General features: G+C 40.6%; 2 protein-coding genes across 6 annotated transcripts; both read left to right on the forward strand.

The window, feature by feature from the left end:
- The first annotated feature begins 1,530 nt into the window (after positions 1 to 1,530).
- Positions 1,531 to 6,591, forward strand: LOC138608665 (major histocompatibility complex class I-related gene protein-like). The gene is made up of 6 exons (XM_069681226.1): positions 1,531 to 1,797; positions 3,146 to 3,424; positions 3,836 to 4,150; positions 4,665 to 4,778; positions 5,027 to 5,044; positions 5,176 to 6,591. The coding sequence occupies exons 1-6, from the start codon at positions 1,590 to 1,592 to the stop codon at positions 5,289 to 5,291; spliced, it is 1,050 nt and encodes a 349-aa protein (XP_069537327.1). The 5' UTR covers positions 1,531 to 1,589; the 3' UTR covers positions 5,292 to 6,591.
- Positions 6,592 to 25,277: 18,686 nt separating this feature from the next.
- On the forward strand, positions 25,278 to 48,806 carry rxrba (retinoid x receptor, beta a). 5 transcript variants are annotated; one of them, XR_011309436.1, is made up of 14 exons: positions 25,278 to 25,367; positions 26,144 to 26,292; positions 27,494 to 27,729; positions 28,157 to 28,316; positions 28,419 to 28,598; positions 31,325 to 31,345; positions 33,214 to 33,374; positions 33,645 to 33,774; positions 34,935 to 35,067; positions 38,624 to 38,659; positions 40,930 to 41,021; positions 41,162 to 41,267; positions 42,433 to 43,742; positions 48,737 to 48,806. XR_011309436.1 is itself a non-coding variant. In XM_069680881.1 (13 exons), exons 2-13 carry the CDS (start codon positions 26,277 to 26,279, stop codon positions 42,578 to 42,580), a joined length of 1,419 nt encoding a protein of 472 aa, XP_069536982.1. In that variant the 5' UTR covers positions 25,278 to 25,367; positions 26,144 to 26,276; the 3' UTR covers positions 42,581 to 48,571. The 5 variants fall into 5 exon arrangements, 4 of the variants coding, with proteins under 4 accessions (XP_069536982.1, XP_069536984.1, XP_069536983.1 ...); XM_069680881.1 differs by lacking the exon at positions 48,737 to 48,806 and having other exon boundaries at positions 42,433 to 48,571; XM_069680883.1 differs by lacking the exons at positions 38,624 to 38,659; positions 48,737 to 48,806 and having other exon boundaries at positions 42,433 to 48,571.
- Positions 48,807 to 62,653: the final 13,847 nt, after the last annotated feature.

Raw genomic sequence — 62,653 nt, forward strand, 5'->3', positions numbered from 1 at the left:
AATATTAAGTACATTGTGGTGAAACTGATGCCAACAATCAATTCCTGTAACACAATAAAAACAGTCGTGTCAGAGATGCCTGTGAATGTCTGCCATAGAAAACCTTTCACATTACTCCTTCTGGTCTTTTCACCCAACAAAAATGGAGCACATAGGCTGAATTCTTGTCAACAATAGAAAAATAAACTAATTAGAGACCATAATTATATTGAGAATTAGCTTGCTTTTGGAGCCACCCACAAGAGGCCACTCAAGGAACTGCAGTTTTTGGCACCTCCAGGTTGGCTTCACTTCTCTGCCCAGGAGGTTGCCACACTCGCAGTTTGGATCATGTGAACCCAATGACCCTGCAACACCAGAGGCTGTTAACCACTCTCAGTGATTCTAGGTTAACTGTCCAGGTTAAGGACTTACTTTATTATAATATCTATCAACATGCTAATAAACTACACAAGGGCTTATATTTCTAGCTCCGTCCACCAGTCAGTTTAGAACTGAAGAAGCCTTTTGGATGAAAGGTGAACTTCAACCATCCCAGTTGCCTTTTGGATTTAGCTCCGAATTACCATGACCTGGACGACTGAGAACCTTCACAGACTGTGAGAAATTGTTCGCAAGGGCTGAGGGCTGATATCAGGCCGGATGCTTAGATGATCACACATGGTGGTCTGGCTGGTGGCTGTTCTGAAAAAGCATCAGAGGGGAGGAAACATCCAAGATCACGCTCCACCTGTTTCATCGCCACAGTCGCCAACCATAAGCTCATAGACTGTGCAATACAGAGGAAGGTTTCTTAGCTAACGACTCCAGACAGACTAGCATTACTGATGTTGCTAGCATGCTAACGTGCTGATCGTGGCTAACTTATCAAGATTTGCATCCTAACATGCTTGCACACTAATCACATTTAACATCACAACCTATATAAATGTGTACAGTATTAAATACACACACATATATACTCTCTGGAGAACAGTATTACTCTCCATCAACCCAAAGTATTAACATTGTAGCTATATTTCATTTTGTGAAGGGGTCAATGCATGGGTACAAAGTAAACACAATAAAAAATGTAATATGCAACTGTCCTTTGATTTATTATTTATTATTATTATTATTCAAATTAGTCATTAGCTGTAAAGGACACAACCACAACAGTAATGCAAACACTTTATTGAAAGACATTGCAAAATATTTAAGTAAAATTTAAAACCTGCAACTATGTGTCATTTTAACTATCCTACTCTGCACCTCTTTTCTCCCTTTAAAGTTCATGCTGTACTGTGTGAAAATGAATAGGTAGCAGGTAGTTAAAAAATACCTGAAACAATTCTCCAGCCATCACCTGAACCCTGTAGGTACAGCTACATATCAGTGTATACTTTACAGGTTCACTGTTTGTATAAAAATGACTCATGCTGTGCATTGTGTGCAATAAACTAGAGCTTTAGCAATGCATCATGTTTAATATGAGTGTGATGATGATGTGTATTTATACTAAATTGATTAACTTTGTTCATCCTACAGTGAAACACTCCCTGAAGTTTTTTTTCGTTTCATCTTCTGGAGTCCAAAATATCCCGGAGTTTATGGTAGCTGCAGCAGTCGATGACATTGTGGTGGCTAACTGTGACAGCAACAAGAAGATGATAGAAGTTAAACGGGACTGGATGGAAAAACTGTTTGAAAATGATCCCCAACACATGGAGCGGTACACTTTCGAGTGTTTAGAGAATCAGCGTAACGACTTCAAAGCCAAGATTTATGGCTTGAAGCAGCGTTTTAACCAAAGTGGAGGTACAGTATATATTATTTAATACTTTTCATAACTTAACTGTTCATCTTCGTGTAAAGGGAGTGACCCTCTACATGTCTTCAAGATAAAAAGTGCATAACAATCAGCATGCCAACCATGAATCAGCTGCTTTACTGACTGTAGCTTAGCCTGTCCATCACAAATTCATCCCCATCCTGAGATCAACAATTTCTACAACTAAATCAAAAGCTAAAATACCCTCACAGTTACACAGACGGGAGGGAGAACAGGAAAACAAGACATCCTTATTTCCCTCAATAATCAGCTGCAGTGAGTCGGGCCAGGCATTTTGACCAGAACGGTCAAGACAAATTGATCAATTAATGTTCAAGTCCCATGACTCAAAGATTCACACAGCAAAAAGAAAAAATGTTTTCACAAGTTAATAAAGAGAAGTGTGTGAAGGTATTGTCCGTTGGATTTATAATAGAGTTTATAGTGCTAAAAATAACATATAAGCTGCAAAGTTGAAGCACAAACAACTGATTTGTTATGAAGTTTGAAAGTTTTAACCTTTAGAGGGTTGCTATAGCAACACCGCCAGGAATATTAGGACACAACATTAGTGAAGGACTTGTGGCACAGGACTGGACCTGTGTGCAAAGTTTGGTTTATTTTCATGCATGGGAGGGCAGATAACCTGGTAGGAAAAAGAAGAAGAAGAACATTAGCAAAAACAAGAGGGCTGCCAAGCCCCCCTAATGAGGGGGAAAGAGATGCAACAAAGGTCCCCTGCAGACTGGTGGGATTTGGTATATTTTTATCCTTTGGAAAATTGGCTTGAAAAAGTAAAAATGCATATGAGATATGAAAGCTGAGAGTGTCATTGAGCCTCCACACAAATATAAAGTGAAAATAAATGTAATAACTAATGGAAAACCTAGCTTTGAGTCACATCTCCCTCTTTTGATTGACATCTTCCTGGTTCTGCACATGCATGTTTGAAATGAAAGCCTCAGGGTTATGTCTCCCACAGAGGACAAATATGAATTGCTGGGTCTTAGTAGGATAATATTTTGGATGAGAAATGCAGAACAGGAAAGGGTTAAATATACCTATAATACCTTAAATATACCTGTATGTTATATAGGTGTATTTATTAAATCAAAAAGATGGAAATGTACGGTATGCTTAGTTAGCATGCACATTGAATTAAGGGGACCAGGAGAAAAAGTGCACTGATTATCTGCTCTTGAATAATGAGCAGAACACTACACAGGGAGAAGAGCTTTGAATAATGGAATCACAACACTGTTAAAATCGTCTTCCCATGTGAGATATCATCTGTACATCATTGTTAATAGCAGTGTCTCTCTCTGTATCTCTCAGATGTCCACATCTTACAGAGGATGAGCGGCTGTGAGTGGGATGATGAGACTGGAGAGGTCAAAGGTTTTAATCAGTTTGGTTATAATGGAGAAGACTTCATAGCATTTGACCTGAAGACGTTGTCATGGATCGCTCCGAGACCACAAGCCTTCATCACCAAACTGAGATGGGATGCTGACAGAGCTGAACTAAAATACATTGAGCATTACTACACTCAGGTTTTCCCAGACTGGCTGAAGACGTATGTGGCATATGGCAAGAGTTCTCTGCTCAGAACAGGTAGAATCACATGACCTGATGTATTTCCATGCAAACTACGATGTTGATATTACTCGGTCAAACAGCACTACCTCTGTAATATCTTTTTATTACCTTTCTTTGGTCATTTTCTGTCGTGATATGTTTTGATTTTGCCTTAACCTGTCAGACCTATTTATTGTCCCCAGAGGATGTAATGTACTCTTTTGTGATCCTCTGACTTTTCCTCTTGTGCCGGCATGTGGTCAGATGTTTCACTTATTCATTGAAATATCTTAAAAGGCTTTTGATGGATTGGCACCACTGTGGTATTCATGGTTCACAGAGGAGATGGTGGCAGATATTGTCAGGTTGGTATGGGCCATTATTTAGATTTTGTTTCTTTAAATGTGTAAATTCTTTTCTTTTTTCTTCTCCTTTCTCTCTCTCCAGACCTCCCCTCAGTGTCTCTCCTCCAGAAGACTTCCTCCTCTCCAGTCAGCTGCCACGCTACAGGTTTCTACCCTAACAGCGCGGTGATGTTCTGGAGGAAAGATGGAGTGGAGCTTTATGAGGACGTAAACCACGGAGAGATCCTCCCCAACCATGACGGATCCTTCCAGATGAGTGTCGACCTGACACCAATACCATCAGAGTCCTCTGCAGACTGGGGGAAGTACGAATGTGTGTTTCAGCTCTCTGGTGTGAAGGAGGACATCGTCACTAAACTGGACAAAGACGCGATCAGGACGAACTCGGGCAAAGTTGGTGAGAAACATTTTTTATTGTTCGTAGCTCTGAATGGTTTGTCTTTCTTGTTGGTTTAACTTTTGTCACCGTTCATTCATGATTTGTTACATTTTGATAAAAGGTATAACCAGACTGTTATACAGCCAGAGTTTACTTTCACTTCCTCTGCAGATACAGTCATGTTGCTTTCTTATCAGCGTAGATCGTGCAAAGCTGGAACACAGTCACTCCCAGTTTTAGGAAATTTAAACCTACTGACACTTTCAATGAAGATCAGGTGATTTTCAAAGGCTGAAACGTTTGACGAGCCTCTTTTATTATGACATTTATATAGTTTGAATACTTGTGAATTAAGAAAGTGAAGAACATAAAAATATCTAAACGTATCTTCCTTTCTAAACTAAACAAACGTGGTGCCGTTTAAATTCTGTACATTTCTGCTGATGAATAGTTGTCCCTCTCCTCTCACCTGCTTCCTCTGCACATGTTGTCGTTTATATGTTTATTTGTTTTTCTGACATTTTCCCCACAGAGGGTCTCAGTTACACCACCAACCCGGCTACCGTCGTTATTGCTGTGGTTGTTGTCGCCGTTGTTGTCGCTGTTGTTGCTGGCGTTGGATTTACTTTTTACAAGAAGAGGAAAGGTGAGAGTCTCAAAGCTGCTGAGTTGATGCTTTTACTCTGACAGCAAAACTAAAGCAACATTTAAAAGTGCATCAACACGAGGCGCAACAAACAGAAGCCGTGTACGGCTCAGAGTACATTTAAAGCTACAGAATAATACTCATATTAAGAGGTCTAAAAGGAAAATAAGGAGGGGAATAAGAGAAAAGATGTTCTGGTATTTTAAACTTTGAAAACTAAAATAATTTGTGTTTTCTTCTTCTTTCAGTCAGTCGCCCTCGTCCTTGTAAGTACAACTTGTTTTTATTCTACTGTGTCTAATGTGACAGGTTCTTAGTATATTTAAAGGGTTTTCAGTGCGAGCAGACGAGTTCAGGGCTGAGAAAGAGGACTGACGGTTTGTTTCTGACCTTACAGCTTCTGAAAACAGCAACACTCAGCGACAGTCTGAACCACTGAACGAAGAAGAAACACCATCAACAAACCCCCCTGAACAAGACACAGTAAATGTGATGGAAAGTTTTCTCACATAACAAGTTAGTTAAATCTACTTTGAGGGATTTTCGACTGGTTCTGATAAAGTCCATAATTGAACACTGATGACTCTATAGGACCTACAAAAGCAAAGGAGACCATCAACTAGAAGACACACTTATGGTCTGCCAATGTGTCCGATTCTGAACAAAGGATTTTCTTCCATGAAACTGAAATGGAGAGTGTTTTATCACTTTTATTACTTTGTACTTTATTCTTGTTGACCTTTTGTGTTTTGAGTTCTTGCCTTTTGTTGAAATTTCTCTGGTTGGCCTCATTGTTGAATGTTCTGTAATCTGTTTTGTATTCTGTAATCTTCCTCGGTTCCTGCCTTTGTTTTGTCTGTCGAAGCACTTTGTAAACATCTGTTTTTAAAGGTGCTATGTAATCATATACTATATTTATCATATTACAGTTATTAATGTTACACAGACACATTATCTCATAGTAACACATCCTGCAAACAGCAGTGTTTAAAATGAAAGACAGTGTTTAAAAGAAATTCCGTCTTTCTTTAACTTTCTCAGATGTACGTCGCTTTGGACAAACGCGTCTTCTAAAATAAGATGAAAAACAAAAACAAGAGGAAGCAGGTCCAAGGTCTTTAAGACACCAGGCGTACCGCTGGTGTCCACAGGGGGGCGCCAAAATCAACACAGCTGCTTTAAGGCAGTTAAAACTGTTGACATTTACTGTACAGCATCTGTGTCACTTTATACATGTGAAGAAAATATCTGTTCAGGTGCAAAATAAGGATGCACTATTTATCATTTCGTACTGATGTTTTATTCTTGATGTTTTATTTCTGGGGTATTCTCAACATCACACAGACTCGATGAATGTGGCTCCAGCCTGAGGAACTATCATAGTCTTTCCATACAGTCTGTGGGAAGCACAAAATCAGCTGTGCACATGAATGAAATACTGTTTGTATAAAACATGAGGGTCGAAGTAATACCTAAGAGTAGAGTGTTGCAGGGAAGCACATTTGCATTTAACATGAATAATTAACCTTTGTTGTGTCAGGGCTTTGTTTACCTGTCTGGTTTTATAATGTTGCTCATTAACACGTCAGGGACTTTTCAGTAATGATTTATAAAGCCTGTTTTTGGTGCCACAGATCTCAGTCACTGGCTCAGTGGTCGAAGGTCTAAATTGATGTACAAGCTATGTCATTTTTCTCGACGTTCAGCTGCATGTTCATATATTTTGCTGCTTTCTAGAACAACAGGTGATGATTTCTCTGAGAAATCTTGCTGTCCTTCATCGGGATTTTACTTTTTCAGTGTTTGAGGACGAAAGAACATATATAAAATATCTTTTAAAAAGTTTTGGTTTGTTTCCCGTGATGTTCACTGATGTTGTGGCTCAGATTGTCTTTGCCCCTAGAGGGCGACATAACCCTGAGATTTCTCTGCAGTGAGCGAGCTCAGCAGAGAAACCAACAGCCGGAGCTTTTTCAAACCTCAGCTATTTTAAAAGGTGTCCTAAGTTAAATTATTCTAAATATTATAAAACCAAATAGTTCTATTTTAAAACACTGGTTATCAGATATGTTGTTTAGCTCTGAATTAAGGCCTGATGTCCCTGAAAAATTTCACTCTGCATTCTCAGTTGCAAATCATTCTGGAAGAAGTCGAATGATAGCAATAAGTCAGATTAATTAATATAATTCATGAAGTGGAACACAGACATTAGATATTATAATATAGCATTTGACCTTCTTCATTTCACCGTTTATTGACAAGGCCCTGGCCTTCTTTTATTTCACAAAAAGCAGAGGATTGATCGCTGTCAGGTCCACGCTGTGAGATTTGCATATTTTAAACTGAAATATATATTTTTTAAAAAGCTCTGGTATCAGATTGATACTTGTTCATATCTAAAATGTTTCATGAGGTTTTCATTGCTGATTTATGGCACAGCTGCGATTCATAAAACACTTTCATCCACAGCCAGGTTTCATGTGTGTACAGCACCAGAATCAATAATTTCCACCTTTTTAAACACCTGGGCATGTCTGAATGTGAAGACAGTCCTAACCCAAAAACCCTTGTTAGCAATTAGTTAAACATGATGGTAGATTAGTAATAGCACAGGTAGGCGGTCATTTGGTGTGATCATTGCTCTGTATGGTTATATACTGGCTGAGGAATGACACACCACTGTAACACTGCCTCCTCTCTAAGTTTGCAGAAATCTAAGATGATAATTAACTGATGATTCAGGCTGAAGTTTAAAGCAACAATGATTAAAAAACAACACCAACATGACTGAACCATCTCTGGTTCATTTCCACCTTAAAACCTCAATAGAAACACAGAGATGACCTCTCTGAAGAAAGATGGACCTTCCCAGAAAGATACTGTGCAGCGTCCTGTGAGATGGAAGACTGCTATTTACTGTTGGTGTCTTCCTATTTTACCTCTACATTGTTCCAATATGTGTATTTCAGCTTGGCATGTGTTGTATATAAAGACTGTATATAAGAAGTGGATGCAGCCTGGTTTTAAAAGTAAAGTCTATAAGAGGGGCTTCAAACCTGCATTATTTCTAAAAGCCAGCGAAAATAAGTCTGATTGTAAGAGACCTAACGAAAAAAATGACCCAACTTCTTGGTTAATTTATTACCTCAGTAAACATTTTCCTAATGATGACATTGTCTCAACTGTCGTTTATAAGCCTTTTTCAATGCAGCATGATGTTTATTAATTATGGTCCTATTTAAGCGAAAGTTAGGTTTGTTTAAGGGCATCGCTACAAAGAAGAGACGTAACAATGTGTCTCCATCTTCATGTCCACATTTGGTCACTTCTGGCTACAAAAAAGATAACAAAGACAAAAATGTTTAACCTGAGGTTTCAAACGGTAGCTGTGTATTTGATGTATTCCATGCTGTATCGGGATACACATATTAAGAGCAGGTTGGTTGAAATCCTTGGAGTCTATTCAAGTAAACATGATTTAAATAATGAAGATTACTGTGAACAATTTCTGATTTAAAACTATTGAAATTTAACGCACTACATTAACAGTCCCAAGAGGTTTATGTTGTGTTGTTTGTGGACTATTCCAGTTAATAATATCAAAAAAATCTAAATTAAATTCAAAATCTAAATTTCAAAAGCAGCTTGTGATTTGTCTGTGTACCAGTTGCACAATGCTTTATGGAGTGAATTTGAGCAGCTGCATCTTTGGGGGAATATCTCTTTTAGAAGTGACCAGCATTTCCAGCCTCTTAAATTGAGCTGTTTTTATAACCTCTGTTTACTTTAAGGTGCTGCTGCCTCTGGAGCCTCTCTGTTCCTGAGATGGCTGCTCCAGAGCCTAATTCAAGCAGAGGAGAAGTAAAAAAAATCATGCTGGATGTAGGATATTATTAAATGTATTTAAGCTTCATATTTAAAAAACAACATGAAAATAGCAGAAACCTTGTCTTGACCCCATCCTGTTTTTAAGGTGTACTTTAAGCCTGACTTAGTGCAACATTTTACACTCGGTTTGTTACAGATGTTGGACAATCTCTGAGTTCTAAAAGTTTTATTGTGATGTTACACAACAAGGTGAAATATTTTGTATAATGAGATGTCAGTCAAAATAGTTAGGCGGCAACATGAGTGTCCTTTTGAGGTTTTTAAGCAATTCGCTGAATCTGTATACTCACTTTTAGCAGCTCTGAAGTAAAAAACAATAAATGTTTTTTCCATTTCATACTCAGAGAAAACATCTTCACTGGAATGGCAGATGTCAGATGCACTCCCAGACAGACAGACAGAAATTTGAATCAATCAATATCCTTGTCATTGAATAAAGTCTACTTCAAGTTCACACGTCCTCGGGGGCGTCTGCAGCCGGCTGCTCATTTTGTCCGGGGGTCTCCGCTGACCCCTGAGCCACTGCCGGGGATTGTCCTGATGCAAATCAGGAGGGGGAACCAATTCATCGTCGCACAATTCGATTAGACATCTGCATATTGAGCATCTGCACCCCATGAAAATCTGCCAATACTCACCCTCCTTCCCCCACTCTCTCTGGCCCCCCATGGGGGTAGCGCCCCACGACCCCGGGGGCAGCCTGTGTCCCTGCTCCCCACCCGCCTCCCCCTGTCTCCCCCTGCCTCCCCCTCTCGTCCCCTTCTGACCCTGTCAGGCCCGGCTACAATACCTGACCCCGCCCCAGAGACTGGACGATTGGAGTTCAAGGTAAATGTCCTTTTTCTGCGTCTGTCTGCAGGCTGCCCGGCCCCTGTCCAGCCCCTGTCCGATAATCACATGCACCGCTTTTTAAACTTTCTCTCTCACACACACACACACACACACAGACCTGGGCCTTGACTTTTCTGTGAAAATGAAGGCTCTCCTTTTTTTTGAGCATTTCTATTGTGTTCAATTCTGACCACTGGCTCTTATTCAGACATCTCTTCCACTCAGACAACTTCCCTCCTTTTTTATCGTTGTTGCTGAATTATCAGGCTCTCCTTCAGTGCTGGGAAGAGAGAAAGAGGAACTTCAAAAAGTTTAAAATAACTTGTTGAGTCTTACACACAGAATGCATAGTTGAGATGTGATAAACTTTCATAAACTGCAGTTAGGACTACAGTTAGGAGCAGAGCTTGCATATTCCCAGTTAAGTTTTGTTCATGCAGCATGTAACATTCAATATTAAAAATATATATTCTGTCTAAGAATACACATACGTTTGTTTTCTCATTTGATTTGTCAAATATTTTGTCTTTGCAGTCTTTGCAGCATGTGACTCATTTTGTAAATGCAATGGGACATACAAAACAGTATCTGTAGACCCTATCAGTGTAGCTGCATGCAACAGTTCGTGTCCCTTTGTTGGAAGTTTTGTATCCACTTTGACTGGAAAAATGTGATTAAATATGTGCTAAATAGTTGGGAATCACAGATGATAGATGTTTTTCAGAATCAGACATGCATTGTTTAGTATGGAAGTATGGGTCAAATAGATTTAGTATGCTCCAATACATGTTTGTCTTATGTAGTACCTGGATGCCCTACATCTGTTCGCATTTTGCAGAATGCAAGCTAGCAAGACCCCCGATGCTCTGCCCCTGTGGAAGATGCATCAAATTGAATGAGCCGCAGCGAGTGGACGCAGCTATGGACTTCCACAGATGTAAGTACAGTATACTTCAAAGTTCAAGGTGCAACTTTATAAAGAAGTAGTATGTCCCTATTGTATGCAGCTGCACTCTGTACCGGTAAAGTAAAAATAATCCACCAGAGACAGTTTCCAGGTAAACCTGAATCTCCCAACAAGCTCAGCGGTCACTGCTGGTTAGAAAGAGACCCCGCTCACAGACTCAGTATAAAGCTTCAACAAAAAGAGACACGACAGGTTTTTATTATGGCCTCAGTGTTGATTAGATGAGGTAAGAGGTAGACTTGTGTCATTAACGTGCTTTTGACATACTGTAAACTCTCAACTGTGTTTTGGGAGGTTTTCGTAGGTTTGCCTCTTATGAAATGAGATTTTTACTCTTTAACCAAAGTGAACTGGAGCTGCAGACACTGAAACAGGAAACAGAATTATGTATTAATCACTGAGTAGTTGGGGGATTTGGTTCCTTCGCTAAAGGACACCTCGACAGTGACCAGTTCCATAGTTGGTCCATACCAGGACTTGAGCCGGCCACCCTCCAGTTTTCAAGTCCCTGCAGACTGAGCTACAATCTACCCCTATATATATTGTTGTTACGTATTAGAGAACAATGCATTGCAAAAGTATATAATGTAAATGTTTCTATGTGTTTCCTTTAATTTTCTATGCTTATATTTCTATTCTAGAAGAGGAGCAACGTGATCAGGTTTCCCTCTGAGTTTTTCTCTTATTCTTAAGTCAATTGCTTTACTCTAGGCCACCTTTGAAGTTTTTTGTGATAAGCTTTTGTAATGTGTGAGTGTTTTTTCAACTGTCTCTTTTAACTTTTCATGTCATCTTCTTTATTTCCCAGAAAACTGTTTGACAGCATCCAGACAGCAGCCATGGACTTGGTGCATCCGCCTGTAGGCTGTACATCACTGACATTTCTCCAAACTTCCAAAATCAGAATAAGGCATCCGGGTTTTACAAGACAAGCAACGTCTGTGCAGTTAGCATGAACTCACAAACCCCATCCAAAATTAAATATGAAACAGCGTTTGCCTGTGTTGTGTGTTCAGTATTGTGTTGGTACGTGTGCCGCTGATGACTTTGAACCTCGTCTCTCTGATTCTTGGCAGGAAGCGAGCGTCAGCAGCTCCTGGTCGTAAAACTGCTTTTGGTTGCTCTCCCAGGATGCACTGGGCAGCGAGAGGACAGAGAATCTCTGTGTCACCTCGTCGTGGCATGGGATGTGAGGGGATCGCTGGGAATGTCAATAATCGCTCAAACCCTGCAGAGCTGCTGCCTGCTCTCAGTGCCACAGAACCACCTGGATATCAAATCCAGAGAAATTAAAATGCAGTTGTTTTTTTCCCAAAAGATTATACCTATTCATGATGATGCATGCTCTTTTATCTATTGCCATAAGCAATGAGGGCTTCCATCCAAAATGGTTTACATAAGAGTAATGGGTTATAAATAGATCCACATTTAAAAATTGTTCTTTTACTATGGTATGTTTTTCAAAAAAGTGTTAGCTTGTTGAAACTTAAAAATCTACACCTCATGCAGGAGTCCGCACTGCTCAGGTGAAGATACCTGGTTGGCAGTACCAATGCAATGGTTAGACAAACATATTGTTCATGATTATGATTGAATCATGCTGTCTTTCCCACAGTCGTTTCACAGTTACATCCAGATTACTACTATTTCTCTTTCCATGCTCATTACTGACACTGCACACGCTGTGCCTACATTTCAGTGACTGTGATATGGAGCTCTGATCACAGCCGTTGTTTGCTCTGGAGATTACTTTGTTAAATGTGTTACTGAAAAGGTAACTGACTGTTTCCACAACTTCAGCAGCGCTTCTATCACTCTAACATCTCTCCCCCACAATTTCATGTCCATGGGTCGTCTGCATGGCTGCAACCTTTCAGGAAAGGGATTTTATTACACCAAACAATTGATTGATTCATGGCAAAAATAAGGTTGTGACATTCACGAACAATCTGATTCTTTTGAACGGCTCTTTGGTGCGAACGACGGGAACAAAGTCATAGGCAAGAGCCGTTCCATTTTAAAATTGTGCCCAAATTTTACTGCCTGCCCTAGATCCACTCCCCTTTATGTCGAATTACACACAGGCAGCTTTTTCAACTGCAACTCTACTATACTCTGTTACTTGCAGGGGAATCACAACAACGTAGTGCCGACGGTGAGCAACATTATAACCCTCTGCCAAGTTTGTTGTTTTTTTGTTGACATCTCTGCAGTCATACAGAGTTGTATCATAATTTATGGGCAAATCAATTACGTTGATTAATTGTTCCTACATTATTCTGCTGTTTCCTTTTAAATTTTAAAAGCGCAGAATTTTAAATTTGAGTGTGTGATGACACTGGACAACAGAGGGCAGGCATGTTCACGAGTCTGACCACTCTCTACCTCGTAGTGTTCTGACGTTCGCAAACGTCGTTCTTTTGAATGGCTCTCAGAAAGGAACGGAGTCACAAGATCTGACTCCCTTCAAAGAGCCGTTATTCCCAAAACTAATACCTAAGTTTTGTTCTCACTTAAAGTTATAATCTCGAAGATGTCAGTTTCCTACAATTTGGCAGCACCTTATGGCGATACAGGGCAAATATGGGCGCATACGTCCCAGATAACCAGACATCCATGGTTGACTGCCTCTGTTACGGTTGTAACTCTTGATTTTCCTCGCCGACGTTGGCTTTCCTTTTCAGACTGTTTGCTTCATCTGAGCGTCGAATTTGTTCCTTTTTCTTTGGATTTTCACTTATTTTTGAAGTTGTATCTGTCGTCATCCATCTTTTCTTTGTTTGTTCAGCCGTAGTAGATTACTGTTTACTCGCAGCACTTGCAGAGACCGGTAAAGCAGCCGCTTAGCTCCGCCTACCCTCTCTGGCAGACCAACCACTGCTGGGTGATGGTAAACGCGTCACTAACTGGGCACCGCTTGTGATTTTTTCCGCAAATGTCGCCACAATCTTCAAGATTATATCTATGTGTCAATATTTGTCATGAATCTAAAGAACATCGTGTTACATTGCAATTTCTCCCAAATTAAAAAGTTAAAATGAGTTCATAGTGTAAAAAAAGTTAAGAAAGTACTTTGTATTTACGTATAAAAGACATAACAATACATAATAATTAATATAATCTTGGAAACATTAAATTGATTTGTGAAAAGTTGCTTGAATTTTGCTGTCTTCCCTTCATGTGAAGAGAACTTAATTGAAACCTTTAAAATTAAATAAAAAACAAACAAACCCGGTAGTTTTCTGTCTTCAGTGTTAAACGCTTTTTATCGACTAAAAAAGAGAAACACTGGTTTTCTCTCACACTTGGTGTGTCGTAAAAATTGATTGAGTTGTCAGAATCGCTGTCTTGAACTTGGAGCTCAGCGTTCTCCCATCAGGGTATATTTGTAGCTACAACACAATGTTCAAAAGCCTTTGTCCCTCATCCTATTGCAGTGATCTGCATCTCGGGGCTCGTGGACAAAAGGTGTCAAACGGAGCGTTGGACTTGGCCTGCCATGTCGTCCCGAGGCTGCTCCTAATCCTATTACTAAAGCTGTGGAGGAGTATGGATCCTGCTCTCCCTTCATCCCACAAACTATTAAAGTGTAAGGGGGCCCTGTGTGTTTACTCTGCGTATGTGTGCCTGTCTGTGTGTGTGTGTGTTCGTGTGTGTGTAATTGCATTGTTAGCGACGACTTATCCACGTTGTCATAATGTGTTATCCACTGATGCGGCTCAAGGTCTCCTGTCTTTTGCAGTTTGCTACGGGGCAGGTGGACATTTCAATCTCTCGCTCTTCACTGCTGCAAAAGTTCAGCACAACTTATCTGTGGCAAAGCGTCCTCTCAGACCCTTTAAGAGTTTTTGATGATAAACTCCTGCACACTGTCTAACCTGTCCTATAACACATAAGTATTTCTCTATGTATGTGATGATGTAATGGGCAAGTAAACTCCCGCACACTGTCTAAGTTGCAGAAAAAACATACATTTGCTTTGCGCTTCAGTGCTCGATTTTGCCTGATGAAAGCCGAGCTCCGAAACATTGCAAGGAAATTAATGTATTTTCTCTTTCGCACCTGTCCTATAAAACAGATGTGCGATGTATTTCTCTACGATGATGTAGTGGGCAAAAAAAGTTTGTATTTTGGCTGCAGTTAGCAATAGTTCATAAAATAAGTAAAGTAAATATCTTTTATTAGGTTCGGTCAAATTGCTTGGATTCTATCATAGTTAAGCGTAATGTTGATGGTTATAATTTGAGGCTCACACCATGATACACTACACAAAACTGAATTTTTATTTTTTTTTATATTCAACATCTATTGTTACATGTGCAAAGATGCTTTTTTTATGCTTCTCTTTAGAAAGATAAAAAATTGTAAACCAATGTATTAAATAGTGCGAGCATTGTACTGTATAAAGTTTCCTGATCTTTGCATTCCAGATGCTCATTCTGGAATCTCTGTCATTGATCACATGAAGGATAATCAGCAAAGTTTTTATATAGTGAAGAAAAGGTCATTCAATCTTGTGCTGCGTTCCAGACAACTGGAAACTCGAGAACTTCCCAGTAGAAATTTCCGACTTCCAACTTTAGAGCGTTCCAGGTGCATGACTCCAAACATGGCCGACAGTGACAAAGTGATGTTTCTTTCTTTCAGAGATTATTCATAGTAACCAGCTGCCTTATCACATAACGACATTTCTTATAAACATTTTCATGCAGAACATGTGTTACTATATGATAGTAGTTGTTAATTCAATTAAATACAGCGAAATATATATTATGTTGTTTTTCAGTTGATAGTTTACCATTAACGATGTGCCTTTCCATGGGTGCGGCCATTGTTGTGTGACGTCACACATCTGATTCTTGTGAAGTCGGGGTGGATGAATCTGCTCCGAGTTCACAAGTAGGAACTCTGACTTTGAATGGCCTTCCAGAGCAAGTTTTTAGTCGGAGGTGGGAAAAACTCGAGTTGTCTGGAACGCAGCATCAGTATTCAAGATCTGTGGGAATGACAAAGTGAAAGTGAAAATAAAACATCATAAGAGGTGACAGGGACATGCAGCACAACCAAAATCTGTGTGTCAGCCTCTGATTCAACAAAGTGACGTGCAGCATGAGCACAGCATCTCAACTTTCACTGCCTGGAGAAGCAGACTTGTGAATAGCGGATCAAATCCAGCAGTGATTTAAGCTGATTTTGATTCGTACACCTTGATCAATAAATATTATCAATAGGAATATAAATAGGGGATTAATAGATTCAGTCAATTATACAAACTTTACACAAAAGCACAAGCTGAGAGAATGACAGAAAGCATGAATTCTGACCGAACTTTAACGGCATATCTTGGCTCTGAACAGTGGTCAGTAGTGGTTCAATGGAAACAAGCTCCTTAATGTGATTTTCATGAGCGTTATTTAGTGTTTCCATGATGTTGTGATGCATTTACTTTGATTTATCTCAGAATTGAATAGTGTCACAATGAACCAGGCACACAAATTCCCTTCTACAGAATGATTATTTTTGTTTACGTGAGACTACCAGTTGGTATCAGTCAAAGGAAAGCAAACAGTATTAACTCCTCGAGTTAACGGGCCCAGCCTGGCTCCGTATCCGCATGTTGATACATCAATAATAGCACACAACAGTAATGAAAGATGACAAGGTTCAGTTTATTACAAATGCAGGTTAAAATGGATTTTATTGGGGTTGTATGTGATGGACCTATAAGAATAATTTTGTGGGAGTTGGGAGGTGTTGATATTACATCTTATTCAAAGTGAGTGCTTTGCTGTGAGCACACTAACTAAGATCAGGTGCAACAGATTACCTTCAGCATCATTTAGACGTCTGCCTTTTTTGCACTGCTCTTGTTTGTTAATCAAACTGTGTAAAGCCCACAAAAAATTGAAATTGAAATTCCAGGTTGTAACACTGTAAAAAAGTGGCAGAGTGGGATGAATATTTATGCAAGGCACTGTCAGATTTTAAAAATGATTCCTCCTTCAGTTTGTCTTATTGCCTGTGAGCAGTTTTGAGCTCAAGTTAAGCAAAATGAAATGTGTCTAAATGGCCTTTGTTTTCTCACGGTATCACTTATGTGGCTAAAGTGCAGGCCGAGGCCACACAGACAGACACACACGCACACGCAGCCGTCCACATCCTCTGAATAGTCGTATTTGCGTGTACATTGAGCAGAGTCAATTGGCTGGCAAATGCTATGCGCGATTAGACACCAGTAGGTATAAGACCTAATGCGGCAAAGACTCCCAGACCCTAGACCATGTGGGGGCCCCGCTCTGTGAACCCCACGGCCCTTCTCACTCCCCTTCACCCTCTACAACCCCCCCTCCCGTTTTCATCTCACCGCCCCAGTTCAATGTTAATGTCCAGCGCTGTCCACTCTACGGACGTCTCCCTCCCGAGAAGAAAGAGCAGAAGAGAGAAAGGAAACCTTCCCTCCTTCTTTTCTCACCCCGGCCTCCTCTTGTGTGCTGTCCAGCTGGCTGTGACCCTTGACCCCCTGACCCTCACTCCTGACCCCTGGACCTGTTCCCACGCCACGCCTTTTTGTGTCCACCTCGCCATGGCAACACCTTGGTCACTGCTGCTACCACGGTAACAGATGGACAGGGGCCTGGAAATAACTTCATCCAGCCCCGCCTGGATGGGTGAGCAGCATGGACAATCTGCCCTAACCCCCTCCTCCTCCTTTCCCCGTCTCACACACACACTTGGACACACACACACACACACACAGCGCCCCCAACACAACTTTGACACCTCCTGTGCCACATTCTTACACCCCAATCCTCTCGGATCTACTCCCTCAGCAGGGGCCTTTGGGTATCAGGGTCTGATAGAGTCATTAACACACAGATCCCAGATTCAGCCTGGCATGTATACGGGACATACATGGGAATAAGAATATGTTCCCGTTGTTGGCACAAAAAGCGCATAAAAAGACACCCCAAAGTCAGCCACATATCCCATTTCACACTGCTGGTATTTATGGTTCAGGGCGTAGGAGCGCCAACTTCATCGCCGTGCTGTAATTATCTCTCTGCCTCTTTTATTAGCCCTATTGTTTTCTCACATCCTCTGATGAGAGAAGGGGCTGGGGCGAGAGTTGTAAAGACACAGAACTGAGCAGCGGGGGATCTGTTTGCTAACTCGGAGACAAACGACAAAGTGAATAGCATCGCTGAGGAGCTCAATAAGGTGCAGCAGGAAAATGAACTGCAACAGTGTTGGTGCTAATCAGTAACTAACCTCTAAACAAGGTTGTGTGTGTTTTGTCCCCTTCTTTGGGGAACACCTCTCGGACAGAGACTGTGAATAGATTAAAGGGGTATAGTGTAATTACTTGTGCTGAATGGGGTCCTCGCCGCGCAGAGGAAGAGAGGGTTCACACTGTCGAAACACTCTTGTCTTTGTAAAGACAGCTCTGATCCTCTTGGTCTCATCTTGTGCTGCCTGCAGAGCGAAAACAAACAAGTAAACAAACAAAATGGCATCATCAGAGCTCTCCCATGTCATTTCATATATGAAGCCATAGTGCGAAAAAAAAGTGAAACTTTCACATTTAAAAATCAAAGGACCACTTTTCATTCAGTTGAGGTTTCATGAAAACTTTAACTTCCTTAAATATGTGTGTGTGTGTGTATTTTTGGTTAGATCTACTGGGCTGACTGGGGAGCAGGTGGGGGCTGGGGGGGGCAACACAGGCAACCGCCAAAATACTGACCATTGAGGCGAAATCACACAAGCGGAGCCACTTATTCAATTTTTTGGATTTCGTATCCCCCTTCCATCCCTGCATGCATCTACATCCCACTATCTTTCCCTCTACTTTCACCCCCCCTCCTGTGTCCAACACCCCCTCATGCTACCATACCCCCCTTTTCTCTCTCCCCCTCCTCTCTCGCCCAGTTCATTGTACCAAAGGAGATTTTCTCCATTGAGGCCCAGTCTCTTAGGTAACCCCAGCGCTGCATGAAATGAGGAGAGGAAGAGAGCAAGAGACAGGGAATGAGAGAAAGAGAGAGAGAGAGAGAGAGAGAGAGAGAGAGGGCGGGGTTATTAAGAGAGAGAGAGGGTGAAGGAAATGTAAAGGCGGAGGGAGGGCCGGACAGAAAGGGTTGAAGAAGGAGAGGGAGAGGGACGCAGGATCAGAAGAGGCAGAGGCGGAGAGAGTGAAAGATGGAGAAGTAGGACAAGTGCGGTCAGACGTCGACAGCGATGCAGCTAAAACTCGGCCCAGAACTGAGCGAGGAAGAATGAGAGGCGAGGATGACTGTCGCACATGTAAGGATGAATCCTCTGAGGCTGAGAGGGACTTTATCACTCGCTTTTTGCAGTTATTCTTGATCTAGATTTTAGTCCCCAAAGGGTCCAAATCCTGGGCACTACTGCGCTTTTGTCTTCATGTCTTTTTCTGTTTGTTTTTTTTACTTTAAGCTCATATGAACTGATTTAAACGTATGCATTACCACTTTTTCACTTTTCAACAGGACAGGTCTTTTTTAAAATGGGGTGCAGTAGCCTGTGTGGAAGCAGTACCTAAAGAGAAGTGTGACCCAGATGAGTTTAGGCCTCTAGGCCCCTTAAAGGCCTGCATGGTCACAGGAAAAAGATCTGTTATTGAGTTTCTGTCAGGGAAATGGAGCAAACTTTTTGAGTTTAAAATAGATAATATACAATACACACTGTGGGTTTTAAACAGGGCTAGAAAACTTTTTTGCAAAGTTTTATCTATTGCTGGAAAAGTTTCAACCATCAAGTCTTAATAGAGGTCATGACTGAAAGTGCTTCTTGGTTTATGAAGAGAAAAGTCAAATGTTTTCCAGTTTACTATTATTATACAACACCTGCTTTTATTTTGGCATTCAGATAACATTTAAAGGCTATCTTCTTTTTACTTTTCAAGCTATGTGTTGGATTTATTTTCTCTGTAATTTAAGTGTAAACTCTGCTCTGAACAGAGACTTGAACTGTAAGGGAAGGACTCTGAAACGCTGCCATCCTTTGTGGCCATGCTGCTCTGCACCTCAATGGTGGGCACACAGCACATGGGGTTCCCATGAATAGGCCAGGCCTCACCAAAGACCACATCATTTGGATAAAGACGGGCTCCCACAGAAAGAGAAAACACCTCACGGTGCGAACCAGATAAAGATAAAAAGTTGCATACGGCAAATCAGATTAGGGCGAGTCAGAGCTTTACATTTTCGGTTTCAGGTTTTTTTTTTTCAGCCGCTCCGCCCTCCTGCCTCCGACTCAGCTAAATTTACTACCGCTGCTGCTCATGCGTCTCATAATAATGCGCTCTACTGCTGCGCTGAGTTATCATCTCAGGCTTTTGTCTTCTTTGATCAGTGTGACCGTTGGGGGACCCACTTCTTCTTTTGTACAGGGTCACATCGCTGGCTCCTTTTGGACGGGCCTGCCCCCGGGTGGTGACCCCTTCGTTCATCATGGTGTCACCCACACAGAGGACAGGCATGAGTTAGAGCTTTCTCCCTCTCTCTTTTCTCTTCTCCCTTTCTCCTCGCCTTCCCGCTCATTCCTCTGCTCTAAAGACACCATCCTTTCCTTCTTGTCCATCCATACGTGCTGACCTGAGGCAGGCTGGGGGTCAAATGGTATTATCAAACTGAGCTTGATGGACGAAGTGATATTTGGATGGAGATGACCATTCAGTCTTTGGTGTTACCGAATTGAAACTGAATCGACTTCAGCAATCTTGAATCACTAGCCAGCACACCAGGCCTTCAGCCTGACCATCCAAGTGTGCGTGTGTGGGGGTGTGCGTGTGTGACACCATGACCGAGAGAAGGATGGAGGTCCGGAGCTGATTGTCCAAACGCAATTCTTGCGTCTGCCTTTGTGAAAACAGGAGTTGTGGATGGACATCACGCCCCTGACCTCTGAAATCAGCGATGGAATGACCACCATTGATGGGACAGAACTCAGTGGCTTAGTGGGTGAAGGAGCGAGAGACACTGAAAGACAAACAGCGACAGAAAAAGAGAGAGGGAGAGGGAGATGTTGAGAAAGGGACAATGTGTGTTTATGTAAATGTAAAGCTTACTTCTCTTGAGGTCAGCTTAACTTTTTTCCCAAAAGAAAAGTTTCAAGTTGGGCCTGTAAAAACTTACTGTTCATGCTCTTAGTTGTAACAGAACAGGATGTAAAATTAACGGTAGTTTTTGCTCTTATGCTCAACTCGAGTGTGAAGTGAAAAGCTTTAAAGGCCAGTCATGATTGAGGGGACAGCCTGGTAAACAATTAATTTCATCTGTAGTTTGTGTTACAGCAGGTGGACAGCTGGCAAATAGGAAGTGAGGATGACGTCAATAAATTTATATGGCAAATCACACAACACCAATTGGTCAATGATACACCTAAATGAACACACATTTTATGCGGAAATATTTTTTTACATAAATGCAAAAGGAATCTTTTTCATAATGAGAAAACTTGACTTTCAACACGTTTTGAAGACGACTTGATGCTTAAATATTCATCTGAACTTTGGGGAAGAGAAAAAAAAACAAATAATTCTATTTTCAATATTTCTTTATTTCACTTTTTTGTATATTTATCCTGCACAGGTGCAAAGTCTCACGCTCACACGGGCCAGGGTCTGCACATCAGAGGTGTCCCATTTTGGAAAAGGGGGTTAGAGAGTGTCTGTGGAGCAGAAAGAGCTGAAAGGCTCTCACCATGTTAAGTACAGTTGAATGTGTCCGGTTCGCACTTAAGCACTGGCGTCTAGAGAGGGGTCTAGCTCAATCTGCAGTGGAAGGGGTGAGAGTGACAGAAAAGGAGAGTGAATGAGAGGAGGGAGGTGTGTGTGTGTGTGTGTGTGTACCTACTCTCTCCGTGTTTGCCCCTGTGAATTTGCCTCTGTGTGTTTTTTCCTGTGTTTGACAAAGTTCAGGGGGCCAGACTTGGAGAAAGAAAAGGGAAAATGAGAGAAAGTAAAGGATTTGAATGAGGTGGTGAGAGAGGGAGTGAGACGGTGAGCGGGATATAAAAAGAAGGCAAAGATCTGACAGAGAGAGAGGACGGAGAGCAGAGTTTTGGAGGGAAAAGGATATCCAGGCACCTTGAAATTTATGTGGCGAAATAGGTCCACTGCTGTGCTGCACGAGTAGCGCAAATTGGTGATATTTATAGATGGAAGCTGCAGGACGCAACGACTCGGTTTGAGAAATACGTATAGAGAAAGAGAAAGAGCAAGTGAGAGAGAGGGTGGGAGGGAGATCAAGAGCAGGGCTGCATTAATATGCTAATGGCCTGAGTGAATGCACAACAGGCCCACTGACCAGGCTAATCACTGGTGGACACACACTGAGGCTAATCCCTCACACAGCACTCATACACACACGTAGTCACACACATGCAGACACATATGCACATGCAAAGCAGGTTAAAGTTTTTGAAAAGTGGCATTTTTAGCAAGCATTGTCTACGTATTCCAGCACATTGGATTAGGGAAGAAACAAAGAAAATATGGTTAAAGTGTTAAGTTTATGTTCATATTGGATGATAGGTAAATGTATCAGCTTTTCATTTTGCATAAGGATCCAAATTTACTGACAATAGAGAAGGATAGTAATCCAAAAAAGCCAAAGCAAAGACAGAATTTTAGCGTCAAGCGATAGAAGATGATGACTGAAGTTCATAGGCATCACCAGAGAAGAAACAAAGTGTCTCCTCAGGCCTGTAGGTTGCAGACTTCAGACAGAAACTGACTACAGAAGATCTGCAACTGCAATCTTTAATTACTTATGTAAGTAAATAAAGCATTTTCTATTATTTAGGTTCCCCGAAAGTTAAAGGGGAAAACTTAAATGTGTGTACATGTAGTTTGATATGGATGCTAAATATGCCAGAATTTATTTAAAATCCAGTGCAGTACAGGGATTGTCCAAACAGACACATGGGGAGAGGAAAAACAGGCAATAAAATCATTATCATTATGTCCTAACTAATTTGCATCCATTATCCATCCATTATCTTCTGCTTATCCGGGGCCGGGTCGCGGTGGCAGCACGCTCAGCAAGGTGACCCACCTAACTAATTTATTGGCTCCAAACTGTTTATGTGTCTCTTGTGCTTGTATGTGTGGCTATTATGTTATGTAATGTGTATAAGTCCAGTCATCAATATTGTTGTTTTATTATGGGTAAAAAAAAAAAGAAGTAGAATCCATAAAAAAAAATAAACTTTAAAAATTGCACAGATTTTGTTCTGAGTTTCTTCCTTTGGAGCGATTGTGGGCCTCTCAGTTAAAACAAATGCTTAATCTCTGATTTCTTTCTTTCTTTTTTTACAGTTGCTTTAACGAATCAAATGTTAAATTTAACTTGCAATTTTCCTCTTTTAAAGGGTATAACCTCTGCTAGATTTTTTTTAAAGAAATGAACAACAATGGCTGCCTGACATGCAACAAACATTTAGATGTTTAGTTTGAAAAGTTGTTCGCAAAACAGCAGTTAAATGTCTTTAATAAAACACATGTCTATTTACAAAAAACTGTGAATTTCTAAAATAAATAAATAAATAAATAAAAAGAATTCAAGACAATTTTTGGTTTACAAGTTTTGTGTTTTGTGTAATGCCGTTTTGCCCCCCTTGGGGGTGATAAAGCATAAAAAACCTGCTGGAGCTCTTAACAGCAGGTGGAAAGGACATCTCCTTCATGAAAACCTTAATGGGTAAATTGTCTCTTTTTCCTTCTTGATAACAAGTTTAGTATCACCTGTTAGATTTAAGTTTTGTTCAATAATGGTTATTTTCACATGGATAAAAACAGAAAATTTACACACCAAATGTATTTTTACATTTGAAATCGTTTTTGCCCCCAAAAAAGAATATTTAAACGATTTAAACTTCCATTTTGTGGATGTGCCCAAAGTGTTGCATGGCAGGAGAGACTTGGGAGGATGACAGGAGAGAAGAGTGTTGACCTTTTTTCCCCCAAATAGACTTAGACTCAGACTTAGACTCAACTTTATTGATCCCTTTGGGATGACTCCCTCTGGGAAATTCAGTCTCCAGCAGCTTATACAGTACAATACAATAGGAAAGAATCAGCACACAGAGGGTAAAAAATAAAGATCAAAATATATATATCTATCGATATATATATATATATATATAAAAAGTACAAAATTAGATAACAAAATATATAAAATATACACTCTTAGAAAATGTACAAGTAAACAGTGGGTAATTGACCTGGTATTTAGTTCGATTAAACTAAATTAGGTTATTGCACTGTGGTGAGAGATTATTGCACATGACAGATTTTTATTGCACATATGACCCTTTGAGAAATAAATAAATATTACTATTGAATAAAAGAAGATAACTACTATTAACTTTGTGAGGTGAATTAGTGGCTACCGCTGTTGAGAGAGTCTGTCCCTGTTACCTCCTCCCCCTAAGTGAGGAGTTGTACAGCCTGATGGCATGAGGGACAAAGGAGTTCTTCAGTCGGTTAGTCCTGCACTTTGGAAGGAGCAGTCAAAAGCAGTCAAAAAGCAGAGCAAATACCCTTTGATTTGAATTTGCTGCCCAGTCCATAAAAGCTGATGCTTAAAGGACAACAATGTTTGCATTAGGCTCTTAATATCTGTGGGTCCTCTGCAGACATCTCAGTGGTTGGATTGAATAGGTTTAAACTGTGGACTGCTGTGGACCGATACAGTTTCTTTTTTATGTCTACCTGACCATGCAGTGACAAAAAAAAAACGCATTGTATAATAGGTCTAACCTCAGACTTTTATTAATAGATTTGCTATAGCAACGCACATGTTAATTTCAGCTTGTTATTGTGAACATGATTCTGAAATACTAACCTGTTCCACTTTAAATCTGGCTTCAATTTGCTTTTGCTGATGACTTGTGATATTCTTATTTTAATGTTGCTCAGAGGTTAAAATTGTTAGTCTATTGAATGGTTGAATAGCGTTGTGTTCTTCATGTAAAAAATGTTGCTTTTTTTTTGCAAACCCTTTATACAAAATAACATGTAATTTTTTACCAAATCAAAGTTTTGTGGTAACCAATTCCAAACTTTTGAACTGTGGTGTTGCCGCAATTGTAATGTGGATTATAAGGATATAAATTGTTAATCATGTTTACATTGTATTTAAAGCATATTTTTTAAACACTGTCCATTTGTTTTTACAATGAAAAAAGTTTTATTAGAGTACAATATAACATAACCCAAATGAGATTTTGTATCAAATACAATATATTTCTGAACATATCAGTTTGTCAAATAATGTTAGAAAACAACCCTGTGCAATAACCCTTTAACACTGAAACATCACTGCGCCTACAAATTTCACACTGGCTTTAAAATAAGCATCTTACCTTTGAGGTAACTGTAGGTCTGTAGCAAACATGCCTGCCACTCCTACAAGCACAGAACAATATTTTGCATTATTGATTTGAAAATAGAAGCTGAGCTGATCATTACTACAAGTAAGTAAATGTAACCTTGGCTTATTTTCCAATGCAGCAAGTCCATCATTGAGCCTGTAACCGACAATAACCTTTGCAGCAACTGACACACTGATGTGAACTTGTCTTGACCTCTTGACCTCATGCACTGGATGTGTCTCCTTCTCTCAGGGGCATGTGAGGCTCAACATGACCACCCAATCTTTCCCCTGGCCTAAGGAAGTCAGCCCGCAGTGTTTTGCAATGATTATGAGCCAGTGTTCAGCTGTAAGAGAGCAATAAGCCAAATCCTCCACCATCATCATGTTTTCATCCTTGCAGGGGGAGGGAGGGTTGACTACGAGGCAAAGTGGGGGGAGAAACAGACACACACGGGGCCTAGTCGCCACATCTTTCATGCGAGGAAGCTGTGCCGCTAAACCGTTAGTAACCCTTTGTTTATTTGCACTAAATATATATTTAATGCAATTAGTTAGTTTATTACTAAGACAATTGTATAGACGTGGAACAACCTGTACTAGGCGGGTGTGTTCTTGTTCCCAGGCTCTCCTGCGATGCGTTCCGGCTAACTAGCTTGCTAGCTAGGATAGATGTAGTAGCTATAGCGCTTAGCTTGTTTAAACAACCAAACACCAGGCGTTGCATGATTTCAACGTCAACAAATTGTCCGCCTTAAAAACAATGCCGTAATATTAATTATGAAATGAATGTATATTTATGGAAGGAAGCTAAAACAAGCCACTTATAGACATTTGAAGCTTTAGCTAGTACCGTTAGCTACTTCACGAGCTAAGCGATGGCTAACGTTAGCTTGTTGCCATCTGTCTGGGCTCCATCTATATACTGCGATGGGACATTTCCTTCATCATGTTGAATCAGGATTAAATAGTCAGTGTTCGGCATCAATATATCGTTTCTTATTTATTAAATACACCGGTGTCTTTGTCCTGTAATGCATCAGGACCAGACAGCCCTGTTATCAGCTGAAGGGCTGTATGCTTTACACAGTCTTGATGAAACGTTAACGTTGTATCAAATGCCAAAAATGCAAGAAATACAATCTTTGTTAAAAGAAGCATACAGACAGCTCTATACCTTATGATGAGCAGGGTGACACTTGTTTTGTTTTACATTTTCATGACTCAACGGTCTTTGCTGCACAATTATCTTATGCGAAGCTGTTGTGCTGGAATTTCAGACCCGTTTTTGGTTTCCCAAAACAACTCCGGCCCGGGCCTCAGTCCGCGGTCTAGAGTTTGATAGCGGGCTGTTTGAGACGGAAACACGTCGGTGTGTAGCTGCCAGCCTGCCCCTGTGCCCCAACCACCATCATGGGAGACAGTAGAGGTGAGAAAATAACTGCACTGATTTTGTGAACACCATGGATATCTAGCAAACATTGCATCTAGAAACTAATGTTGATATTGGCAACAACTATGAAAATTTAACTGCACACTAAATTCAGGCTTATATGGCCTAAGATATGGCTTTGACGAAACAAAGATTTACCCAAAACTAATGATACATTACGTGAGCTTTTAAAACACTATCTTTTTTTACTGCTGGTACAGTTGACCTATAACCCCCCAGTCTGCCAGAGCATACAATCATGAACTCAGTAAGAGTCAGTCGTCCAAATTACCACCCCACCTTCTTGTAAAGTTTAGTGCATTTTAAAAAAAGTATCTTATGTGTCTGAACACAGTCCCTTTTAGCATGCCAGCATTATATGCACGCAGCATGTGCTGTGCTAGATTTAAATGGTGCATTAATGATAAAAAACAAACTCCTTGAAGATGAGCAACACCCATGTTCCATCCTAATATAACCTTGTATTGCTATGACTGCTTTGGTGTCCTTTGTTACCGAATGGTTGCTCAGGAAGGTAAAGAGTAGGCCTACACATTGCACACATGATTGTCTGAACATCTCTATGTACCTAAGGTCAGAACCTCTTGCATTAAATGTAAGAGATTGAGTTATACTACTGTGAGAAATTTATTTGGAGGAAAAAATACCTTCAACTGAAAATAAGATGTAAAATATATGTCCTATTATTTAATATTTAAAAGCATGGTTCTCTGCATTTGTTGAGCTGATAAGTATTCAAATGTTATTATGAGCGCTGGTCTTCATGGGCCACTGTTTCCAGTGTGTTTGAGGCAAGAAAAATAGATTAGATCAGATGACAACCAAGCACACAGCCTAAAGCAGTGAAAATGCAGCAAACAGCCAGCTGCAGAAGAAAGTGCCAACTGAATACAAACCACTGCATAAACAAAAATAAATGAATAAAACAACGGACATCTTAAAAATCTCAGGCATTGGATGGATAATGCAGTAAAAAGGATTGGTGATTCAGCACTATCTCCCCTGGCAAGGTTGACCATTAGTTCCCAACGCTGTTGGGGATTAGTATAAATGGTGCCTATATGAATTTAGAGTGCTGTTTCATGTCTCAACAAACCTCAAACAAAAAAACACAACAGTGCTACAGTATTGTTTACAGCAGCTTTTTGCATATCCTCCCTGTTGCTGTTTCTATCAGATTCCCGCAGCCCAGACAGCTCGTCTGTGTCATCCCCTCCATCAGGCCAACGCTCGCCTCCACTGGTTCCCTCAGCTGCAGCTTCCATGACCTCCCTGCCTCCCATCACCACCGCCGGGGTAAACAGTCCCATCAGTAGCATCGGCTCCCCCTTTTCCGTCATCAGCTCTTCGCTGGGCTCACCGTGCCTACCCGGTACACCATCGGTGGGCTACGGCCCCATTAGCAGCCCCCAGGTGAGGAATGACTGTTTTACTTCAGGGACATTATTTGAACAAGTTAGTTTTTCCAGTTTTATAGTAGCTTTGATTACAGATGAATTTAGCTTTTTTTCACAGTGTTTCGGTACAGTTTCAGGATGCATGCCCGGTGTGCAAAAGATTTTTCTTCTCTGAGAATATTTGCGAAATAGTATAAACTGTTCAAGAGCACCTAGAAACTGGCTTAAGCTCTCTTACAGGAACATGTGGAAAGTAGAAATAAACCCCTTAAAACATCAGGCTATGATTTTACAAAAACAAGTTATCACATGTTTAAGTTGAGTTCTTAAAGATATCTAAGATTGTCTTTATTGTTGCGTGCTTTATACTCTTACTGAAGTTAAAAGACATACAATTCCTTTTAAAGATGTCATTTGGTTTCACCTTCACCTCTGTGTTTCAGATCAACTCCACAGTGTCCATGTCAGGGCTTCATGCAGTGAGCAGCTCAGATGATGTGAAACCTCCGTTGGGCCTGAAACAGCTGTCAGCCCAGTGCCACAGCCCTGGGCCGATGCTTTCTCAGAAGCGGCTCTGTTCCATCTGTGGCGACAGATCCTCTGGTGAGTAGACTCCTTAAATACACCTCTATTTTCTTGATTGTTTGTCTTCCCATTTGTCTTACTGCTTCGGCTCTTTTACCTCCTCCTTCTCACACCTTTCAGGTAAGCACTATGGTGTCTACAGCTGTGAGGGCTGTAAAGGCTTCTTCAAGCGGACAGTGCGCAAAGACCTGACCTACACCTGTCGGGACAACAAAGACTGTATGGTTGATAAGAGACAGAGGAACCGCTGCCAGTACTGCCGTTACCAGAAGTGCCTGGCCATGGGCATGAAGAGAGAAGGTAAGCAAGCAGGGGCACCTCAGTGCACTCTGTAGATGGCTGCTTCTCAGCCCCTTCTGCACCCAACCCCTAAAATTAAGGGTTAACCCCTTTCCCACGTGCATTTTTACACAAACAAGGTTTTAATTTTCTTTGCTTTTAAAGCCAATTTAAGTTACTGAAAGATTAGACTATTTAGATAAGAGAAAGCCTTTCAGGGTAGAAAGATAAGCTTTTGATTTAGACTTGAAGCAACTTAATCTCCACTCCCAATCTGGTTTCAAGAGCATCCAACTGTAGTTAAGAAACAAAAAAAAGTATTAGGCGCCTACTCTTGTAACACTCACCAGTGATATAATTGAAATGTTAATCTCTGTGTTTCCAAGGCTGAAAAAAAAAGTTGTTTTGTTTTGTTTTCTTGTTAAAACTACATTTTAATACCGGACACCTTATTAAAGGTCTCCCTTCCAGATAGGTTTGAGATATGGCAACCTTCTTTTGCCAAATACTATACAACACAACTTGTGTATACTTTGCAGCCCCCTTGTTCTATAGGACGTTGAACTCATGTCACTTGTATTGAACCCAAAAATATGAAATTCCCCTTTACCATTTTTTTCATGCTTTCACTGTGACTCCTTAATAGATAGAGAGACCTTTATTGTCATTGTAGTGCACAAATACAGTACAACGAAACTGGCTGTCCTTACTGATGCAGAGATAAAATAATAATACATTTTAATAAGAACCAGTATTGAAAACAATATTGCACATTGAGCCCTCTTTAGTATTTAGATAAGAAAGATAAGATAATCCTTTATTCGTCCCACAACGGGGAAATTTACAGTGTTACAGCAGCAAAGTGGATACTGCAACATTACAATAAAGGGCATATGAAAATAAGTAACTAAACAAGCGTATCCTAAAAAATAGTGTATCCTAAAAAATATATACAGAGCTAATAAGATAATACACAGCAGACCAAATGACAAACTAAGTCTGCAAGTATGCAGCATGAATGAGTGAACAAATGGACCACCTGGTGTAATAATACAAGAGAAGTATTGCACATGTTGAGAAGTGAGATAGTGATATTGCACATTAATAAATAAAAATAGCACACACCCTTGTATTTTACATTCGCTCGTGGAAGTTCAGGTGTTCAAAGTTTCATGTTGATTGACTGACTACATTAGTCTTCTTGCTTTTATTGGTAGCAGAAATCTTCAATTAGTCCACAGTGATTCAGTGTTGTGAAATAACAAACGATTTAAAAGTCAGATTTGCACGTAGGCACTGTGTGTTATAGGGCGTCCCCGTATAAACCAGGTTTTTTCTTCATGTGGCTATCAAAGCAAAATGCAGAACATCTGATTTTAAAACTCCTCTCCTTATGGAATTGAGTTTACCACTCCTTAAGTTCATAATGTATAATTTTACAGTGATAGTGCTGGTTTACTGATATAGTGCCTTTTAATTAATGTAGGTTCAGTGCTTTATTTTAAAAAAGGAAACTGACACATTTTACGAATTACAGCCCATCTGTATGCTGCGTACTACAAGTGTCTTTGCACTGAAAAACATGGTTAGATCAATTTTCAGTAGGGATGCACCGATCGATCGGACAGCGATCAAAATCGGCCAATTTGGGCTCTAATTAGAGGATTGGCCGCTCACCTTTCAAACTGCCGATCACTCCACCCGATCACGTAACATAAAATTACACCACAACAAGCAGATTATTGATTGTTTTTCCACAGTGATAGCGTTTTACATCTATGCTTCGGACAGAGAACGTCTCATGTTCTGAGGCTGTATCACGCTCTGCTGGAATTACCAGCATCACTAAAGACATAGTTTAGAAGTCGGGGAACATTTATCCGAGTGAAGTGATCAGAAGTTGGCAAGATTCACTCAATGGATGCAAGCACTCGCTTTACCAGGAGGCAATCCTGCAGCATGCGCTCCTCCTGCTCCAATGGTGCAGCGTCAACGCTCTGTGACCCGCAGTGATCAAAGACGGCAGTCCGTTTAACACACTATAAAAAATAAATAGTTAATATTCACACTCTCAACCAACAGGACAGTGGTATGAATGACTTACACTAGATCGCACTCAGTTTTCTAATTTAGCAAACTAAAGGACAACTTAATATATCGGCTCTAAAAATCCTGATCGGTGCATCCCTAATTCTGAGACAGTAAATCTGAGATTATCTGCTTATAAATCTCTTAGAGTTTAGCAGAGTAGAGAAGTGCGAACTGTACTGTGTGCTGTGCTTTCTCATAATCAGTTATGAGTGTAAGACTGATTTTTCTAGCACATTAAGGTGCTACATTTATCGTATTTGGATCTTAATTTGTTTTATGTTTGATAAGTTGTTCATTTGTGTGGTCACTGTTGTTACTTGTTCCCTGTTGTCATGGATAATCAATACAACATCGATGAAAGGAACATTATAGGCAGCAGCTTTCTCCATCTCACCCTCTAAAACCTGAGCCCAAACTATTTACACACATAATCTAAAATGAGATCTTATACCGCTTCTATGCATATCAGTAAATGCATCAGCAGATGATAGTACCAGTATTGATATTCCTACAGTAGAGGACAGAAAGAACGAGAACAGAGTGATAGAGAGGGAGATGGGGGTGGGTAAGCCTTGTAAACACTAACCCCCTTTCCCCCTCTCTTCCTCTTTTTGTTTCCTCTCGTTCTCTCTCTCCCCCCCTCCCTCCTTCTGTAGTGGCCAAGATGAACGACAGATGTAAGGAGAAGAGGGAGGGAGGGGTGTGTGTTTGTGCCTGTATGAGTGAGCGAGATATTACATTGCCTATCTATGAGAAGGAGCTAGTTTAAAAGGTTTTCCATAGTTTGTTGCCAGTACTCAGAGGTGAATCAGTGCCAGCCTTGTTTTACTTCCCCATGTTTTTTTTAACCTTTATAGATGCAGGGGAAGTTTGCTGAGTGTGCACACTCCTTTAGATAATCATCCTAATTTACTGTAAAGTTACTTATCGTTTATTCTCAACAGGGTGCTGCATAATAAGGTCACAGTTACAGCAGTTAGACACAGACCACTTCTGTTCAGGAATAGTCTTTTTCTATGTATAAGAATCACTGAATTTCTCGCAGATTTTTCAAGCTAGTTTTGGCTTCCAAACTTGAAGCTTTTCGTCACTGGCTCACTTTGCGAGCCTGCTGCCACTATTACGCTTTTCTCTTTTCCATATTAAATACAGACACAGTGACCAATGCATCAATGGTGGTATTTAGAGGATTAAAGTCAAGACTTATTTAAACAATTGTTACATGCTTTTTTCACACAGCAGCCCAAGAAAATTTGGCCCTTGAATCATAAATTAAATAGTGACAACTTCTCTTGCTTTGCTTCTTTTGTCTGTTTCTGCCATTAATCAAAAATGTCTTCATAAATTAACTTAAACCTCTCTAAAAAATTCATTTTTTGGTTAAACCAGTGCTGTATGTGTGTTTTTGGACCGTGTCGGTCTCTGTTATTTGATGCAACTATTAGTTGGATGTTGTAGGTTGTTGAAGTTTGTGTTCGGTGAGCCGTGTAGGACTCTTTGCCTTTTAAATTCACATCCCTTTAAATAAAGGACAATAGATATTGTCAGTTATCATAATCATACAACCAAAGACACATTTTTCTGCCTTAATGTGGGATAGTATTGGTTGACCAAGCCTCCCACCTAACCTCCTGTCTGTGTCTACTGATGTCTGTGGGTGGTAGACTTGACAGGTTTTGACATAAATTGATTTAACTTAAAATGTTTTTATATTTAATTCTTTAAATACACTTTTAACCTCTAAACTTAAAGTTTTGTGTATAAAAAGTGAAGTTGGTAAAATGCCTCAACTATAATGTGTTACCTGACAGCTTCCTTGAGACCTTAAGGAAAAGGAAATTGCTGTATGATTGCATTGAGTTGTATTTATTGGACCTAAATTAACCTAAAGGCACCTAGTACTCTTAGAGATAAAGAGAGACCTTGTTTGCACAGAATTCTTTTAAAAATAACCTGGTCACCTGAAAGATTCAGTCTGTCCAAGATTGCTACCATCAGTAACATTCCTGAAAGTCACCTTAAAACAAGTTAATGATAATAGTTTTGCCTTTGGTAGTGAGCCTGAGAGAAGTGTGAAAGACAGCATGAGAGAATTTTAATTTATCATGAATTGTACATATCTGTGTCTCTTTTCTTTCCCACTGGTCGGCACATTTTTTCACGTTCATTTGGTCTTACTTCCTTTCCATGTTCTTTTTGCCTCTTTCTTTCTGTATGCCACCCGCTCTACACCAATCTGCCTCGTTTCTCCTCTTCACTGCCCATTCTGTCATTACTTCCTCCACCACCCTTTATTCTCTATCTCTTCTTGTCTTGTATTATGTTTTCTACCATTTCCTGCCAACCCAAACTCTTTGCTTCTCTATCCTCTGCTCTATCCTCTCCTGCTTCTCCATTCTTTCATATTGACCTCTTTTAACCCATCTTTCCCACCTACATGTTCTCCTTCCTGCTCTCCCTACTCTTCATCCCTTCTTCCCCTTTCTTGTCCTTCATTGTTTTCGTCTGTGCTCCCTTCTGTCCATCCCAAACCCTTGTCCTGCAGCTGTTCAAGAAGAGCGGCAGAGGAATAAGGAGCGAGAGGGCGAGGTGGAGTCGACTAGTGCGGTGAACGAGGAGATGCCAGTGGAGAAGATTTTGGAAGCAGAGATGGCTGTAGAGCAGAAGACAGAGCTTCATGCAGATGGAAGTTCAGGCGGCAGCTCTGTGAGTAGTCTGATGGTGAAAAAGAACCACAAACTGTCTTTCTTTGTGGTGATATTATCAAATTAAGTTTGCAAATAGTGGACATATGGGATACGTTCAAGCTGATAAATTTGCTGTTTTTATACAGATGTATAATGTTAATATTTGTTTGACAACTGCAGGTTTGGTATAGCTATCTCTCCAGCCTGTTGGTATGAAAAGTCTGGTTTCTCCAAGTGAATTTGTTTCATTAAATAATAACCAACAACCCTCTAAATCTGCCTTCTTCAGCCCAACGACCCTGTTACCAACATCTGTCAGGCAGCAGACAAGCAGCTCTTCACCCTGGTGGAGTGGGCCAAGAGGATCCCTCACTTCTCTGAGCTGCCCCTGGATGACCAGGTCATCCTGCTACGTGCAGGTAAGCTCTTAGCCAGGCATGGGAAGGTTTAATTAACCACCTGTGGTTCATTGTCACTAGGGGTGGGCGATATGGACAAAATCTTGTTTTACACTATATAACACAGTGACTGTGTACATCACAATTCAGTTAATATTTTGTAAATTCAATTAATAAATGGTTTAAAATAACCCTAACGTAGTACATCACATTTGATTATTTTTCGTCTTTTATTTTACAAAATCTCAGTTCTCAGTTAATCACAGTTACAAAGTCTCCTGCCCAACAAACTAGACTTATATATACTTTTATACATAATTATCCCAAAGGGAAATTCAATCTTTTCACTCTGTCATTATAACAAACATGCTACACACACATAAGACCGAAATACACACATGCACAAACAGGACTCTATCGCCATGCATTAACATCGAGATGTCAGAGTGAGGGGGCTGCACATGGACACGTGCCCCGAGCAGCTGGGGATTCAGTGCCCAGGAAATGACACGGCAGCTCTCCAGCTACGAATCCCAATTTCCATGTTTGGTCTGTACCATGACTTCAACCAGCCACCCTCCAGTTCCCAAGCCAAGTCCCTACAGACTGAGCTACCGTCTACTTGAGTTGTCTTACTTAGAACTTAAAACCAAAATTCCTTCGCAATAGAAACTTTAATTTTCCTTATGTTAATAATTTCAAGTCTTACTGATTTTAAGGGTTAATATGTGGGATGCAAACTCCTGGTCTGCATTTATAACTTCACTCTTCTCCTTCATGTCAGAACAAATCATGTTGCCTTGCTAGACGACTTGAAAATCACACAAGAGTCAAAGGATCACATGAGCAGCTTTTGCGGTGGAAACAGTATTGTTAAATAGCTAGAAGTGAACTCATTTCTACCCTCGCACTCTGAAGACTGTCATTTTACCAACCTGCATTCAGTGGCTTCAGAGTTGAAAGTACTTGAACGGCATGAAAAGAAAGGGAAATTAAGTAGAGGTAATGTCAGTCAGTGCAACATGTTTCCCCTTCATCAGCATCTACTGTCAAACCACCATACAACTCCCCATACAGCATTTGTACAACTGCAGTTTTAAAGCAACACTTTTCTCTCAGTTAATCATGAAAAAACAAACAAAAAAAACAAACGAAATATTGAGACACCGACTTTTCAACAGGCTGGAATGAACTCCTGATTGCATCGTTCTCCCATCGCTCCATCTCGGTGAAGGACGGGATTTTACTGGCCACCGGCCTGCATGTCCACAGGAACAGTGCTCACAGTGCAGGTGTTGGAGCCATCTTCGACAGGTAATACACCGGTGGATATATGCAACAGCATCATTATGACAAATATACCACATTTCCCCAACATTAGGAAGCCAAACTTGGGAGGACATGCCACAAAAATGAATACTGTGTTCACTGGAGAGTTTTAGCATTAGGTGATGAGAGCCTTTCTACTCCACATTGAAATCTGAAGTGGGTAGGATCATAGCTTAGAATAGATCTGCTTCCAGGCAGTATTAGGACCACCTACTCATAGCCTAAAATAGACCAACCTTGAGAAGCACAATCCCCCTTTAAATTCCCCTGGTTAATCCACATCAGTGCTGAAAGCTAGCTGAAGCGAGAAAGAGCGCTTTCCTTTATTTATCCTCGAAGATGGTTTCTCAGTCACAGTGTTTTGTAATCTAAACATTGATCTTATTCAGGTTTAGCTGCATCAGTGACTTGGGTAAAAGTTAAGATTTTTGCGTCTTCATCTTTTATCTGGCTGCAGCTGCTGTGTTCTGCGTTGGCTGTGATTGGCTGAGAGATTTTGCTTCTGTAGCACTGCCTGTAGGGTGACAGCGCATGCTGCGGAGGCTGGTGACTAATGCTTACCCTTAGACATGCATGCACGCACATATACACACACTCAGTGGCATAGCACATATTGCAGCATTTGATAATGTTATGATGGCTGGCTAATGTACAATACTAACTTGTGAACAGATCATAAGAATGTCCCTTAAAGCACTTTAAAAATACGTAATGAATAGTTTAAATCCCATTATTTTGCAGAACTCTTTAGAGGCCATTGATTTGTAGGTTTCTTTTCTGCTGACCCCAGAATAGTTGTTGAGTGATCTCGTCTTGACATAAAAGTTTTTCGAGATCTTAAAATACTTATTTCATGATTCCTGAAAAACCAAAAATTCTTAAAATCATGGCCTCTTCAGCCTTCTGCACTATTGCATCAACCATCAACAGGTTAATACTGAGAGAAATTAAATAAAATATCGTTTTTCTTAATGGTAGAAGTTAACTGTTCTTCCAATATGTTATTAGACTGAGATGTTAAAGCCTGAGTTATACTTCTGTTTAAGGTGAGGGTATGTCATAACCGTGGGCAGAGCCTACAGGTAGCTTTAAGTCTCCTGAGAAATGTAACAACACATCACAGTGGCGTGTAGGGCGACAGCTGTGATTTGTCTTCATAGGTCTAACTGAAGCTACGAAAGACACTGTCGTTGATGCTAGGTTGTAGCTAGCTGCTACAGCATGTTGGCTAATGCATAAAGCTAAGTGTCAATGTCTATAGATGAATTGGGTGTGCATATTTTCTGCACTACACTAAGTTTAGTATAAGTGACTATTGTTTAACATCAAATAGCTCCAACTCCATTTTTTTAAGTAACATATAAAAGCCCTACAAAGCTCAACATATTGGCATAGAGACCACACGGCCAACAATGGTTTTGGCGGTGTAATTGCCAGCTACACTGACCCACCAGTGCACAAGTATACATCAGGCTTAATACTGTGCTGGTTCATGTGATAGTGGGATGCATAATGCAGTTATGTATTACATAATCAGGATTTAATAAAGTGTCACTGCTTCAAGCTTTTGTTCATGACCCGTCAAAAAAATCTAAATCTCAATTTTCTAAGACCCCAACTACTTTACAACGTGTCAATTCACTGTTAATTACACAGTAATTACATTGTTAAAAAGGGTTCATTTTGCTTCTAAATCTAGTCAGGTTTAACACAAGCTAACTGGACTCGTGGTAAATGGCTCAGTGATTGTTTTCTGATTGTTTTTTATTTTCTCATGGCACTGCTCTCTTCTAGCAGCAGGCTTTTGTTTCAGCTTCGCATCAGTGTCTGTTTGAAGCTACTGAAACATATTTTAAAAAGGAGGATGTAATAATAAAAATGTCATTTCTTTGTAATGCATTCGTTGTGATGAGCTTTTAAATATTGGCCCTGAAGTGCAAAACACTGCAACCTTTAACAAAACAATTTTTGAAGAAAAACACAACTACACAACAGAGAAAATAACCTTCTCAACATAAAGTGACAAAAGAGAAAACACACAATTTCAGCAAACATTTCACTAAGTGGAAAAGATGGCTACCTACTTTTTTTGTTATTTTAAGCAGGGGACTGTGTAAATCCACGAGCAACCTATACAATCATGCAGAAAAAGTCAAGTGCACTTTGCCCTTTTTCTACATACTTTATGTGAATGCCAAGGTAGCCATCCAATCAGCCATAGGAATGACAAAGTACATACCTCTTTTCTTCTGAAATGTTGTGTTTTCTGTGTTGTTAATTTATGAGTTGCTGATTTCTTTGTTTCTGTTAAGTGTGTAAATTTGTTTTCTTAAAAGTTGTGTTTTGCACTTTTAGCCTCTATTTTTGATACAATAGGTTTACTAAAACTTGCTTAAAGTCCAACTGAAATCACATTTAGTCACGTGTTCGATGTTAAAAGTGTTTGTAATGTTAAAAAGAAAAAGTGCTGCTTTTCAGTTGACTGGAGGGGCGGCCTGTGTTTTTGATTGACAGCAGCTGTCACGTTGCCACAGTGTGGGCATCAAGAGTCAAAATACAAATAAAAAACGTTCACTGTCGCCTCAATGTCATGGGTGGACAGTGTTTGTTGTTAGTGGTCTTTATATGTTAGGACCACACCAGCATCTGCCCAACAGAAGTGACAGTTTCAGGTTTGTTTATACATTGTATGATCTTGTACCTTTGAGCAGCTAACTGATGTTAGCGGTGCTTTTTTCCCTGGTTCATGTTTGTTTGGTGGTTAGCTCAACACGCTAAAGTGCAGAACAAGATGTGTTTTCTGTTTAAAGTTAGATAGGAAGGAGATTTTAGCCGTAAAGTTAATCTTTGTTTAAGGTCTGTGACTCTTGTGTTGAAAAGAAGCCTGCTATCTGGCTCAAGGTGAAGGTCTGTTAAAATATGACTTCTCACAGTTTCAGATTTTTTTTCTCAAGGTAAATGGCAGACGAGTTATCTACAGAGCACAAACTGAGTGCAAGTTCTAGCCAGTAAAGAAAATGCAATTTCAGATGGACTTTAAGTAACTTTTTATGATGCTTAGCTATGAACACCTTTTTGAAATTTGAGGGTTAATAGTTTTCTCTTTTGGACAGTTTCATGTGTACTAATTGTTTTCTGCTGTATGCACTATGAATTTTCCTCTTACGATTTATCACAACCTCCTTCCTACTTATTTAAATACATTTGAAAATAGTTATGTAAACTTTAAGAAATAACATTTAGAAATAAATGATCAAATCTTTATCAGAGTTCCACATTTGGCAATAACAGTGTTTGGATTCAGGTACAAAATAAACCAACATTTAATCCAGACACACAAAAAATGTGGACATTCTCAATGCATACTATTCTATTAAATGTACCAAAAAGCATTTTTTAACACTAGAGTTTTGCAATATGAAATAATATTAATGCACCGACTGTCTGTACAGCTGAAGGACTCAGAAAACAGACACAATTCTGTAATAGCAATGTAACTGTGTAATGACATTGTAATAACACATTGTGATTGAATACACAGGGCGCACAATGCCGAGGTTGGGGCCATATTTGACAGGTAATTACTCCACTACACAAACACTTTTCTTAAACCCCTCCTCTTGAGTCAGCGTTGACACAAACACAGAACAAAAGCTTTATGGTCACTGCTTTCAGGTTTTTTCACAGCTTTGCAGAAGCCAACGGTTTTCAATGTGAGAAATTACATTGAACAAAATCCACTGAGAAGCATTTACCCAATCATATGACAAAGAGCAGCACTGCATTTTGAATTTTGAATCCAGCACCATATTTGGTTGCGGCTTTGACTGCTACAAGCCTCGGCCAATCGCCTGCAGAACACTTTTCATCTTTTGCCTATTGACGACGCCTCTTATTACCGAATCCAATGCTTGTTGAGCCATATTGTTGCCAGACCATAATGAGCAAATCAAAATGTGTTGGTTGGCTTTGAGTCACCAGCTTTCCCAGGGAATTAATGGTGGGACATAATTATTTGACAAAATACTGTCTTGCAGGACACGGTTATGCACAGCCAGTTCAGATGCTTGTTTTCAAATGTCATGATTAACTGATGATTTTTAAAGGTATAATCTCGAAGATGTTCCTGTAAATGTCTTTTAAGTCACTATCGTCGAATCTATCGACATAATGGTGATTGAGCCTATGGCCCACTGATGAAAGCCTTTGCATTTGCAGTATTACGGACCGGGTGTCTGGTGCGACTTTTGCAGAAAATATCACAAGCGGCGCCCAGTTAGTGACGCGTTTTCCATCAGCCAGCAGTGGTTGGTCTGCCATAGAGGGTAGGCGCAGCTAAGTGGCTGCTTTTTCAGTCTCTGCGAGTGTTGCGAGTAAACGGTAATCTACTATGGCTGAACAAACGAAGAAAAGATGGATGACTACAGATACAACTACAACAAGAAGTGAAAATCCAAAGATAAAGAAACAAATTTGACTGTCAGATGGAGGCAAACAGGCTAAAGGAAAATCAAGAGTTTAAACCATAACAAAGGGAGCCGGCCGTAGACAATTGGGAAGTGTGCTCCAAAAGCAAGAAACTGAAATCTTCGAGATTGTATCTTTAAAGTAGTCGTTGCCTGTTTTATTACACTAATAACATATACACTCTGGATTTGCAGCAATAATGGCTCCTCTTTTCCTCCATTTTCTCAACTAAATATCACTTAAACATTTATTTATTGTGCTTTGTGTGTACAACTTTAATTGGACTTTATTCTAGGCTAGCACAGTGTCTGATAAAATTTGTCCACATCATTAAAAACAGGTGTCCTTATTTTGATGGATGATGGAGTTGCAAACTAACGTTTTACTTCTTTACCCTCACCCTCTGGTCTGCATAGTCCTCTTTCATCTTCACATCATATTCCTTGCAGGACAACAGCCGCAGTTATAAAAGTTTGAGTATGCACCTATTGTCCAAACCAAGCCTTTTATTCATTGTATTATTGCACTACGCATTAAACATTTGATTGAAAAGATGTTGATATGCTGGGAAGTCTGTAGAATAGTAGTCTGTATTTATTTTATTTTTGTTTAGTCATTTTGAATAACAGTAACTTATATTCTGAAGTTTCAAGATTTTTAATCGCCTCTTTTCTTTCTAAAAAAAACAAACGTCAGAATTTAACATCTGATGTAAAACCACGTTAGAAAATTGAAGATTTTGACCCAACCTGCGGCCCACTCCAACATGAGCTGGGTTTGAATCCTTAAATTACATTAAGCAATGCCTGAAATGTCATTAAAAGTCAATAACTTTGGTGTAGTCATTTATTTCTGAGGGTTTGACCATGTTTCTGAAGCATGAGTGTGTTAGGGCTTGGAGAATTAAGATCCGTGTGAAGCCGTTGAACCCTGACTGACGCATGGTCTTACCTCCTCGTAGTCATCGGTGTAGAATTAAACATAATCAAGAATAAAAAGCAGAGTCAGTCACAGCCAAACCTTAGCATCATTTGGTTGCAGCACTTTTCCCCCGGGCCAGTTTTAACTTGTGTTTTTTCCCCCTGCAGAACCAGCAGTTCAGCCATGCACTAACTTGTTTGGAAATAAAGTCAATACATTGAGACGTAACTATTAATAACGATGTGATAATGGAATCTGGTCCCTCTCAGTTGTTCTTACTCTGTTATTCCCTCCATTTCTTCCCCTTGTTTTTATTGCTTTCCTGCTCTCTTTTTTTTCTTATCTCTTTTTCTCCCATTTATGTCTTCTCTCTCTCCTAATCTGGCATTGTCCTCCTCTCTCCAACGGGGATTTCTTCCTGCAAATCTCCTGTACTCTCCTCTCCTGTCCTCTCTGCAGGGTTTTGACAGAGCTAGTAAGCAAGATGAGAGATATGCAAATGGACAAGACAGAGCTGGGCTGCCTTCGAGCCATCATCCTCTTCAACCCAGGTACATAGACAGGTGGAAGGTGGAAAATCAGGGGGGAAATGTCATCAAGTGGAGTGTGAAATTGAAGGAATTTTAAAATTGGATTATATATTTCATTTGTTTTTCAAGATAATTGAAGTGTTCTGTGTTTTTACTTAAAGATGCCAAGGGTTTGTCCAACCCCAGTGAGGTGGAGCTCCTGAGAGAGAGGGTGTACGCATCTCTCGAGTCTTACTGCAAACAGAAATATCCGGATCAGCAGGGCAGGTAGGCTGTAACACTGAAAAGTAAGAGGTGGGGTTGTTGGTTGTGACATATTACGCAGGAGTCAGTGGGCCTCATGCAAGAAGCGATATACGAACAAATTTTCTCTTGTTTTTGATCTTATCCACGATTTTTTCTTATTTTGCTCGTACCCATTGATTTACGGGATTCATCAATGTTTTCTTATTTTTGCTCTTCTCTTAGGTAAGAGAAAAATGTACGATTGGTGGAGAGCACTCTTACCAAAAAACCTCCAGTTTTCAAAGTCCACATACAAAATATAACATACATAAACATAACATAAAAAATGCATCATAAAATCAAATTTAGATTGTAATATGTTTTTAGGGGAATTATAAGGATACATTTTTGGGCTAAAAACATACTATTGGTCAATTGATCCTAATTATGACTATAAAAACCCTTTGATGCTTGTGTGCTTTCTACTTTTGAATGGCTTACATACTGCTATTAGATGCTTTGGCCATCCAGGCCTTACGCAGACAGCGCATTTTTAGAGATCGCTTCCATCTTCATATGTAACCACTTATTTTTTATTTCAGTAACCAAGCGTCCCTCCCCTGACACAGCATTCACAGCATCGCAGATCTTTTGCCATTGCTGCATTTTTGATGTACCGGTAACGCTACTGCTCACGCTCTGGAAGATCATGTTTACTTGATTTTTAAATACTTCGATTTTGCGACTGCTGTAGTTCTTCTTCTTTCTACCTTTCTTCGGTGGCATATCTTCTTTTCGTTGCGCCGGATTTGCACACGGCACAACATGCACCTGCTCTTATATAGTGATTATGGGGCATTACCTATGCTAATTACAAAAAATCAACCATGTGCCTCCAGTTTGAGATCAAGTGGGATCATTCAGCTCTCCTGGGTGAGAGCAGATTGGTATGGTTAAGAACGTTAGTTGACTTCTCTTATTATTTCTCTTAGCAGAAAATTAGGAGAAATTTAAGACACTGTTGCTGCATGAGGCCCAGTGCTTTAAAATATTTTTAGCTCATTATGATTAGATATTGTGATGTATAGTGCAGCTTTGCAGCATGTATCCCAACCCACTTGAATTCTCTTTTGTAGAATACCACAAAGATAGATTGATGGTAATTTCTCACTCTACTGTCCTTCTCGTTCTTTTCTTCATCTTCCAGGTTTGCGAAGCTCCTCCTCCGACTCCCAGCACTGCGCTCCATAGGTTTGAAGTGCCTGGAGCACCTGTTCTTCTTTAAACTGATCGGTGACACGCCCATCGACACCTTCCTGATGGAGATGCTTGAGGCGCCTCACCAGCTAACCTAGGGGAGCCAGGTTCGGTCCGGTCAGGACCCGATGCACACCAGGATTACCAACACATCACCCCATGTTGGGTCGTTGGCTCTTCTCATTGAGCCTCACTTAACTGCAGCACCTGCTGGTTTCAATGTACCGGCTGTCACACTTACACACACAGAGAAATACACACATATTCCCTGTCACCGACTTAACTATACACACATGCTCAAGCAGATCTTAGTTGCATACATGACTTTACATACAACACAACTAATACAATAATAATATGGCTATGAATGAACAATATGCCAATACACACGCACACATTTTCAACATCATTTTCCATATTCTGTTTGCCACAACAGAGGTTTTGACTCATGGAATACATCCCCTTTTAATCACACATATTCAGTTCACGTCTTAATTTTGATTTAGCCTTCAGTTTTCACGTCTTCATCTCACAGTGGGTTTTTGCTTCTGCGTAACTGATATACTTCCCCTGTTTTCACTTGGGTAACTTAGTTACACTGCTAGATGCACCTCTGTATATTATATTCATCAGTAGTCCGTTAGTTATTCATGTATGGTTTTAGCTTAAAATCAGGTGCGTAGCATTTCAATCAACTGTCCACCATCAAAACAAATTCACTTCTTATCGGGCAGGAGGTGACCTATCACAGACAGGCAGACACACCTTCCCCTGAGGTCATCCAATCTGGTAAACATTGAAATATTTTATGCTTTCTTGAATTCTCATGCTGAAACTTATTTGAGTTTCTATTTTGAAGTACTGTACTCATGAAATGAGAGCTTTTTCCAAGGCATTGAAATCCAGGAAAAGGGGGGTGGGAGAACTTTGTTGAACAGACGAACTTTGTCCCTCCCACCATGATGCGCACAGCGGGCTTTGTAAGACAAGAAGAATGACTTGAATTTTTTTTTTTCCTAGTTTTAATTTTATCCTTTTATCTACTTTGGCAGTTGGTTGGCATTTTAAACAGCTTGAGGCTCACAGAAAGTACAGCTTCCTGCAAAAAAAAAAAAAATGGTATTTGTCTCTAACTTCCCTTCCCTCGATATTCCCTTTGCTGGTGGTCATTAATGCACTTTTGTGAGTTGTAACTGTGTACATGTTCCCGTTTCCTAGAAATGACCATCTATTCTCAGACAACCTAAGATGACCTTGAAGGTACTATGTGTAGGATTTTCTCATTATATAAATAATTGGCTTCTTCCTTTACAGATTGTAATATGTGTTTAGGGATAAACACTAACCATTAGTAGAATGGTTAAAAACATTGCTAGGAGGCAGCTATATGAGGCTGTCCTAACACCAAGTGCAACTAAAGGTCTATTATTCTTGAAAGGTTGCTCTTTATTACAGATATCTTCTCTGTACCACCTTTGAAAGACAAAATAATCATTTCTGCGCTCTTTGAACTGTTGCGGGATCGCTCCATCTGAGTTAGGTAGTGCACTGCTTAGTCAGACTTTAAAGTGAATCAGTGAGTGAGATTCTAACGCTCTGCCCAGCAGGACTCTGTCCTCTCTGTAAAATGAGGTGCAAGAGATGAATTTTAGTGCCACGCCAAAATCGGCAGCAGAACATTTAATTTCACTTATAGTCAGTATAAAGTCTTATCTGCAAAACTTCTGCAGCCCTCTGCTCATGGATGAATTACTGGCTGTTATGTAGATTGGTAATCAATGAAGCGGTGTTTGAATTACAAAGCACTTATTCTTTGTTATTTTAATGCAATAATAAAATGACTCAGTGTTATATAATGGAAATCCTACACCTGCTACCTGCGGCTTTATTCAGTGTGTATTGTTGGCTCAATGCTTGCCACTTTTGTATAGTAGATGTAAATAATAGAATAAAACACAGGAGTCATGCACAAACAAAGGCCTGTTCACGCTCATGTGAAAGTGAAAAATGTGGCTCCAACAAACAAATTTTAAAGCTCTATTTTTTGCCGTCGAGTCAACATTAGACTTGATTCCCGTGTAATGACATCACCATTGAATTGTTGAGCCCAGGGCCAAACCACACCTCAGTGCTGCTTTTGCACCAACTTCTGCCAATGTTTCCTGTTGTATTTGGTTATTGATTGGCTGGATTTTATTGACAATGGCACTTGACATTTACTGTGATTGAAATTTGTTTGGCAACTGAATCTGAGCATTGCAGTGAAAGATAAAATGCAGCTATCACGTGATCAGGAGATAAAAAAGTCAACTATGAATGAAACCGAACAAACGCTCAAAGACGAGCAATACTGGGGTACATATAAAGATTTATTTTATTTACACAAAGAATTTTTGTTACTTAAAGTGTTTAAAAGAGTTGGCAGTCTGAGATACTTAGCTTTCTTATTAGTTACCACATTTAACACAAATTAGAAACCTACATTTTGCAGTGTCATTTTACAGGGAAGAGATACAGCTGTCCTCTACCAGGTGCTAAATAACTAATATGGTCTTTTAGTTTAAGACTTGCACATGTTCATCAATGCAAACACAGTATGCAAGTTCACAGACAAATCAGAAAGCCATTCTCCACTCTCTCAACAGGTCTGCTTAAGATGTAGATTCCCCATGTAGATTTTATTTCTTTTTGGTTTTTATGACCCCATTTTTTATTGCAATGCCCCAACTATGGAAAATGAACACCAGCTAAGTGCTTGCACATTTGGGCTGTTACTGCTAAGTCTTTGTATTCAACCAGACACAGCCAGTGTCTTTTATATTTTAGAGAGCAGTTGGGCTGGTGGAAGCAATGAAGTAGCTGTTGAATCCATCAGCTTCTTTGACCAGAATGAGCAATGAGCTTCCTGCCCTGCAAATAGTCCAAATAAATCTTCTCAGAGAGGATCCTTGGCCTCCCCCATGTGATGTGGACTTAGAGGCTGGCAGTTAGATGACCTGTAAGACAGGTGGTTTTGTTTAACATGTCAGAAAGTTGGTCTAACTTTAGACTTTGGTGTTGTTTCAATTTCTCTCCATCCATGCATACAGCCAAATCAACAAAGCAGTCTCCAGAAGAAAAAAGTCAGACCCTCGTGCACCCCTGCTTCGTCATTTTGGTGTTAGTTTGCAAAGACAAGCAAGGTGGTGGCAGGCTGGTGTTGTAGGTGACAAGCACCAACATCTGCCAGCTTTCTTGTACTGTATATGTTGGATTATGGTTTCAGTGCTTTAGCGGCTTGAGTTGCTGCAGATGAGATAATACTAGCAGTCTGAGTTTTGAGACTTGTTTAAAAATTATTTTATAGCTATCAGGCTTTGAGATCAGCAGTCTGGATTGGAGCTCAGCTATCCTGAGTCAGTCGGGCTGTGGAATGACGTTTGTGAGTGCAACTCAGAATGAGTTTTCTCTCTCTTCCCTAAGAGAGTTTGCCAACTTTAGGATGTGTGCTTTAGTGAAGAATCTGTTTGGTTGGCATCTCAGCAGCGTTCTCTGCAGCTTTCTTGTTTTTGGAGCTTCCTTTGTCGATTGTTTTAGCCTGCTGCTACTGCACCATGCTTATAGCTGGGGATGGGAATGATTACACAATCAGTCAAGTGCTGGAGGATCCACTAGTTGACACTAAAAGTACTTATCAAAAAGATAAATTATGCAAGTTGTATAGGGTATTCATATTGTGATTACATTGTTAAACAATTTTCATGCAATATGTGCATTGTGTTCCTGGTATTTGTGTGTTTTAGCCTTGTCTGTTACAAACGTTGATATTGATTGGCAGTGAAATTATCTAGAATTCCCATCCCTCCATATAACAGCAATGCATTTGAGTTTTGCAATGCCATTTCTATAGGTCTTTACATACGCTATGAGCTTAGGTCATTTAGAGGATGATATACAGATACAGTAAGCAAATAAAAAAGTATACAGTCAGTGCAGGCTCTGTATGCTAAACCACTTTAAGCTTTGCCTACAGTTTTAGCAACGGCTGGTGGTGTTTCAGTTTTTTTGAGCATTTGTTATAGGGTATGTGTGGCCACATGTGTATGCTTTAATGCACATGTGTGAGGAATCTGTCTGCAGCTATGCCTTTTGACTGACAGATACTATAGCTTTGGCTGTGATGTGCTGAGCGCTGTTTAATGATTTGTTGAGCAAAATAATGAAAGGTTGCACAGAGGAAAAGGAGCTAGGCTGGAGGGGTGATTCACTGGTTTGTTGACCCGATGCTTTATCAACACAACCCATCCTCCTCTGTTCTTGACTTTGCCCTGTCTCCACTGCTTTACTTTAAAGTTAAATGCTTATACACTCACCAATGTGGGCTGAAAATTACCGGGCTTTGCATTGGAATGGACTTGTAAAATATACCTATGATTCTTGGACTGTTTGAAAAGGATGTGAAGCTTTTCGTGGGACAAGCATTGGAGAGCTGTAAGGAAGGGATTCAGTGCCGTGTGTCCCTCTTTGCTTACTTTACTTGACGGCAGAGCAGCGACGATCTGGGGTCGCCATGGGAGACCGCTGGATCGCACCGCACTGCCCACAAATGTTTGTCGTTGCAACCGTGTGCACTCAAGGCAGACGCATGCTGTGACCTTTTGACTGTGTAGCAGTATTGTTGTCGCCATCTTTGTTACATTTTGGAATTACTCGTTTTTTGAAAATAAAGACATTGATTAAATATGCTTTTTTTGAAATGGATCGCAGGCTGTGACTGAAAAATTGATCATCATGTATAGATGAGGTATCAGGGTGCCATTTTTACCTTTTAACACAGGCCCCCTGGAGCCAAGGCCCATCCCGTCATGATCAATGAGGCAGTGTGTGCTGTGCAGCCTTGAAAACAACTTCACCGGTTTATTTATCACTGCCAAGCTGTTTGTGGATGAGGCTGTTTTAAATGTAGGGCCACTCAGTACCCAGCGCTTGTTTTTTCATGTATGTTGTGATCATTGTGCATCACACTAGACAGTGTGCACTAACCTTGGCCTGTGTAGTACATACTAAAGAGGGGCCCTAATAGGAATGGAATGACAGCTCGTGTAGAGAGGGGACGACTGGTCACTGGAGAGAGGAGTAGACCAGTGTGTGGTCCCCTCTGGGTGCTCAAGCTGTGCATTGGTGCTTTTTTAGGGTGCCCCGACCTGAAAACGTCTACTTTGGTTTCCGAGACACAGGGACATGCATCTATGAATTAAATGCAAATAAGGAATGATTTAGCAGGGCATGCCTAGCCTAGCCCTGCACCTGCTCTTCTTCAGTTACATTTGGTTGGGTGTTTTCTGCCACCGGGTTAACTGCAACCTGTTTTCCGTTTACTGTGTTTCGAGTCACACCTGGATTTAGGCAACGATATAAACAAAACCTTCAGAATCTGTTTGAGATTATGAAGGACAAACTGTGGCTATAATCCTGGACACAGTGCAAAGGCCACTACAATCCACAGGTCTGTTTTGCAGGAAGCACCTCTGAGCAGAATCTGGTTACATTGAATGAACTTGATTAGAAGGACAACTAATTATGACTGCCCTCTTTATATAGGAGGTTGTTTTTTAGGGGTAAAGGTTGGAGAAAGTGAGAAGTGTAGGTCAGAGAAAGAAGAGCAGGGACTTAAAGAACTCGGATCAGGTTTTCATTTTTGCGGTCGAGAATAAAAAAAAACTATTTTACAGTAGATCTAGAATCTTCCTTAATTGTTTACTCTTCACATAAAAAAAATTCACACACTGTTTCTTTGTCTTGTTTCCTGTCTCTCTCTTCTCCGATTATGCTATTCATCTTTTGTTTATTACAAAGTATTAAACAAATACAAGAACTGTAAAATCCGAATGGAATCTGTCACTCTTGTTTTGATTTTTTTCTGTCTTTCTCTTGTGTCTGTTCTTTGTCCTGTTTGTATCATATTCCTTTGTTCACGTGGAGCTGATTGACTATTGTGTGCTTCGGGATTGAAAGAAGAAAAAAAAATATGAATAATTTTTTCAGTCATTAATTCTGAATCCTGTTTCTGTTTGTTGTATGATGTCCGAGTAAAAGTTTTAATACTGTAAGTGGAGTGTTTTTCATTTATTTAAAAGACTCATATTTTAAGTATTTTATTATCTGACATAGTTATTCCAGATAGTATCAGAAATCCCAAGATGTAGATGAAAATGACTTTAAATTACAGTTTTTTCTGTGGGTTAACATTACCAGAGTGCACTCATTTCCTTTAGGCTCCTCATTAAACACCCACATGCTGCTCATGAAATGGAACGTCCCAACTCTGCTCCCACTGCGACCTGGAGAGATGATGGTACACTCCTCAGTCCAGCAGGACCCAAGGGCCCCAGGTGACCACTGGCACCGCACTCCCATCGTTCCACCTCTAGAGGGAGCACTGACCTCTCGTCGGCGTCCAAGTTTCAACAACCATGGCCTCCTGTCGTCCCACCTCCTCCCTCCCTCCCTCTCCCTCCATCAGAGCTGCTGGGGGGGTGAGGTTGCCCTGTCTTGCCTCCGCCCCTACTTTACGCAACTCTGCCAACAAGGAAGCAGCAGAACTGAGATCACAACATTTTATAGGTAAACTTCACACTGGTGGCTATAATCCCTCTACCACATATTAAAATGTTAAGACGTATAGGAATGTATAATGGGGTTGTAGCTGTGCAGCCATGTAGTTAGTGCCCACTCTCTCTCTCTCACTCTTTCTATTTTTCCATCACTCCTCCTACCTCCTTCAGTCTTTCTCCTCCCTCATCTCTGGCAGTCTGTGCAGAGCAGGATCCAGGGTAGATCCTCTTCCTCCTGGCCTACAGTAGCTAGACTGTAAAGGCCCTGCTCACTATTCAAGGCCTTAAACGATGCTCAGAACTTACCTTACTTAAAACATGAATAATTTTTATTTGTTTGTTCAACTTCATGCCAAATTTTAAGCTTGGAAGGTGGAAACAATTCTGCAAACAATAATGACGGGCTTTAACAGGAGGTGTACAGATTTTAAGCAACTATTCTTGTGTAGTAACCTTTATTGAACTGTGGGTTAGGCCTTCAGGTCATTGGCCATCAGCAGTTTATATTTAAAAAGGCCATACAGTGATGTTTTCCCTCTTCGGTCTATGTGATTGGCCAAGTTACAGACCCCCCAGAGTCATACACCACCTTGATTTTGTGTTTTCTATGAGATGAGAATTATTCCCACTTTATCCATCTAACTTCTCCATTCCTTTAAAGCAAGTAGTGTTAAATAGGTTGTAAAACACACGTTTGCACTCCCTGACATGTATAAATAGAGTAATACTAATGGGATTGAGGTTAAGCATCACTTTCCATGTTACAGATGTCTGAGCCAAGTGTGTCACTGCAGCAGCCGCCCCCCGCAGTACCAGCAGCTGCCAGCAGAGGGAGTAGGCACAATGAGTGTTCTGTTCAGGGCCATGAAGCGCATCGCAGCCATGACAGCAGCATCATATTTAGAGAAGACCCTGCAACCTTGCAACTTGAGGTTGGAGACAGTAAGTTGCTTATTTTGATACAGCAACATAGTTGCCAACATGATCAGTTGATGTTTGATGGAGATCAGAAGAGAAAGGGATGGATATCAAAGTATTCAACCAGCTTTTTATTCCTCTTAAAGTTCCTTTTTCTCTTAAGATTCTCAGCCTCAAATCACTAAATGCTATGGTATTTTATGGTTTACAATCAAACCAGTCAGTTATAGCCCCTTATTTAGTTTACATACCCACTGGTCTGTATGTGTGCCCTCTTTGAACTCAAGTCTCTTATGTGTCTGAACTTTTGTCAGCTTCACAGATAACCCTCCGCTCTCTTTATATCAGACTTCACCCTCCTCTTTACGTGCTTGTCTTCCTTCTTGTATTTCACTCTTCTTCTTTGTTGTCTACCTTTTTCTGTTCCATTCTGACACCTTCCATCCTGTCCATAAACCTTTCCTCAGTGTCTTTCCTGCCCTCCTCTCTCCCCAGTCTCCTCCTGGCTCTAACTCCTCCTCTCCCTCCTTCACTCCTGTTTCTCACCCCACTCCCTCCTCCATGAGCGCTGCAGAAAGACACCTTTGTAACTAGGGTCAAATTCCTCTTAATTTCGGCTTCACAAATGTCAATTCTCACCACCTGAATGTTTTTGCTGTGCACCAAATAAACGAGCCCTGTTTGAAGTCACTTGCCAGCAGTGCTTTGGTGGATCCTGTGTGGTATAGATACCCCACACATCGCGTTCATGCACATACCCACACGCACACACACCTGAGGAAGACTTACTGAGTTTGTGTACTCTCTAAACAGGGCAAATACGAATCAGAAGAGCAATATGTGAGGTGTGTTTGATGCTCACTGTTATTTTTCGGTTTTCTCAGGTCGGCCTACTCGGTTAAATAAATACTATAATCCCAACTCTGAACTTTAGGACTGCGTAATTATCCTGACCTTGCAAAAGAACTGTCATTGATTCTAACATTTTAACATTTGGTCCCAAGCACACAACTGTAAAGTGTAAAACTGCATTTTTTGCACGTTATCTGCTGTCACCTTAAAAAACAAATGCTGATACATTTGGGGGGGGGAAATGATTACTGGTCCTTTATGCAACTTTGCATTTTTCAACCAACAAAATCATCCATTATGCTTTCAAACATAATATATATATTATAAGCATATATATAATTTCCTGAGAAGGCAAAGTCATTTTGGTGATGTATTTGTTTGGGTCTATTTTCAGCGGCGAAATAATCCTTGTTTTGTTTTCTAGGGTAATTTTCGGACAGCAGCTTGTTTGTTGTTCATCATAGTCTGTATAAAAAGATAGACGACATGACAGCTCCCTAAAAGTGACGCCAAAGCCTCTCTATCGCCCCCTGCTGACTGGCTGCAGTATAGGTCATGAAGCCCGCCAGATGGGACATGAATAAACTATAAAATCAAAATACACGCCAGATAATTTTTTCTCAAACATGGTTTCTGTCATTATAGTTAGTTATTAGAGTGGTGATTTATGTCCATGTGTTAATTTTTCTAACAAGTTTTTTTTAACTAGTTATTTGATGCTGTCAAAATGATGATTGACAGCTCTGTTGACAAATACGGCTCCTGCAGCCGATCAGCTCCGGATAAGCAGAGAATAGGACGCTCAGAGAGTGGAAACGTAACAAAAACAATCACTACAGTCATTGAAGTTTCCATACCTGTGAACGTTAACCTCACACGACCAACACAAAGAAGTTGTTCTGCTGTTAAACATGCCGGCGTGCGGGATCCTTGCTGTTTTTTCTGTAAGTTCAGTGTGTGTTTTGGTTAGCAGAAGTCGCTACGGCCGCTTCACCCGCTGATCTCTACCGCAGTCTCTGGCTCCAAATGACGTCACCATCGCAAGATGGCAGCGCCTATCACGGGGATATTTTGGCATCACTCTCTTACAATGAGAGCAGATGGAGACATGTCATCCATCTATATATACAGTCATTGGTTATAAGCATAAAAATTACTATTGGGAGTAATGTTTCTGGCTGGAATTCGAACCAAAAGAAAGAAAATGGATGAAAAAATTAAGGTGTCTTGAAAATTCTGACTGCAGTCAAACAATTTAAGTTAGAAAAACATTTAGCTTGCTAATTAAAACTATCCACTGTTGGCAGCCTTGGTGTTTATAAAGACAAATTAAAGGCAACATCTCAGTGTTTACTTGACTTCTTTTCTGCTGGGTGAAAGTACTGTGAACTGTGAAAACGGCTCTTTGTGTTGAATTTTTAATTTTTATCCGAGTTAAACACGGTGATGTCTCTACCGTTTATTTATCCTTTCTATGGCCTTAAAAGTCTCTCCGGCTGCTTCACTGTGCAGCTTGTTGTCTCTGTAACGTCCAGACTGTTGGAATGGAAAGAAACTTTGGAATAACTAGTGACAACATTTAGAAAAGCCAAATTACTGGTCAGCCACTGTCCCCATGTTCTTTCAGCTGTAATGACATGCTAGGTTTTGGGTATATGCAGACCAAATCTGAGCCAGGGTACACTTAGATGACTGAGAGCGCCTCCTGTGCCGAGCTAAATCTGGCTGAAGCTGAAAATGGGTCCCACATAAAGTATATAATCCTGCATTTGAGGGTGGTTTGTCTTGCTTTCTAATCAAAAGAACAGACAGAAATATGTCAGACTGACAGATGTACCCAAAGAAATGCTTTAGAAAGACAACATCATGGTGCCACTTCATCTGGGGATGTAATCAGGAATGTTTTCCTAAACTAGAAAAAAAAAAAATTACATTTACATGAAATATGGAGATCTAAATCATAAGCCAGATTTAAACATGGGGCCACAAGTACAGTGAGTATTTGTCTGTTCTAAATCAAGTAGCTAATTGCACTTGCTCCATTTTTTAAAAAGTGTTTTTTTTTGTGATGTGTGACTAAAAAAAGTTCCTTTACAGCCTGAAAACAATTAAATATTTTTAGCTCTAACAAAAATTTAGAAAAAAATCCTGTATCTGAAAAAAGAAACATATTGTTTAATCATGTAAAACATGCAGGGAGTCCATTGATGACCTTCTCTGTGCGAGTGTTCATAGAAAGAGGGAAATGTTTGACCAGGAAAGACGCCACCTCTTAATTTCACTGTCATGAGCAGAGAAGCTGGGCGGAGGATGAACGAGCTCTTGTCTGTGTGCCAGGAGTGAACGTGAGAGGACTGAAATGTGTCAGTGAGGGGAAGCCGCTGGATGGAGAGGAAGAGGGAGGGGGGGTGTAAATGGGAAGACAACAAGGAAGAGGGAGGGTGGTATTTTCATTCTGCAGCATCACAGTTATTTATCCTGCCGCCTTGGCGTGTGCATGTGTTGTTGGTACGGTAATGGCCCGGATGGCACAGATTAAAAGCTCTTTGATGCTTTGTAAGAGGACAGGCACACAGGAGCGAGCTCATGTTCATAACAGCTCCGATTGTTTTTATTGCTAGTTTTCCCTGACCTAATTAACAGGCTGCTCTGTCAGTGTACAAATACTGCAGGCGTGCAAGTTCAGCCTCTTGTTTTGTAAATCAGTCAATTGTTTTACTTTTTTTGATCTTTGTCTTCATTTATTCCACTTTCATCTCCTTTGAATCACCCTCTTTTCACATCCTCAGTTCCTCTTGACTGTCTTCAGTACGGCTTCAACTGTTGAATTTAACTAGTAATAATCTCAAAGATTTTCATGTCAATAAATGTCTGTTAAGTCTCTATCTATCGCCAAATGAGGTAACACAATGGTTATTGAGCCGATGGCCCACTGATGAAAGCCTTTGCTTTTGCAGTATTACAGACTGGGTGTCTGTGGCGACATCCGCTGAAAAAATCACAAGCGGTGCCCAGTTAGTAACACCTTTTCCATCAGCCAGCAGTGGTTGGTCTGCCAGAGAGGGTAGGCGGAGCTAAGCGGCTGCTTTTCCGCTCTCTGCAAGTTTTGCGAGTAAACCGTAATCTACTGTGGCTGAACAAACAAAGAAAAGATCGACACAGATACAACAGACACATAAGCGACAATCCAAAGAAAGAGAAAGAAATTCGACGCTCAGATGAAGCAAACAGTCTAAAAAGGAAAGCGACCGTCAGACAGGAAAATCAAGAGTTACAACCGGAGCCAACCGTGGACGTCACACATGCAGCACTGTCTGGATATATCTGGGAAGTGTGCTCCTGTAATTGCCGTTTTGTCGCCAAGGAGAATGAAGAGATCTTCGAGATTACAACGTTAACATTTTCACACATGGAAGCCGTCTTGTACAACTACTGTCCAGCATTTTCTCCACTCAATCCATCCCCTACGACTCCAGGGATTTATCTGCATCTTTCCAGTCTCATGCCCGATTCTATAATCTGCAGGCCACCATTGCCCAAATAAGCCAGACTTCATTTGACCGGCTTGGTTTCAGTTGCTCCACAACCACATTTTTGAAAACTTTAATCTTGTTTTGAGTTTACCTTCTTTACCCCCCCTACTCTGGAGAAAAAGTTTTGTGTCTTTTTGTACTTGAGTTTTAGTCATTTTGTGTTGTTTCACTAACTCTCACTTAATGCAGAGGCTCTGTACGTGTGCCAGGTAGGCATGTTCACCTCCAAATCCAGGTTTCAGCAAACTTTTTTTTCTATGAACTCTTGCAAATGGCCCAAATAAAATGTCCACACCTTTGTGTGTGAAGGTTCTCAGTCATCCAGGTCATGGTAATTCTAAGCTTAATCCAAAAGGCAACTGGACTTTGTTGAAGTTCTTGAAGATGTTTCACCTCTCATCCGAAAGGCTTCTTCACTTCTGATTTCTTCAGTTTGTGATTTTATTGAACAACCTCTAAATACCAAACTGATCATAATGTAATTTAAAATCTACACAAATTGATTCAAATTAACAGGAAACACCGCTCTCAGCAGATGCTCAAAGCTGAGGTAGGCAACTCTGTAAAAGAAAAATGGCAGAAGTCAACGAGATTTTAAAGGAATCCAACCAAAGAAATGTTAAAGCCACTCCCTCAAAACACATGAACGTGCTTTGCCTCACTTATGGTGCAGGATGAGCGTTTTGGAGTGGAGTGCAAGTGTTTTGTGCTACCCTTCTCTGTCATTCATGTGCTGCTAATAAATAGCAAATAAATAGCATGTAGACTTGAAATGACCCCCCTTCAAACTTCTCCCACTACTCATTCATTGACATCCTCCATCGGGCTTCTTCTTCCGCCTCTGAGCCCTTTTTCGATCACGTCCTCCCAAGTGTCTTCTACTCCGTCCTGAGCTCTCGTCATGCTCCATCTTCAGCCCCTCAGTCACATCTTTCTCATATCCCAAGGTCCTCTCTGCTCCACTACTGTACCCAGAGAGAGGGCCCTGGTCTCAGCAGCTTCCTGTCTCACAAAAGACCCCTCTGTTTCCCCCCTCTGTGTTTCCTCCGCTGCCACCCCACCCCCTTCCTCAACACCCCCGTGGTACATTCCCTCCCTTTCCCCTGGTGCATTCCTTATTGACCTCGGCCGGCTGAGGAGTCCCTCCGTCAGCGGGCTCAGTGAGAGTGGAGCTGAGCCTTTACTGATTTGTGGAAGCAGTTTTTAAGGTTTCTGTTCAGGACCAGCAGTCAGAGTGTATACCTAAAGATATGAGTTGAGTTGAGTTAACTTTAACAGCACAATAATCACTGTTAACGTCTACTGCCCATTTACACTGGCTTTTCAAATTCTTTACTGATGTTCTCAAGTGTCAGAATAACAACGCAGATCAGTTGCTGCACACATCGGCACAAAATAAGTCAGATGTATCAACTCCAGGTCAGAATCAGCCCATTAACGAGGCTCATCTGATTATGTATACCGAGGTGTTAACATAATAATAAAATGGATGAGCTGATTCTTAAACCTAAACCTTCCAAATTATACAAGAGATTCTGTTTCATCATCGAGGGTTAAACGGTTACTCAGCATGAAGTATCCTCATTGCTATGGTTACCCAGGGTGCAACAGTCCCAGACCTCTGGCTAAAGTGTTACAAGACAATGTTTCTACCTGCAAGCAAATCAAAACTAGTTTTCTTCCACAGCAGTGGTATAAAATCCATTTTGACAGAGACGTTTCAAGAAACAAACTGTTATTCTTTGTCACTGAAAACTGACGAACATAGGGTTCGTACATACTGTACAAGCAGGTGTATTAAAGGGCCAGTTCACCGATTTTTCAACCTCAGTCCTATCATGCTATTATGGGGAGCTAATGCCATTATGGTAGGAAAAAAAATGCAATTTGGAGGATGCTATCTGCTTCTCCAGTGGGTCCTGGAAACCCCCAGGTAGCTTGCTAAACTACACTTTCTCAATCTAGAGCGCCCTCCTCCGATGTCATGTCTCTTTCAAAATCGTCAGGTTTGAAATGTGGACTGCAGACCTGAAGATTTTTTAGACAATCCACCGGTATATTCTCGTCGTATTTCGCATTCTGTACCGCTCTGAGCCGTTGCCTGCAGCGAAACGGTAGTATTTCACTCCAGTGTCTCTCGCTGGGCCGTTTCTTCAGAGGGGTGCAATGCATGCTGGGTGTTGTAGGAATGTAGAATGAGCGAAACCACGAGCTGCGTTGTACAACTTTCTCCACAGCTATGCTGCCGATTTCAAATATTATTGCTTCTATCGATTACAGAGTACACCAGCTTTGACTGACAGGGGCTTTTTCCCGTGGCGAATTGCTCCTTTAAAAAGGTCCATAGGTTGAAATAGGGCTGGATATATTATAATCAAGTAAATATTTCTAATGCTAAAATGTATTTCCAAGCTATATTAGTTCATGCATTTCAGAGGTAAAGAAGTAACACTGTTCATTTAGCTCAAACTATACCCATGAAATGATGCATTTAAAAGTGTACTGTTGGTCACAATGGCATGTGTCAAACTGAATTTCTTTGAGCCTTCCTGAATCAATTGTTCATGATGACTCTTCTTTTCCTGCTGGTGTATTTTATTTTGCCTCAGAGCACCTTTCCTTCTCTGTAAAGATGTTGCATAACTAATTCCTCACCATCGACAGACAAATGCGGTGCTAATCCCTCAGGTCATCTCAGCCAAGAAGAGCTCAGTTAAACAGCTGGTGTGAAAAAACCATGCTGCTCTGGCTCCACCACAGTTCTTTGTGATGGTCAGCTGGGCCAGGTACAGCAAGGTGTCACTCTAACGGCAAAATGACCCACCTGACCTTCGCCTCGACCTCTCGGTGTGCAGCTGACTAGTCTGGGTCACAGCCGGGCTTCGCTGCCCTCTGTCCCTTCATCTTTCAAGCAACTGAATACTTTCAATGCTTCACATACTTGCTGCTTCTCCTCTTTCATCCCTTACAATGAAGAAAACCCACAACACAGACTTGTTTGCAGTCAGAATCCTCTCTATTTAGAAATGCATTCCTGCTCTTGCAGAGGCAATGAGGAGCTCTTTCTCAACTGTCTTTTTTGACATGCAACCCTGGCTTGTAATGGGGAAGTGTTAAACCTCCTCAGGTGTTTTTTAGTTTAGTTCCTCCTCATTTGTTTCAGCTGTTGATTTTCACATTTATTGAGCTGTAGAACGTTGGCATATTTAGGTTTAAGGCAGTATGTTTTGTGCTCTTTCCTCAGGGATGTAGTCCCGTCGTATTTTCATGTTATTTCTGTGTCGTTGGGTATTCTCTCCGAGCTCTGGCTTTCTTCTACTGTCCAAAGTTGAGCAGGTCAAGTGTACTGAAGCCTGAACCTTTGATGGAGAGTTATCTGTCCGAGATGTTTCCTTCTCCTCAGTATGATGTACGCTGATACAAGCCTGATGACTCATAGAGAAAATACTTGCTAATTAAGCCAATGAAGCACAAGACAGATTTGTTGTATTGATCAGGGTGCAGGTATGACAGTGTACAGTATGACCTCTTCATTTGATATTACTGATTGGTCTCTGGTTAGCCAGACATACTGTATGTTATCATTTTAAAAGTTACATTATTGTGCAACTGTATTAATAAAACAACCTCTCACCAGGCTCAGGGGCACTAGCCCGGCCTGCTTGGTTGTGCACAGACCTGCATCTTGCAATTGTAGACTTAGCTGTCTTTCTAGGACAGAAGGTGTAAAGTTAAAATCTCACCCATGAGGTGTGCCACAGATGCAAAGGGGACTTCATCTAATGGGATAGTTACCTAAGAGTTGTCCAAATGTCCCATAAATGGCGTTAAGATGAGGGATGCAATGCACATGACCATTGTGCTGCAGAGGTTCATAGACGGGGCTCCAAAGACCTCCTGACAATAAGTTTGAAGCATTTGATTTTCACCAATTTCAGATGGTGGCAGATATTGAGATTTTGAGTTTTGGTAATAAAAAAAATAGACCTTTTCTGTTGAATGTGCATCTCCCCCTAAATATTTATGATCATTTCTAAGCTTGGTTGCAATATTTTTATTTGCCCTCAAGTTTCAGATTTGTCTTTTTTTGATAAAGAAAAGTAAAAGAGAATACACCAAAAAATGCGATTTCATACAAACGTACGGTACATCAGGGACTGAAGCTAACGTCACAGACAAAAAGAGTATTTTAATTCATTGGAAATTCAGTGGCACCTTTTGAACTGAGGAAACCTTTGCACTGTCATTCAGCTCTGAACTGCACTGTGGCATACTGTGTTCTGCAGCTACAGCTGTTTAGATGACTTCATTTGTGGAAAAACCTGCGACTTTAAAGACACAAATATGTTGCTGTGTCAAAGACGTCAAGGTCCCACCCTGTGTTTAAGTCAGTAGGTCAGTTAGCGATGCCTCTGTCCATCCATCCATCCACCTTTTTCCCTCCCCACCTCAGATTTTCTTCTGGAATCTCTTCGTGTAAATACCGTTTGATGCCTCCTCCCTCCCTTTTGCTCTCTCTCTCTCTTTCTCCCGCCCCTCACCTCTGTCCTCTCTCTCCTTCTTTATCAATGGCCCTCATTCATTCCCCCCTCACCCTCTGCATGCCTGTGTGCCCCTCACCACCAGCTCTCTGCCCACCCACCCACCCTCCCTCCTCCCGCTCTCGCTATTCATTCCTGTGATTTTTCCTGCCTGTACCTTTCCACGGCCCTAACGTCCCCTCCCAGGCAGCAGTCTTGCTAAACCTTAATTCGGGTCCTATCTCTCTCCTCCATCTTTGCTACCTTTAATTCCGCAGATTTTGGTGTTTAGATGCAGATCTGGATGTGGTTATTTTAGGCTTTAGAAATATGGGGGAAAATTAAATGCTTTTAGGCACAATCATGACAATTTTAGGTATTTAAGTGTTGGTTAGATAAGGATCTTAACTGCTACTGCCTCCTTGTATCACTAGTCTTTTTAGTGTGATATATTTGTCTTTGAAAAATATAAATATATGCATATGAAACCTATACAACATACATATATGTGGAATTGTTTAACTTTGTAGCTCCGTATAGCATATTTCTTCTCTTCCCGGGTCATACTATATCACCACGCCTTCTAATAGCCTTTTATTAGTACAGCTATTATGGGCCATCTGGGCAAATTACCTTCTAACAGTGAGTAATTGTGCTAAATTGAGCAAATCTTGGCGTTCACCTTTTTCTATATTTAACGTTAAAGAGTGAGGACGCTGCGTTCAAACTGCCAAGAAGTATTGCAAAGCGTTGAAAGCAACAAATGAGATTCGCACGTGAAAAATGCTGAGAATGAGAGGGATGGGAACACACACACACACACACACACACACACACACACACACACAGAATTGATTTTTTAACTCACTTGGTTTCTCAAATACACATTGTGTTATACATCACTTGACACGCAAACTTCAGAGCTTGTGAACACTCGCCCCACACAGAAAAATACTCCCTCTTAGGTATACACTTGCTGTACCTCCCCCCTCCCTCGCTCTGCCCCTTAGTCACCCCTTGTCCTCTCTCCTCCTCCTCCTCCTCCTCCTCCTCCTCCTCCTCTCCTGCCTATTTCGAGCTATGTGGTTAGCTGGGTGTGTTCAGTGGCCAGATTCAAAATCACTGACCCCTTCTCTGTCTAAATTCCATCTTTTCACCTGGCTCAGCACACCTAGCGCAGCTTCACCCGGCCAAGCGGAGTGTGTATTCATCGCACGCAGGTACACGCACTCTCTGACCCCACTGTTAGTGCAGAGAGCATCAGTCCACTCCCTTTCTCCGTTTCCTCCCAGGCGAGCCCCTGCTCTGATCTATTTCAGTGTGTTGTGGCTAGCAGGGTGTGTGTGCGTTTGTGGCCCAGCCCAGTAAAATACAGACTTTTCAAGGAAGTCAGCAATATAATATGGCCGCTTTATTGTAATTACAAGGTTCTACTTTTGGAAATGGTGCACAGAGAGAGCTTCCCACAGGCACTTGCTGAGTCTGTCTTCATGAGCTAAGGCCATCTCTTGCTATCCTTCTGCAGGCACCCTTGTCTTTGTCTCTTCCATCCTTAAAGTCTCCCTTAATTGCACTGACCCACATGTGGCCACAGCAGGCGGCTTGATCAGCTGGATACTAGTCACACTTTGAAATTACAGCCAGTTAGGATTCCAGAGCCGTCTGACTGGATGGACTGTCAGAAATCAGTTCGGTGGGTGGCCACGTCTGATGGAGCTTCCCTTTAAGGAAACCTTGTGGTCTCGTGGTTCTTGTAACCCTTAAATTACTGCCAAGTAAATTATAAGGCGTTATTAATTCCAATATGGCTGACATTGGAGCTTAATCGTGTAATTGAAGGGTTTAAATTAATCTGTTACACAGATTTTCTTCTGCACCAGACAAGTGGAAGCACCTGCTTTCAATGTCGGGATATTTTCCCCCATCGTACCACTTGAGCAGCCTCACCTCTCAGTAAAGTGGTCAATGGGACGTCCTATAAGTCTGTTTCTGGATGATGAAGTCACGCTGCTGGCGGGGGCATACATGCGATTCCTGTCCTTTGGAATTTGTGGTACCTCCGTAACGTGGATACTCAGCAGATTATGTGGATTAAACTGTAGCTAAGGGCAGGGTTGCTTTATTTTGCATTTGGTTAAGGGTGTGGGCTCTCAGGATGAAACAAACTGAGTCAAAAACTGATTCCAAATTCTTTTATTGTATATGCTGCAAAAAACTGCTAAACTGCAACTGCAAAAAAAGAATGAGATGCTACTGAGTCACCATATCTTTGGCAGTGTAAAAATCAATCAGCTGAAGTGACAAATAATTTATTCATAAACATATGTGCACTGTTATATGTACTGTTATATTTTAACAACAGCAATGGTTTAATAAACAACCACTGTAATTCTACAAAGCAACTAGAACTGCTTCACGTCACTGCAGTTTCGTACTTATAAGGTACTCATAACTTAAACTTACTTTCAACCATTAGAGCTGCTCTGCAAAAAAAGTGTATTTGTTGTTTTGAACAGTTGGTTCAATGCAACCACAGCTACAGTTTCTGCATGATAAGTAGGTAAGAGTTTTTCTGTAGATCTTTTCTACATTAATTGTTTTTTTTGTGTCCGCCAGCTTGCTTTCCAAACGTCAAGAGGCAGACAGATTCTTCATCACTTCAAGTCACCAAGAGGAACTCACAGCACAACAAGGGAAATGTCGGCCTCGGGATCAGAGTCAAAGCAAGTAGGCCCCTGCGAGAACACCTGCTTTAAGATCGAGACACACGTACAGTCTAGTTTTGATGTCAGAAGAAAGACAAGTGGGTGAGAGCAAAGGGGACATGAAGGGTTAGATCACGTGAACATATTTGACAATTTCTTTAAGGTGGTTAAATTAAGCTGTTAAAGGAATAGACACACTTTGGAAAAACACTTCTGAGGTTTCACCTTTTGAAACTCTATCCTCATCGACTCTTTGAAGCAGAAAGATTCATCACACCTGCTCTCTGTGGGGCCGCTTTAACAATAATGATCATTATATTTCTGTAGCACATAAAGCATAAATTAAGACATAACATGCATGAAGTGCTTTAACGATAAAACAAGTTGTAGTATGAAAAAGTGTGGACAGATTTACATTACTCTATTATAAAATATAAACCAAAGACATAACTGAATCATAGCTGAATCTTATTGATCTATGCTAAAAGACCATAAACCTAACATGAACACGCAAACAGAAACATGATGCAAATGATTCAAATGCATTGAAATACACCCCATCCAGACGCCCAGGCTTTGGAAAGTAAAACAAGTTATTATAATAACTGGATATCGATTTTTAACTTTCCTGAAGCAAAGAACAGACAAGTCAGAGTTCTTTCATGTCCCTGATGACAGCATTGATGCAACAGAAGTGGTGAGTACACCACTTAGATATGAATCCTCAAGTTTAAGTGGTTAAACATTGTACATGTACACATGTGCCAAGTCTAGCACAAACACATACCACAGATGTCTCTTGGGCTGTCTCTTTTTACAACTTGTGGCATCTACTTTCAGCACAAGGAGGCCCGAACCAAACTGTCTGTACTCTAAAAAAAACACTCAATCCACAGTGTCCAGGAAGCCAAAATGCAAAGCCAGAGCTGCCGCAGTGAGGGAGCATTTCCTGGACTTTCACATTTAGTACAGAAAACATTGCACTGGAAAAAAAAAAGCTTGGTGAAGCTACAGTGTGTACATTCAGGTAGATGACAAATTGTGGGTTAA

Source organism: Semicossyphus pulcher, unplaced genomic scaffold (genome assembly GCF_022749685.1).
Source record: "Semicossyphus pulcher isolate SPU_LCO1_2020_fin unplaced genomic scaffold, fSemPul1.0.p SCAF_5, whole genome shotgun sequence".
Taxonomy (NCBI): Eukaryota; Metazoa; Chordata; class Actinopteri; order Labriformes; family Labridae; genus Semicossyphus; species Semicossyphus pulcher.

Bases quoted from the DNA above. Each gene is read 5' to 3' on its own strand.
- LOC138608665 (XM_069681226.1), top strand. From the start codon at position 1,590: ATGGTAGCTGCAGCAGTCGATGACATTGTGGTGGCTAACTGTGACAGC. The intron at 1,798-3,145 runs GTACAGTATATA...TGTATCTCTCAG, and splicing joins GCGTTTTAACCAAAGTGGAG to ATGTCCACATCTTACAGAGG. The intron at 3,425-3,835 runs GTAGAATCACAT...CTCTCTCTCCAG, and splicing joins GAGTTCTCTGCTCAGAACAG to ACCTCCCCTCAGTGTCTCTC.
- rxrba (XM_069680881.1), top strand. The intron at 41,022-41,161 runs GTACATAGACAG...TTTTACTTAAAG, and splicing joins CATCATCCTCTTCAACCCAG to ATGCCAAGGGTTTGTCCAAC. The intron at 41,268-42,432 runs GTAGGCTGTAAC...TTCATCTTCCAG, and splicing joins TATCCGGATCAGCAGGGCAG to GTTTGCGAAGCTCCTCCTCC.